Below are 61,193 nucleotides of genomic sequence, written 5' to 3'. Positions count from 1 at the left end.
ACAACAGGTCACAGACACAGGTCAGACAGGAAGGGAGGGAGGGAGGGGTGCATGTGAAATGAGGCGGACTGTTAGGGCGCAGCCTGGGAGACGTGGCAGTTTTAAAGGAAGTGAGCCAGAGTTTTGGGATGTAAGACAAAGGCTGTGTGGGCAGTGTTTTGGTTAATATGAACTATGAAACTGGGAAAGTGGGCATTGCTTGCTGGGGCAGGTGGGTAATGTTTTGGCGGGATTGTCTGTTAGTGTGTCTGTGTGTGTGGTAGTGGTGGATGGGTATGAGGGGAGGAGGAGCTCTGTCACCATGCCAGGACCACATTCTCACCCTGCTGCTGTTGAAAGGGGCGGTAAAGACATAAACAGGCCCAGTGGGATTATGGCCCACTCGGAGGAGTGATCAGGGGGGATTTGCTGCCCGACGAGCACACAATGGCGCTGTCGTGTAACACACAAACACACACTACACATGCTCAATGGCAACGTTTCACAACAGACCCAAGCCTACATAAATCTGATTAGAACTCCCTTTTGTTTGGGAAGCGGCACCGGGGTTTACAGAGGCTAGCCTTGCCGCAGGCCATGTTTGATAGGACAGGACGTGTGTGGATGTTGGCGGGACAGCAAAGAGAAAAGCAGGGGGCACGTTGTGTTGTGGCGGGGTGTTTCCACGTGTTTGAAGCCCCAGACAGGGAGGGTCCCGGCTGTGTGTGGAAGCACAATAACAGGATGAATAATGTTTTTTTCTCGCGTTCAGTATGTGAGTCAGCTGATGATGGTGGATGAGACAGGACCTAACATGAGACAACAACAACATTGGCAGACACAAAGACAGCAAGCCGGTTTGAATGTGTTCAAAGCACAAACGAGCCTCTGCTTTTAGTAGAGGATCAAATCGAGGGCTACAGAAATGTCTGGAACTTTCTCATTTCTATCATTCCTCCCCAGTGCCGGCTCTGGCCCAGGCTGCAGCAATGCCACTTCTGGAAGAGACCACTCTACCACAAGAGCACCCAACCACTGTCCCTGTGGTTATCATAGGTGAACATTTTGCTCTTAACCGCTTGACCTTTAAGGGTTTCATGTTGTTACTTAAACTTGGCACACATAAAACATTCAAAGCATCTTTCTTTATCTAACTTTTGTCAGTTAATGCTGTGGGCTCCTTTGTGACGCTAATCCACCATTTCCCAAACCTGGATCTGTTTTCAGGCAACGGCCCATCAGGCATTTGTTTGTCCTACCTGCTGAGTGGACACAAGCCCTACCTGGACACTGCAACTGTCCACCCAAACCCAATACTATACAGGAAACTGCAGGAGAGCAAGCACCTATCCATCACTGAACAGGTAAAAACAACAATGAATTCCTTGCAAATGTACGTGTATGATCACAGTCACTCAGGTGTGTCATGATAATTACTTGTTTTTTGTAGGAACTGGAATATTTGAGTGAAGGTCTTGAGGGGAGGTCAAGGAACCCTGCGGCTGTACTTTTTGACACACTTCTGCACCCCAATGCTGACTTTGGCTACGAGTTCCCCCCTGTCCTTCAGTGGAGGAGGGACAAGCAGCAACACATCCCACATCTGGTGCTGGGGAGGGCAACGCCGGGAGGTGCTTGGCATGTAAGATACAAGGTTTAGTCTGTTGCACCCATATTTTCAATCAATTGTTCCATTCTATGATATTGCATTCTCCCCGACCCTTCTTTCCTTTCCTCAGGCAATGGAGGGCTCAATGCTGACTATTAGTCTTGGCATCTGGATGGAGCTTCCCGGGGTTAACTACAGGGACTTAACCAACGGGAAACGCAGGTACTGAGAGAGGTTGACAGCAAAGACATGGCTAAAGTCTCAGTTTAATTCTCTGCTACTACTTTTCCCATCATCTATTACTTCTCTCTAGGGATGTAACCAGTGACAGAGCCACCCCAGAAGAGATCTCATCCTATTACCGTAACTATGTGAAGCTAAAGGGCCTTCAAAAGAATTTTGTTGACAACACCTACGTGACCTCTGTCCAGAAACTCTGCCGGGGGCAAGAGGGGGAAGGTCTGAAAAATAGGCACAGTGACCAAGGAGATGGAGGGGTGGGAGATGGTGGCAATGAAGGCTTTGATGGAAATGGTGTTGAGTGTCTGAATAATGGAGGCGGGGGGGCTCTCTGGGAAGTAAGGGGATACCAGCAGGTGCAGAACGACTCTCATGTGCCCTTCTCTCTGTTTGCTGAGAATGTAGTACTGGCCACTGGTGCGTCCGATTCGCCAGTTCGATTAGGCGCAGAGGGGGAGGACCTGCCATTTGTATTCCACAGCATCTCAGACCTGGGTTTGGCCGTAAGCCAGAGAAAACTGGATATGAACTCTGATCCGGTTTTAATTGTAGGTGCCGGTTTAAGTGCTGCCGATGCAGTTCTGTGCGCTTGTAACAGCAACATCCGAGTGCTGCATGTCTTTCGTAAGAGCGTAGACGACTCAGACCTCATCTTCAAACAGCTGCCCAAGACCCTGTACCCAGAGTACCACACAGTCTACAACATGATGTGCTCTCAGACCTACACAAACGTGGCTCCCTCCTCTGCTTCAAACAGACCCCAGGCAGTAAGTATTGCCTCCTCAGTGTGTGCCAAGATGTGCCCAAAGCCCCAACTTGCCGCAGGTAACATGGCTGGTAATGCCAGTGTCAGCCTGTTTCCTGACTACACCAGTTTCCCTCAGCATTGCTTGGTGTCCTTCCAGTCTGACATGCAGTGTTTGCTGCAGGGGAACAACTCCCTCAAGGCATTCAAGATCTCCATGGCCTTGGTGCTGATCGGGACAAACCCAAACCTGTTTTTCTTGAAGGGCCAGGGCCAGTACTTGGGTCAGGATCCAACAAAACCCATTTCCTGCACACAGAACCCCATTGACATCCACCCCTACACTTTTGAGTGTACCAATGAGCCAGGTCTGTTTGCTATGGGCCCGTTGGTGGGAGACAACTTTGTTCGCTTTTTAAAGGGAGGCGCTTTAGGCATCGCCTCGTGTCTGCTGAAGAGACTCAAGAAGAAAGAGACACTGATCAGCAATGGAGGGAATAACTTCATTTGAAGACATGTTAGAGAAAAGAGCAATACACGTAGGTTGTAGGGCACAGATTTCAAGCACTCTTACCAACTGATGTAAACGTTGAAGGGGGAAAACAAGCGCTTTACTGTTTTAATCATTTAGGCAGTATTTTCTCTGAAGGCATTGTTACAACTCTCCGAGACCAAAAAGACAATGGATGTACACTAATATGTTTCTAACGAAACGAAACACAGCTTTCAAGAGTCTTGTCTAACTTCATAAGAAGTCCCCAGAAGTCCAGGCAACCATGTGCCAATGCTTTCGAGTCAATCTGTAACCTCACAACTAAATGGGACCTTATTTTCATCAGGGTTATTTATTCGTTCACTATGTGTCTTTCAATCCATTTACTAACAGCAATTCAAAGTAGATGCCATTGTGCTCATTCTCCATGCAACTTATAGCTTTACTTGTGTATGTGACTGACACTCACAGAGCAATCTGTGGTCCCGCTTACAAAGTTACAATCATCCGATCTCCGAGACAACCTGGAGTGGTGAGTAATTGCAATAGAGGACGCACACAAGATTAGCGTGTGACCCAACAAGTTCATGGCTAAGCAATCGAAATGTTCCTGATTATTCTTTTATTTTTATTACTTCAGAGGATTCTTTGTTTAGCTTCTATTGTTGGTAGTTGAAGCCATATACCTAAAAAAGTTATCAAAAGTCTAATAAATCTGAACTGTTGCTTTGGTTATAGTGCTACTGGAAAGCTTTCTATGCAAATAATTTCACTTGCAGACCTGAATGTATTCTTGGACAAAAAGATATGATCATTAAAAGATCACTCTGGTGTTTTAAATGTTTCTTCTTTTATCTTTTATCCGTACAATATGAACATCTTCAGATGGTACTCCGTTAAACAATGACAATCCTGGCATTTAAAACAAATGTTGTTTAAATTTACATACAGAACAAACGCAAACTTTTTGGCACAATAGTGCATGGTGTTCACTGAGAGGGTTCTTTAGCGGTAAAAGAAATATTAGAAAATGGTACAAAACAGGAAACACCAGTGTGGTCCTTTAAATTAACAACTTAAAATGACATTATGACTAGAACATATTCACAAAGTTATACAATTCTTGCCATCACAATAATGGCAACACTAAATGCAACAATTACAACACCAACGCTGATTTTGGCCAGCTGGTAGCAGCTCATCGCACATGGAGAGAACAGGCTTTTTAAAAGACAAAACAGAAAGGCTCACTTGCAGAATGCCCATTTTTACAATCATATCATCTAACTTATTTACTTCTAGTTTTAGCAAACAAAATCTTAGCATCCTCTTTGTATTTTCATCATTACATTGTGCCATTTTTTTGCATGTTGTGGCTTTTCCTGTGAAGGCTAACAGCTAAACTCCAGTATACAACTATTCAATCTACCTGTGTTCGTGACTGGGCAATATGTCAATTAGTTATGGTCCATCCCTCTAGTACTATCATATTTCTCTTAATATTGCGAAACATGGCACACAACTTTATTAACTTAACATTATATAGAAATTGCCAAGTCAGACTTCTCCTATAACCATTTCTGAGATACACCAATGCAGTTGATTTCCCAAATCACATGATCAAAATGAGATAATTTGTTTTTTCATAATCCCCAACTCTACATGTGTGTGTGTGTATATACAATTCTTCTTCCATTTTTAAGTACATCTTAACAACAAACAGCCAATACTGTTTTGTGAAGTGTCAAAGAACGGTTTAGACAGGTTGTGAGCAGAGACAGTAGCAATCTATTCTTCCTTTCCACTATATTCTCCTTCCTTCCTATGCAGTATGCTTAATCAGTTTGTACTGATCATTGCACAACTCATTATTTGTTTATTGTGATACTTTTTTTCTTTAATGCAATATGGTACTCAGAATTAGTGCAAGTGTGTGTGTGTGTGTAGGGAAATGTATTACTGAAATAACACGTTACTGTAGTCACCTTACTTTTTACACTAACAAAGTTCGTAGTTTAACACATTACTGAATACATTTTGATAATCATAATAGTTAACTAGTGAAAATGTTGTTTCTCGTGTTAAATATTACATTTCAGCTGAATTATTCCTTGATGCTTTTATCACTGACTTCTGAATATTGTTTTGATATGAATATTAAATATATGCATGCAGCCTTGAAATATTGCCTCGCCGCAGCTGCTGTAAGCAAAAGACAGAAATTGCGAGGACATATGTGGGAAAAAGTACATCTGAGGAATGCAGAGACTGGGTGACTCAGAAGTTGAGATAACAGTTTAAGATAACTAATTGTTACCGTTTTGAATTTTGTTTTGAAGATCGGAGACTTCTGTCCACCACTTTTAACTCCAAGAGCAATCTGCTTTCTTAATGAAGCACCAACAGGTTTATCGTGTGTCCATCCACATGTTACATTTGAGTACAAATGTGTATGAATTTTAGAAAGCAACTTGCAAATACTGATAAGAACATTTAGAGAGGAGATTTTTGTTTAAAGACCAGTCTCCTTGCTTTTGACACTCTGCTGCCCATTTTGTTCCAGCACAATTCATGCCGACTGCTGAGTCCACTCGTAACTCATACGTGGCACTTACCTTGAATATGAACATACAGGCGGGCTTCAACGATCCACACAGAAAGGTCCATAAATGTTCTGGCATGACGACGACTTATCTGAACAATTTCAGATCTGAAAAAGTGCCTGTAGGCTTATCGGAGATTGTTCAAGAAGCAACAACTGGAATCCCTCTTAAGTTTCTAGTTCAGCTACAACCAGGGAACACATTTGGTCTTAACTTCTAAAACAAAGGAATAGCTGCTTTCAGCATGAAGAAATTGAATGCTCTCTTGTACAACAAAGAGTTTTTAATGTTTTGTATGACGCATTTTTTATTATTGACAAATAAAACTTTGAGAAGAATTCTCTGAACACGAGTATATTTTGTTACATTGTTGGCCGTCAGTGGCTTCATTACTTACATTTAGAAAAAACTTATTGATAGAAAGAACAGGAAGAACAGCAAACACTAAAACATATTTCTGATCATTTTAGCAGTTATAAAGCAATTATAGTTGAACTACAGATATCAGAAGTTATTTATGAAATCTTTTCTGAAGTCCTTTTTATACTTATAGTTTGACACACTTGCCGTGCCTTTGAAATGAATTCCTTCCGTAGGACGTTAAGATGAAGGCATTTTATCTTCTCCTGGTTAGTTTGCCGGGGTTGTACCTAAAGACACACACAGACAATATTTTATTTTTGAGCTCCATCCATGTCAGGATGGGCTTTTAACATTCCTCGTGGATCATTCCTCAATGTCCTGAGAGGCATTTTTAACAAACCATAAAAACAGCCTAAATTAACCGCTGTAAAACGAGGACGGTGTTTGAACAGCATAAAGCAAACAGGCTATCAATAAACCACGTCTGGAAACTTTGTTCAGACCTACCAAAAAAATAGCGGATTGTTTTCTTAGCAGCAGAGTCTGTTCCCCGGATACGCATGACTGGCTGAGCATGAATCAGTGATCAAACAGTTCAGCCTTGACACACACAACATCAATCTCAAACGGTCTTCTTTCTGCTTAGTCAAAGAAAACACGGCAGGGACAGCTTACATCACCTCTGTTACCCTGGCAACCACTATGACGAAATAGATTCTAAGTTCTGATTGGTTAAACTGAAGCTACTTTATACATTATTCTCAGTGAATTATATAACGTCTCTACCTGATTATAATGACTGAAGCGTTAGCATATTTACTGGAACCAAGCACGTCTACTAAAGAGACATCGTGTAAATGTTACGCTTTTTTTTATTAACATTATACAAAAGTAACATGAAAACATTAACAGTATATACTTTAATCCTGAATACTCTTTTGGGTTAAATTGGTTAGAGGATTACATTCTGACTTTGGCTACAGAACATTGTATTATTAATATAGGAGGCATTACTTTCCATTTACAAACTTTCTTTTGACGTCATCATGATATTGCTGCTTTTTAAATTGATAGCAAATTAATGCTGCTGTTGTGTTGGGGTTTTCTCTGTTAATCTGTTGGACCTCCCCTATACTACATAAGTAAGTCATGCCGAGGGTTGTTTCAAGACACAATTAACAAAATAAAAGTAACTAAAAAAAGAATGAGCCACTGTTTTACTTGTAAATGTCGGGCTTACGACAAAACAGAGGTAAGATGAAACTGTCTGGCTTTTCTTGACATACTAGATTTAGGAGGGTTAAGTTAAGGGGTAACAAAGTCACTACATATCTTACAGAACATGAAATGACATGTCTCACCTGAAGAGGTCATCCCCAATACTCTGGTCCTGTCTGCTCTGACGCTCATCCTGAAACAAACACGGGCTCAAATCATAAAAGGCAAGTCTCAAACGGATCACAGACAGTTAAGAGATTCAGAGAGACGAAAGTACCTCAACTGCATCTTTCAGCCATTCATCCAGATCAGTGTTTTTGCCCCTGCTGTGAACCAGTAGATCAGATCCTCCGATGATGTGGGGTGAGATCTCTACACCCGGCACGCCGATCTGTCACATAAGAACATTTTTATGAAAAAATTACATTCTGTACGTAAGGCATACTTCATTGGAATTTCAGGTTAAATTGATTTCGACCAAACTGTACATATCCCATCATTGGAGACAATGTTTTCATCGTGGCATACAGAATAATATCTCAAAGGATATATATGCTAAATTAAAAACCACTAGATGTCGCACTGGAGCATCAGCATCTCAGACCCCATTTAGAAATAAGCTTCAGGTCGCTAAAGTTTGATGGTTTCAACTGAATGTTTGGGAGACCGCAAGCAAACGGCTAAGATCGACGACAGTATATTTCTTTTGAAGAACGTGTATTCTTCGGTGAGGAAATATCTGGAAGGATGCCTTCAGCTGAACACTTTGAACTGCACTCTGCCATCTTGCGTTTACAATTGTCTGACAACCAAAACAAAGAGCAGAGAAGCTCGTATTACAACACTCAGAGAGGGACTTCCTTCTCCGTTCAGGGTGTTACAACTCCACTATTTCTTTACATAGCAAATAGTTGATTGTTGCTATATTAATGTCCAACATCTCATATCTATATATAAACTCACCAAAAATTGGACATGTGTCCCGCAAATAGTGGAAGTTTTATGAAGAAAAGAAATTACTCACTCTTGTGCTTAGAGCAGAAAGGGGTAATTTTTAAAAAGGAAAATAGAGCCCTCTTCCACAGGTATTTATTTTGGGGTATTCACTTAGTTGCAATCTCAAACCTCACTGCTAGATGCCACAACATCCTACACACTGCTCTTTGTCTAAATTGCATTGTATTTAATCTGACCTTCCGGAAGCATTTGAAGTTCTTTGCGTTGCCGGTGTTCTGCATCCTCTGGGGTTTGGTTTTGGGAGGAGTAGTCACAGTGAGCGATCTAAACTCCACCAACACCAGCTTTTTAGGAAGATCTTCATCAATCTTTGTCTCCTGCAAAAAAGCACATTAATGAGTCACGTCTGTCTGATGGACAGTTCATATTCTTTGTTTCAATTAATGGTGTAGATAATGTAAGAAACAACTCAAGACAACTAAGATTTGACAAAAAAATGCAACATCATTCATGCAGCATCTCCTGTGAATCCTGAGTGTTTCTCAATGTTGTATCGCTGACAAACACTGGGTCCTTTAGGCCAATACCAATAAGAATATCTGAGAGATAAAGAAAAGGATAATATAATGCTATACATTTATGTTTTTTAAAAGGCTCTTTTGAATTGGTTATTATTTGTTTATAGATTACATAGACTATGTGAGATTTTAAGCGGCACAATAATACATCGTTTAGCCACTCTTACAATCTTTGGATGCCAGTTTACACTGAATTTTGAGTTGATGCTGAGATTGAAGCTGGAGCCACATCAAGTTGTTGGAGGTAACATCGAACACGGTTGGCTTGCAATCACAGGAATTAGTGCATTTACTGACTTTGATGTGTCGAATGGTTCCCATCTGTCCCAAGCTTTAGAATAATTGAAAACTGGAAGGCCAACTTTCAAATAAATATATGTAGGGAATAAAGCATCTACAGCAAGAAAATGTAGCATATTCAAAAAGAGGAAAGGGAGCAAACTGGAATAATAAAAGCTTTTTAGCAGAACTTACTTGGACCTCCTGTTTTAATGAAAGTGGTTTCAAAGGGGTCTTAGTGTCTTCTTTAGGCTGGCAAATATCTACTTGGAGTAGTTCTACATCCTGTAGGAATACAAAGGGTGGAAATGTATGATCATAGTGAAAACTGAGAAGTGAAGCCAACATTTGCGCCGAGTCAGTTTAAGTTTTAATTTTCTTTTCTCTGAATTACTGGACGAATAAAAGAACACTGACAGTAAATCCTCACCTCAATGAAAGACGCGTCATCATCATCTTCAAAAGGCTGTATGTCTTTACTTGTACTGGCAGATGACAGCTCTGGACGTGTGCTGGACTCTTTATTAGTTGTCTTGTACTCTACAGGATGCACCTGCTCTGTCTTGATGTTGACGATATGCTGGTCAGACTTTTGCTTCTTCTTTTTTTCCAGGCCCACCTGTGGCCTCTGGTTCTTTACATTTTCTTCTCGGTGGACCCGTTGCCTCTTGCTTGAAGACGAAGCCTCCGCCGTATTTAAACGTTGTTTCTGTTCGGTTGAACTCAGCGTTATTAGCTGTGCTTGCTGGCCTTGATTCCCTGACGGTTGCTCATCAAAGTCCATATCCTGAGACATAATAGACTCCAGTTCATCCATTTGCATCTCTGCTACCATCTCCTTTCTCTTTCTACTTTGTGGCTCCTCCTGGACAGCGTGGGAGACCCTGTCTGACTGAGCCTCTAACCGTCCTACAAAAAGATCAGCCGTTGACCCCAGTGGAGTCTGGGATATTGCCACAGCGGCTTTGTCTGAACGGGAGGATGTTTCTGTAGACCTGGCTGAAGTGTTTGGTGTCTGTATGCTGGTGGATGATTCCAGTGCAGGGCGTTTTGGCTCGGACATGAAAGAGAAGGACTCTTCCTCCAAAGGCCTTGATGACAGGAAGACAAAGAGAAGAATAAAATAAGACTTTTATCTTAAATTGTTGCCAGTCAAAGGTACGTTTATTGACATTGGGTAAATTAGTTGTACAGTTAGTGCACTACATTATTACCAGGACTATAGTCTTCCACCTAATTTAAAGAGCAGATGTTTACCTTTTCTTGTTGGCAGTTTGGAAGAATGCGGTCAGTGTTGATTGTTTCTGTGGGGAAGCTTGTGCAGAGATTTTTTGTTTTTCAGGAGATTGCTTGTTGTGAAATGTCCTGGGAAAGGCTGGCTTGGACTTAATGCCACTACTGCCTGCACCTGAAACTGCAAGAACATTGATTGATTCATTACAGCATTACAGGCATTAAACCGATGTTCCTATCATGAGTGCATTCAAGAGATGCTTGTTTACTTGCTGAGAGAAGCTTGCAAACCACTCTCATATCTGTCACCAACGCCTGCATTGTACTACCTTTGCTTAGCATAACGAGTGGAAACGGGGAAACAGCTCAGCTGGCTCTGTCCAAAAGTAACACAATCCACCTACCAGCACTTCTTAGGCTCACTAAATAACTTGTTATATGCCAGAAGCTACTGAATAGATATATTTCACCCAATATTTGACATATAGAGCCAAATACATTGTAAGGATGCACCAATGCAATACATCAGATTGGTAACAACACAAATACTGTGTTCTAGGCTGAATAAAAGGATTGGTATGAGATGAATGTGATTGATCTAAACTACACACTTGTCAATGCCGTTATATTATTTATAATAGCACAACAATTTATTTAAAATCTATTAGAGTCAAAGTATATAATTGAAAAAGAGGGAGGAACTCTTAACTGTGTCAAGTGACCTAATTTAAACGATTACAATATTGAATTGGTATCTGTACTTCTCAAGGTATCAAGAGATAAACAGGCCTCCACCTGTTGGTTTGGACGGAGGCTTCTTCATCTGCGAGTCCGTGTTCTCTACAGTGTTGAAAGATGAGCTCATGGTTTCAGCCACGATGCACTGAGTGGTCGTCTTCTTAGCAACAGGTCTGGATCCAAGGAGCTGACCGCTGTTCTGGTTTTGCTTCCTCTCAGGAGTCTCCCCAACCGCCATCACCCCTGTACCTTCACATAGCTCTGTCCTGATAAACAAGTACAATTACACACATCAGAAAGGCTTTCTTTTCAAAAATGAGAAGTTCGGACAACTGATCTGTGCTCGTCAGTACCCTTGTGATAGCTCAGTGTTGACTGCATACGCTGTGATGTTCTGAGATGCTGCAGGTAGCACGGTCTCATCTACCGCCATGCTCTGCGACAGCGAAGCACTCGGGATTCTGGGTCCCACTTTTGGTGCAGACTCTAAAAACAGAAACAAATCAAAGAAAAACTATGAATAAAAAAAAACAACCTGAAAAATAAAACAGTATTCAGTGCTTTTGTGTCAGTTCACCCACCTGAGTCTGGTGTCAGACAGGATGGATTGCAGTGCTTATCACAGGAAGCATAGATGGCAGCCAAACCAATTTCTGACTCTGTGATGACTCTGAGGCCTTTTCTGTGTCAGCGGAAAAAGGACAAATGCCAGACAGATAGTTTTAAAGTGTTCACAAATCCTCGCTTTGACAAATAAATCGGCAAAACACACTCTTTTTTGACAGAAGTTTGTGCAAACCTTTGAACAATGTCCGTCACAGAATTTGCCCATTCTGTGATAGAGGAACTAAGCAGAATTTGGGAGCTGGCTGTCATAACATTGACCACACAGCTCTGAGGAGACTCCAGCAGGTCCCGGGGCAAAGAGCCCTCCTCAAGCAGCTGGCTCTTGCCACCTCCAAAATCCACTGCTGTACTCAGGCGCTTGAGCTGCAAACAGCATAAAAGAGCACGGATTACACAACCATGATTGTTTATCAGAACAGCAGCTCAAAGACTCAGGAGGGTTTGTTTACGGACAATACGGTTATTTTATTTGATATTTCCCCTTACATCAGTCTGCTTGAAGGCTAAAGCCTTTAAGCGGTCTATACATATTTTAGTTTTTTTAAAAGCATTTGTTCCAGAGGGTATTCTGTAATGCTGTTGTACTCATGTACACTTGCAACTTCAAGCTTGGAAAATGTAGAAACATTCACTCTTAAAGGGATAATTGTCAACTACAATTTACATTTCAGCTGTACTAGCAAAATTGCTCTCCTGGAGATAATAATTATAATAACAACTGTTACCGTTAATAATAACAACTATTTTAATTATAATACAAGAACACCCTCTCTGTGATGGATAAGAAACACACTAGCCTTATTATCTCAAATGGAGTTAAGATAAAAGAGGTAGACTTACTTGTTTGGCAATGAGGAATATGAAAGTCTTTCCGCTGAAAAGCTGTTTGCGAACTGGAATCGCTCCAAGGTTAACATCCTCATTCCTCAAACTGGGCTCATCGATCTCAGGGACAAACCTAAAAAACAAAGTACAGCTTTAAGCAAGATAATGTTTGGTTCAGTGTGGCCTCAGAAGTTCAGTTCATCCTCAGGCCCCATCCACACTACTACATTTTCAATTTAAAACGTATATCTTTTGCTACGTTTACACTGAGCATCATACGGCAGAGTTTTACAGCACCGAAAACAGATACGTTTGAAAACTCCGGGGTTACGTCATAGTGTGGACGGGGGTAAACAGAGAAGTTTGGAAAAGATGGGGTGGACCACCAGGATTTCTACTTGATTGGGTCCAACAGTCACGACATGTCCTTCACTTATTCGTCACGCTCCTGTCACATGACACTTTCCCGGAAGAAAACAAACAGCCAGGTTTGACCTCGTCCTCAGTTCAAGCAAAGAAATCTCTGGTCCATCTTTTTGCCATTGTCGTTCTTCCTCCGGAGTATTTTCTGCAACTAAACCGACTGCAGTGTGTAGAAAACCTGCGTCCTGTTTACACCGTTACGCGCATACCCAGTGCACGTGAATGGTCATGTGATACTTGTTTTCAAAGGTTGCCGTGTGGACGAAGATCCTTTTCGAAAACGCTCCTGAAATGCCCGTGTGGACGGACATCCTACTCATGTGGATGTAGCCTCAGTATGAATGTGTATAAAAAAGGATGGATTGTTTTGTACCTCTCAGCTTTAGGAGGGGGTAATCTTTGCTGAGCGGCTTTGCTGAACTCCATGAAGAACTCTGGCTTCACGATGGGACGACAGCACAGCAGAGCGGAAATAGTCTAAACAAATAAGAAGGACATCAAACACATATTCAGAGATAAACAGATACCATTTAACCACCCAATGAGAATACAAAAGTATGTTTGAGACCTTGATGGTGACTTTGGCAGATGGCGTGGCCAGGTGGGTGCAGTCATGAGTCCAGGTGTTGACCAGCTTCCCGCCCAAAGCCGCCAGGGCCTGAGAGAGCGACGCCTTGCCATCACTGTCCAAACATGATGAACACACCACTGGCTTCTGATGGTCCACACTGAGATGAAGAAGGAACGATTAAGGAGATTCATAATGCAACTTGAAATTCCGATGCAAGTTAGTTACATTGAGCATGTTCTGAGTGCGGGAGGAATAAAACTAGGTGTGACATGTGAGTGCAATTAAAAGTAAAAGATGATGCCAGATTTAGTGACTGTGGTTCTGAGATGTAAAACATAACTCACCAGGTCTTGTTTCAGTAACTTACCTGAATTTGCTGTGAAAAACCCCAAATGTAATATTGTCTCCTGACTTAAGGTTCACTGGCGTGTTCCCTGTCAAGCGCTGGCTGTTGACAAATGAACCATACTTGGAGGTGTCTTTTAAAGTCAGCGTCTAGGAATAGAATTCATAAGAGCATTTCGTGAAATTGTCCATCAGTCAAACGAACCATCCTACATCTTTCTGTTCAATTATTAATGTCTCAGCGAGAAACCCATCCTTTCAAATAAGCCTTAAATGGAAATGTGTGCCAGGCATGGAAAATCAATTAAACCTTCAGCGTAAGAAAAGGTGGAGAGGACTACAGCCGCATCTACATGTTAAACAGGTGACATCCAGAAGTTCAAATAGGAGAAATCTTGATTAACAGATAGATAATTACTTTTAGAAACTATTATGCCACAGTCCGATTATGAACCCAGAGAAGTCTGATAAGTATTGATGACAATAAAAATGTATGTAAAAGGGGTTTTAAAAAGCAATGCATTAACAAGGTTAATATTCCCCATTAGACCCAGAAAAGGGTGGAATCTGTAAGATTACACATTTTCCTAAAACAACATAGATTGAAAAATGAAAAAGACATGACTGGCCACGCAAACTTTACTTTTGCAATTTAGAGTTGTATTTGTAGCTGTAGAAGTGCAGAAATAATTATTAGTTAGAGCCGGGTGATCCTCCACTTGAACGTAACAACTATTTCATGTCTTGTCTCAGTTTTAGTCCCGCTGGAATGAAGCCATAGCCCCACCTTCTGACCAGAAGTGCCTCCACACCAAATAAAATCACAATACTCCTCTAATTGATACAATACTGGATTTATTGATAAAGTCATATTAATATCGTGATAATCCTGCAAAAATATTGACACTAATATGAGACTACTAAACAAACTGTATGAAATGTAACAGTCATTACTGAAAACTAATCGTTATTGCACAAACCTGCATATTAACATAGTATTATATACTGAGCATATGGATCAACAACAGTAAATTAAGTTGCTGCTTTGCTTTGAGCAATGTCTAAGGAGGTTTTACCCTTTTCTTCGAGAATACATTGTCCTCTGGCTAGACACATTAATAACTGCAAGATCATAAGATTCAACTTTAGAGCCAAGGGGAGCTGAATGTTTGATTCTCAAAAAATCATTTAAACTTTTTACCTGTCTGGATGGTTGTCGAACTACAGAGGAAAGTAAAGACATTAACAGATGGCTTTACTTGAAAAGGCATATCAACCTTTGTGTAAACAGTGTCACAACTCCTGTCAATCTGATTTAGTTGTCTTTTTAATATTGTTGTCCTGTTTTCCATAAGGCGTAAGCTTGGGGGCCGAACACATTAGGATTCTCTCGTTGATTCTGATATACATTCCAGCTACATAAACATGCAGTCATCACTATGTTCATATACAGTTAAAATTCATTTAACTACCAATTGTTTAAGCTCAGCAGATTGTGTTGAACCCATTCAGTTCAATAAATAATTAAATATAAACTGTACAACAATTCTTCCTCTTACCTGGTCAGTAGCAATGAGATGACTGTGAGCCCTGCTGATGGACTGGTCGCTGGGGAGGACGATGTCACAGTTTTTGCGTCCCACCACATACTCTTTACAGGAGAGGAGATAGTGGGTCTCACCTGTGACAAAAACACAAACAAGTTGTTGTTGTTGTTGTTGTTGTGGTGGTTGTTGAGACTGAATTTCTTTAGTATTTCATTGCCCCATGTTGGCTCTTTATTGAGGGATTTTTATCTTCTCAAGAATTATAGAAAATGCATGGCAACTAATACAGAGAACGGTGTGTGAAATAGTTTGTTTTGAAATGTTCTTCATGTGTGTATGATGACTGCTCATGTGACCATCCTGTTACTGTCCAGTATCGAGTAAGCCGATGTGGGCTGAGTAGCACCGTTTGGTGCAGGCCACTCAGATAAACAAGTCAAATCAATTTAAGTTACATTTTGAACAATCTATCTTCCAATAGTATGTTTAGGCAATTTTGTATTGCCCAAAATCAAGCGTCAAAGGGCTTTACAATCTGTACACATACGACATCCTCTGTCCCTGTTCCTCACATCGGTTCAGGAAGAACTCCCTAAAAAAGCTCATATGTGAAGCTAGCGGCACACAGATCAACCCCGACAGAAACAGTTACCTCCAGGCTCCAGGGGTGTCAGTATCCACATTGTATTGCTTCTTGTTGGCTTTTACATTCGTATGCAAACCACTAGTAAGTCAAACCTAGTGCAACATTTTAAGTCTTATCAACAAGGTGGACTCGCTTATCGCGCTTCCGCGTGACGTACAAACTGTGCGCCTCTGCTCGCTTTTCAAAATAAATTAATAACGCTCATTCATCAGGGGTTAGTGAATCTATTACGGATTAGAATTAGTTTTTTTCATAAAAGTAATAGTGTACATGTATGTACAAATGTATGGTAATATGATTGGTGGTAGAAGTGGTGGAAAGTGCATTTACTTAAGTAGTGCCTATGTACAATTTCAGGTACTTCAGGTATTTCACTTGAGTATTGCCAGATTCTTCTTCTTTATAACTTTTCTCAACTACAATTCAGAAGTAAATATTGTACTTTTTACTCCACTACATTTAACTGATAACTTGTGTTACTTTGCAGATTCAGAGAATAATACAAAATAGAATCAACAAATACATTATTTTAACTATTTTCGGTTAAGATAAAGTAAAGTTTGTTGTATACCTTTATTGATCCATGGGTGGCATTCATAAGCTACTATATATGCATCAATACTTTTATTCCAATGTACATTATTCTGAAATTGTACTGCTCTGTTTTGTTTTGAAGAAAACTCTTTGAGTTGAACAGCAGGCAGACAAGTCTTTCCTGGTGATGCTATCTGTATATAAATCATGGCCTGTGGATAATGGAACAACAACTCAAAATGTGTAATTGTTTTTTATATAATTGCTACAAATCACTGAGGCTGCTGTTTCAGTGTATTTTCTGTGTTAATGGACCAAAAATGTCACCTAATTATCGTTTGATGCTCTGAATTCCATGTTGAGTGACAATAAGTCTTCCATACATTTGCAGATATTTATTGAACTGCAAAATATGTTTGAAACAGTACAATATACAATATATTTGTGGGGGGTGAATTATCTTTTCTCTATGAAATTGCTCAATTGTTGAGCAAGCAAGTAATACAACAAATGATAGTTGTAGTAAATTGGTAAATAACACATATCACATTTAACAAAAACCAAAACTAGACATGACTTAATTTAGATATACACTATATTTGTATTTCATTTTAAAACATGGACCAGAAACAATTCAGACATTCAGACATCAAGAGTCATCAACAACAAACATACACAACACAATTTTAAAATGAGAAGCTATCATCATCAACTGAGGAAACAGATAATTCCTAGATTTAGTAATACAATTAGACATAGAGATAAAACAATAAAACCCATGATGCTATATTTATTGAATCAAAAACAAACAAAACTAAATTAACATCACACATTGCTATATTGCTATTTTTCATTAATTGTTGAACTCAAAATAAAGGGTCATTGTCAGATTTCCAAGGTTGGCCTGCAGCAGGTCTGAAACGGCCTCTTCCCCAGAGACACGGTAGTTTGTGATTGCCTCTCATCACTACAACGCTTGTGCAAGACTCAGGTTTACGGATGACCTCACACCAGTCCGGATAGTCCACAGGGTCAGATCCACTGTAGGGAATATCACAATTATATGTATGCCACATCCAAATTAGATAATATATGTTTTAACTTTTAAACAAACTTACTGGTCACAGCATCCTACTCCAAAAGGCTCCATGCAGACACACTGGTAACAGTCACTGGTTATCCAGCTCTCTCCTATCCCGTACACCTGCCCCATGTGGTCACAGCTCCCTGAAAAATATCAGTCATTATGACAGCAGTGAATTTATTTGCATAAAAGTGGAAATACTATGTAAAATATATTGAATTACCAGTAAAAATTTAACTAAAAGTACTTACATTTTAGTATTATCAGCTAAATGTACTTGATGCAGTGGTAAATGATATGGAATACTGTTACTAACCTGTTAAATAATATTTATATTATAGTTATTATAAATGATGCATGAAGCATAATTTATATGTTGCAGCAGATCTGGGTAGAGCTAATGTTGAGGACTTAGTTTTGGGTTTTTAATTATTTAAATATGCATTGTATTTCATTGACTTATCATATGTTTTGGAAAAACTGAATGTGCAAAAGTAATAGTAATTGTAAAAATTATAATAATAAGTACAATGATTGTCTCTGAATTATAGTAAAGAAGTATAAAGTAGCATAAAAGTAAAGTATGGCTACCTTCAAAATATGAATTCCTGACTTTCTACCTGGCCACATATAAGCCTATAGGAATCATTATGTCCACACACACACACACACACACACACACACACACACACACACACACACACACACACACACACACACACACACACACACACACACACACACACATTTACACACACATACTGCACCTTTAGTGTTGAAGAAGCACTCGCCGCTGTTATACACAGAGAAGCATGGCACACTGGCACTCAGGAACAACAGCAAAGCCAAAAGTACTCTTCCTGCTGTGTCTGCCATTTCTGAAAAGAAGCAGCGCACATGGTAAAAAATACACCAAAAAACATAATAACCCAATGAGAAAAATGCAATATTGTTAGTCTTACCAATCTCAACGTTTTAACTATGTAATATAAAAACCTTCCCTTTCTTCTCTTTCTCTGCCTCTAGCTTTCATTCACTCTCGTGTTGGGTTTATATTTCCTCTTTTCCCCTTTCGGCTCCCTCCTTCTCCTCTTCAGTGCCACTCTTGAACTGATGCTCTTTCCCCCTGTGGGCTCAGATATTTATACCGAACCAGCATGTCTTTATCTCTACTTTCTTCATTGCTATTTGTCCCCCCCCCCCTCACACACACACACATATTAATTACCTTCTATCTGCACGCACACATACAGTGTACAGACACACAAACACCCACTCATACTAGCATTATTATAGCAATGTTCGTCATTCCCTCTTGTGCTGCTTCACAGAAATTGCCCTAGAGTATACAGTGTGCACTCTTTCAGATAACATTTGTCTCATTGGGTGCCATTTGACCTTATCAGGAGATCTCACTTGTGACACCATCCCTCGGATAACCAGTCAGTTGCCTTTTGTCCTACACAGTGTGACCCTTTGACCCCGTGCTCAACATCCAGGCACATGTATACGTATTGTATTGTGACATCCAAAGTAAATTACAAAAGCTCATTTGAAAAAGGCCCAGGTATTGTTTTTATTGTTCAACTTTTTTATTATTTCTATTGTATTCCTTAATAATTGTCTTTCTTTTATAGCCCACCAATGATCATTGATGCACATCATTACATAATTCAATTTCATATCCTGTTGTTATGGATCATCAAGCAAACGTTGCTTCACTGGATTTATTGAATTAAATAAAATGTTCCTATTACAGGTCTCTTTAGTATGTTTTTGAGTTTTCAGGAGGGGGGGCATGAGATTTAAGGATTTATACACACACACACACACACACACACACACACACACACACACACACACACACACACACACACGCACAGATTTGTTTGTTACTTTCAGGAGATTTCATCACCTAGGGGCTTTTTTTAACCTCAATTTTTCTGCAGTGACACCAAACTAAGGACACAATTTTGACAATCATCCAAAACCGGAGCCACAGGTTTCAAACCGGACACCTTCTAAGGCTGCAACAAACATATCCTCCTAACATATTCCCTCTCTGTGCTTTTCTATTGTGTTGTCAGATATCTTCTGTGTACCCCGACCTGTCTATCCAGTTTCCTAGAGACTAGTTTTGTATAGTCAGAATAGTTTTGGCTTCAAGAATAATTGCCCGAGACAATTCTTCAATTTATTTAAATTAGGCAATATTCTCAATAAAATGTGTCTCTGTGAATATGTGATAGCCGCTTGTTGGCTGCATTTTCATAAAGTGTACTCTTATACAGTAATAACTCACTTGATTAAAAAGCACATTATCTCTCACATCAGTGCCACTGCTTTTTCCAGCCAATGCTCCCACAGGCTTGTGCACATTAGAATTTAGCTTATTACGCTTCTTTAGGAAATTGGATCATTACATAATAAAATACTCTTTGAAGAATTCATTGACTGGGAGGGAGGATATTTTATTAGTCAAAATTGCAAAAGCACATTTCTTCAGTTAAATTAAATATAAAAATAGTATCTGAAGCATATAGCTCACTATGTCTAATGCAATAGGGCATGAATCCGAGAAGTGGAGACAGTAATGAATCACTGCAGACAAAATTAACATGCAATCAGGCTTTATTTATATCCACATCAGAGATGGTCAAAAGAAAAATCCTTTTACATTATTGAAACAGAAGGAAAAAAGTCTCATGTCAGTTGGCTTTGTTATTGTCTGATGTCTCAAACCTGTAATGTGCCAGTAGGCACACCTGTTTGCTCACGTAGCAGGATGTAGCAACATAAATAGATCCCCTTTCTCACTCATAAATGTACACATACATGGGTGTGTTTTAAAGAGACAATGAAAGAATGTGCAAACATTGAACTTAAAATTCAAGGACTTAAAGAACATAACATAACATAAAGATAATGTTTATACACAATAAATCATTGTTATTAGTTTACTTTTTTACTTTATCTAAAGCACCACAATACTAATAATGTATTTTCAAACTTTCTTCACAGATATTAATTTAAGAAACTGCTATTAAACAGAAGGAATACAAGTGAACATAACAATGATATTCTACAATGTGTAGCAATAGAAAATAATACACAGATTGTTTAAAGTTTACCATCTAAAACCATTTACCTGAACATCTTCACTTCATGGGTGTTTTTTTTTCAGAGCTACAACACAGGTCAGAAGTCAATGCCAGACTCTGTAGGAATATGTCTGATATTTAGTTGACACGATGAAGCACAAGAACAACCGAATATCAAACATATCACACAGCTTCTAGCCAGTCGGAGCCTCAGCAGGCTGGAAAAGCCTGTAGATAAGAGAAACAATGCAGTGTGAATACTTGTTTCAGACTGAATGTACGTCACAAACAATCCCATAGAAAGTGTGCAAGGAGTACAACATAATGGACAAAGACCTGAAGAACCAATCCAACACAAGAGGGATATGACAGAAAAAAGCGCCTTGAGGGAGGAAGTTACAAAACAGAGTAGAGGTAAACTTCAACTTCACACACAAATACAAATATAATTTACTTACCAATGTCCTATGGGCACACACAGCATCCCTGTGTTCTGGCAGTAAAAAATCTTGGCAAAACAAATCAAAAATGTAATTACTTTAAGTGTGTGCCTGTAAAATATGTATACAAAAAGTGATTCACAACTAACTCTGTGTGTGAGCTATGCTCTGTGTGTATGAGTTATTCCTCAGTGGGACAGCATTTATATACAAGCCTGTGAGACACACACACTCAGTGCCCCATGTAATTAGAGGTATATTGATCAGCTACTATGGCCTGCAGCTTTTCCTCCCCACATTAGCCTGATCAATAGATGTGATGTTCATCCTAGTGTGAACTCCCACGGACACACACACACACACACACACACACACACCCACACACACATGACCGCAGATGCAAAGTCAAATAACTTTCAGTTATTGCCTGTAGGGAGGACATGACGGTCACTTCCCCGTCAATAGTTGTATCTTGTTACTATCATATGGCTGAAATAGAAAAAGACTACCTTTATAAAGGGATGCAGGCATGTATCAAATGTAGCTACAGTGTATTCATTTTCATAATCATTCTTTACAATGATGTTTATTGATCATTTTTTATTGAATGACAAATTAAATAAAGAAGAGTGGTGCGTGGCAGTGAAAAGCAGAACAAAAACATAGAAATTAAATTTGTAAATATGAATGCCATTCTGTTTCAGGTATCTTTATTTGTGTGGACTTAAAGTGTATGTTGCTGCTAATATTTCTGTACTTTTACTTAAATACATTGTAATAAATTAATTAAAAAAGAAAATGAGTGTTAAAATCAGGCAGTTGACCTCTTGCTGTCAGGATGACCTCTGGTTGTCAAGTTGACTGGTGATGGTATTATCTCTTCATCTGTATGTTTCTGGTGGAGGGAGTGTGGGTTTAACACATGCTGACTTCACATCATCTGTCATATATGAATATACAACACTTTCACTTGTAGGTGAGTCTGGATTTTAGTTTTAATTAAAAAAGAATCATGTGTAGAACAGCTGATAAGAAGTACATTGTAAGATCAGGAATTTATTGTGTATCCAGAATGCAGTGCATCATTCACAGAGACATTCAGCATTTGACTGTTATACAACCATCATGTCTTTCCTTCGTTTTACAAACATCAAACAACGTCAGCATCAGACTATTTTTAACACAATGGTATATTGTATGCTATGTTTTAAGATTAGACAGTATATTTCATGAACAGCAGCCCTCGTTTATGACATCAGACCTCCTCTGCCGTCTCTGTATCCTCTCCCGATATGAGCTGACCTTGTGAGCCTATTGGGGCGGAATGATAGCCTCTGATTGCCTAATTGTGAGCCTGGGGGGAGTATTTTAATCTCCAACAGATGGAAGCCAAATGTGAGGCAAAGTGTGAGATGACAGGGCAAAATGATTAAACAAGAAATTAAATGTGCACTGAAAAAATAATTAACCATTTATATTGAGTCTAATAATTCACTTGTAAAGTACACAGGGCAAAATCATTTCCCTCTGATCCAGTCCAAGCTTCAAAGTAATCATTCTTTTCCGCTCATATGTTAAAGGTCAAAAGATCAAAATCTTCAAGCAAGTCAAGTTAGTTTCAGTTTGAACATGTTGTTGGAGCCTGACTCCATTTATCTGAAGTGAATCTTTATTCAGCTGATGTATTAATCCGTTTAACTAACGTATTTCGACATCCAATTGCTTGTAAAGATACAGCATTAAAACATCAACTTAAATCAAACCACCAATATCTAATTTGACAATTTTGATATATACCAAGTACAGCGGAGTCATTCATTTTCATATGGGGTGAATCTGGGGAACATGCGGTGCTTAATATATGTTACAGAAAAGAAAAGGTTGAAGTTCAGAATTTAAATATTTAAGTATGACAAAGGTCTTGCTCTTGATAGAAACATACTGATGACAACAGGGAATTACACCATTAGATCACATTACATAATGACCACAAATACAAAAAGACACTTCAACAGAAGAATATAAAATATTGAACATAAATGACAATATAAATGAGACCATTCAGGCCAATAATTAGGATACAGTCATGGCTGATAGGTATTACTACAATATTATGCAACCGCTTAAATAAATCAAATGTAATTAATCTGGAACCATTCAGGTGTTCAAAATATAATAAACACCTGTTCAACCTATAATGAATATAACCACCCTACAACGCAAATTAACTCAAAATTACTGTGAGGAACTTTGTCTGAAATGATTACTGATGCCTCGATATGACCAATATGTAAACTACAGTAAGTAAACGAGACCATCAGGTTATTTCTATATAGTTATTATTAATGCTTGTCATTGATGCCATCGGGTCGGATTCCACGCAAAATCAGATGACATCATGTTGCTCCTTTGGCTCAGACTTCAGTGTAGCCTGCGGCAGCAACCAGCCTGCCATGGACATTCAAATCCGGCTCCGCTGGCGCCTGTGACCTGCAGCCGACACGCCACCACACTGCTATAGGCCCAGGAAAGAAAGTCTCGGGAGATCCAAGACCGAAACACTACCACATTTATCTACTGGAACTGCCATAATCACCACAAAATGAAAGATCCTTGCAGTACCTTTAATGTTATGAACCTTGTATGGTTGAATTTTTGTTGAACATTTTCCAGAATGATAAACATATGCTAAATTATCCACCAGGAATACTTTAAAAAGCTGCTGTTCAAGTATTAGCATTAGAACAAAAAATGCACAACTAAACAAAAGTGAAAAGTTGTTTTTCTATGATCAAGATTGTTATGTATTGTTAGGTTTAGAATATATTTCACAAAGAAACTACTCAGGCACAACGTTTTATTGAAAGCTCCAACATTATTTAATGATTAAGCTTTAGGATCAGCCAGAATACAAACTGCACAGCCAGAGCTTCAGCGGGAAAGCAGAGTGAAGTTTATAGGGAGAGACAGACAAAGGCTTTGTGTTCTCTGATTGGTCAGTGCTTTGGTCTCTCTCTCTCTCTCTCTCTCTCTCTCTCTCTCTCTCTCACACACACACACACACACACCCTGAGGCATGGTCACTAAGAAAGAGAGCGACAGACAAGGTTAACAACGATTATTCAATACTTATTTCTCTGTTTTTAGCGTTGGAGGAGTTATCTAACAGAGGGGGAAAGCGTAATAGTAAAGGCCAGAAAACGCGATGAACAGCAGCAAATGATCAGAGGTAAAGCTGGAGTGCAAGTTAAACAGACGCAGGGGAATTGTGTCTCTTCCTGGTTCAGACTTATTTGTATTTCCCAGCATCCCCTATTTACATTCAACTTTTAACTCAGCAAACAGATCCTTTTTTTTTTTTTTTTTTTTGGGAGCACGTTCCTGTTTGGATACATTTTAATGCAATCTTCAAAGAACAATTAATTCTAGGATATTTCTCAAAAAGGTTATTTTTGTGATGGATTAAGAGACAACGAACCCTGCAAATGATTAATTTTGCTCAACCCTTGATGTGCATTTTACTTTTTATTAATACCACAACCGTGTACTATAGTGAATGTTCTTTCATACCACAAACGCACAACATGAATATTTCATAAAGGTTTACAATTGTGGATATATTATTGTGTATGGATACAGTATAAATAGATGTATGTCATCATGCAGTGATGACATCTAAAGTACACTGTAAGGTTTTTATACTTGAGTACTTTGTGATACGGAATATTCAGAGGGCAATATTGTACTTTTTACTCAAATACTTTTGACAGTTACTTTTGACATTTTATATACAAATGATATAATCATCATAAAGAATGTAATACATATATATATATTTATTTATAGATACATACATATCATTATATATAATTACACAAACAAATATGAAATAGTAAAACATATGTCCACCTCGATCAACTACAACACTTTAATGCTGTTTGTACATTAATGTAATATAAGACATATTGCTTTGAAAAGGTTGTCCTGCATAATGAGTACATTCACTTTTCATACTGTTTGTTTATTTAGCAGATTTTGTACTTTTGCAATTGAGTGCCATTTTTAAATCTTGGTATTTCTACATTTAGTAAATGTTAATATTTTTTCCACCACTGCCACTATAATTAACATAGTTAATCAATAGATGCAGCGTACGTTAAATAGTCATTAATGACACTTTATTTTACTGGAAAATAATAGTTTTTATTTAAGTTAAACACAAAGTGTGTACATTAATGACAAGTTACTGTATACATATCATCCCACATGTTTTAACATTGGCTCACAGCTGTGTATTTAAAAAGCAAAGAAAGCTTTGTATAAAGTTAGTTATAATTAGTAAATGATATCTTACATTTCCTTTTGTTTACAACAAATATGACAGAACTCATGAACCTGGCCAGTACAACATATGTAGTACACAATCTGTTTATTACAAAAGCATTTTGCACCAACACACAAACACAAACATATGTCCACATCAAAATGTGACTTCAATCCTCATTTTGTTGCATGAAGACAAAAAGAATATGGAATATTCATTACCATCCCAAATTATGAACCAAAGTAGCCCTTTGAGGCTCCTCCTTCAAAAGTGGTGTTTGTTCTGAAAAACACAGGTTGTAATACCTCATCTCTTCCTAGGGGCCTCTGGTTTGGGGGCCTCTGCCTTTGGTTCCTCTGGTTTGGGGGCCTCTGCCTTTGGTTCCTCTGGTTTGGGGGCCTCTGCCTTTGGTTCCTCTGGTTTGGGGGCCTCTGCCTTTGGTTCCTCTGGTTTGGGGGCCTCTGCCTTTGGTTCCTCTGGTTTGGGGGGCTCTGCCTTTGGCTCCTCTGGTTTAGGGGGCTCTGCCTTTGGTTCCTCTGGTTTGGGGGCCTCTGCCTTTGGTTCCTCTGGTTTGGGGGCCTCTGCCTTTGGTTCCTCTGGTTTAGGGGCCGCTGCAATCACTTCATTGCTACAGCTTTGAGAGAAAGTTCAAAAATAGAAAAGGCGGTGAATGCATACAGTGGTTTTCATTATGGATGATCAATATATCTATTTTATTTTGTAATATTGTATGTTATAATAAGTCTAGTAAAGTATTAATAATACCTTGCTAGTTCTGTTCCTGGTTTCAAAAAGCCACAAACTGCGCTTTGTTTTTCTAGTTGCCGTTTCAGTTTCTCCAATTCTTCGCTCAAGTTGATAATCTCCTTTTCGTATTCAGCTGTATATCATATGGCAAGAGACATTTTAATTGTTACAAATTAAAAAGGAATTAGGACCATCACTTGAAGTTCCTTTTTTTCAACTGGATAAGAAATACATGTACATGAATTTGAATCAGCACCTGTTCTCAGTAAAAGAGTGAAAGGTTGCTTTGTCTTCTTTCACATATTAAATACATGACCACCTTTTGGCATTGAGGCACATACCTCTGATATTTTGTAATTCTGTCTCTGCTGCTGCCAGCTCATCTGTCACAGATTTCTGCAAGTGGAAACGAGAATGTCAGTGACACAAAGTTGAAATCGTCTCTACACTAAAAGTCTGCATCTATACTGCACATTTTCAACTTTGATGCAGCCACATCCTTCTGACTTCCAGAATAAATATGGCAATGTTTGCGTCACAAGATAAACCGGATCTGCAAACAAACCCAACTTTGGCATTAGTCCTCAGTGTTACATGATCAAGTAGCCTTTACGGACTTCATGGCTTTATGAAGTATTGTAATAGTTTACAAATTGTAATGCAGGAAAAAGTGCACTATTGCTGGAGTGTGTTCATGCCTTAGGTCTGTAAATCTCTGCTCTGATGGTGATGATGAACTCATTCCTAACCTGATTTAAACAGGTCATGCGGGTTCTTTGGATTGTTGGCCATGCAGTCAGATCAGTTGTTTAACGTTCCATTGCAAAGAACATTGCAGGTGCTTTGCTTCTCTGTAGAGCACTTTGCAAACTTTGTTTTTAAAGGTGTAAATAAAGTTATTATTAATAATAGTATTATTATAGAGAGCCAGGTGATACATTACAATGGTTATAAATAACTCTTTGTATTTATTTAATAGTTTATCCAACCCCTCAAGTTAATATTCCTCTTTCAACTGGAGCTTTTCATTATGTTTTATTAAGATGACAGTCTACTGAATGGCTCTCTGTGTAAACTAAAACCAATATAACTTTTCCTCGGAATCGCAAGGCTATCCATACAGCGTATGTGTCTTTCAGTTTCTCCTCACCTGGTGTCCCAGGCAGACGTCTGATTTACCCTGCGTGTCATCTCCTTTGCCCTGGACCATGCGCGCTTCGTCCTCCAGCGCTTTCTGCTCAAGTTCGGTCTTCTCCAGTATGCTTTTCAACCTGTCCGCCTCACTGTGATGGTCTTGCACTATATCGTAGGTCACCTGCAGCTTAGTATCCATAAACTTGTTATTTCTCTCCTCATGGCTGAGCTCCGTTTTCCGTATTTGTATCAGCCCCACCATAGCGACACACACGACTAATGTCGCAGGTAGCGCACATAGGACCTTCATGCCCGTGAACCCTCTTTGTGTGAGCTGTTTCTAGAATGATGGATAAATGTCGGTGATAAGTGGTGAATCTGAACACAGGGCTGCTATCCGTGTCGTCCTCGTTACACCTTTTTGTTTGCCAAATTAAAATCAATCAACCAAGGAGCCCGACTAACCTGCGCTGTTTGATTGAACATTAACGTGGGATCAGCGCACCACCCTGTGTCACTAAACACGCCCTCTCTCTGTACTGCGAGGTGAAAAGGTATAGGCTCGGCTTTCACCTGGTGTAATGTCCTGCTCGCAAATGAATAAGCAGGCCAGTGTTTGTTGTATCACTGTGCGTCTGTTGAGAGGACAAGCTGGAGTTTATATGGCAACTCATTTGTGTAAGGCGACCTCGTTTAAACAGTGGTCACATTAGCGGTCCCAAACTAAAATGAATTTTCTTCAGTATAAGTATTGGTAACAAAATATCCAAATTAAAAGTTCGTAAAGAATGGCCCCTTGAGTGTTATATTTTGTATTATGGAATATTAGTAAGCATCATGTTGGTTGGAGTTGGATTGGAGCTCATTTTAAGTGTTTGATGTACTGTTAGGTGGAGTAGTTTATAACAATGCATAATTGTAAAATATTGTTTGTATTTGTTGTAATCTTATGTGTAAATTAGTAACTAAATATGTCAAATTGCCTAAATGTATGGAGTAAAAGGCAGGCTACAATATTTAGGATATACTCAAGTTAAGCTCGTATCTCAAACTTGTACTCAAGTACAGAGTAAATGTACTTGCTAAGTTTCCAACACAGTGTAGAGTAACACAGTTCAACAGATCAGAAAGGTGTCATAATAAAACATAAAAAGAGCACATATCAATCGTAATTATTGAATGAGGAGATTGAGTAAACACAGTTAAGGCTATGCGAGGACACATGTTTTGATATCTGTGGAAATGATAGGCTATCACATATAGTTTCTTATTGCTTTAAAAAAAAAAATACTTAACCTGTTTTTACAACTAAACAGTAAGATATCAGGAAGTACGATGGGCATGTTGTAAATCTAGCCACGGTGTTCATGAAGGCGCTGCGTGGGGTCGCCACGCCCATCCTGTTAAGCAGGTAGAGCAGGTGGAGCACACACTGTAACGCCGAGGGAGGGAGCTGGATGAGGCACGGGTTGAAAGACACCTAGACTGAACAATAACTGACCAGCACTTCCCTCGTTGGTCCAGTCTTTTCCTCGTCTCAACCAGAATGAAGTTCGCACTTGTTTTTGTAGGCCTCGCTTTGGCTTTGATGGTGGTATTGATTTATCAAGCCGTGCTCCAGGAGTTGAACCTGCGCAAATTGAAAACCCGCAGGCTGGAGAACACGGTAGAGCTCAAGAGGAAAGAGAAGTTCGTTGGCGAATTGAAAATCAAATTCCAGGAGATAAATAAAGCGTTGTTGTCTGTCAACACCAATATAGAAGAGCTGAAAAAGAAGAAGCAAGACCGTGAAACGATAGCACAGGGCGTCAGTCAATCTCTGGAGACCTGTATCAAGGAGACGGTAAGGGACACAACCTCTGTAGTTTTACTCACAATTAGAGTTATTTCACTACAATCATAGCATCATTGACTATTGACAGGAAAGTATCACTCTTCAGGATGCACACTGTGTGGGGTTGGCATGTCTGTAACTGTTGATCAATACTTTCACCTGTGCCTTTATTAGGCAGATGTTGAGCAGAAGAAGTCAGTCACAGGCGAGGCCATTGTAAAACTCAAAGGTAAGGCAGCTCATGTTTCACCTCTAGTCTGGTATCAGCTCTGGGCAGATAGTTAAAATGAGCTTCTGTACAATAATGGTCAATCTTAAAATTGAGCCAGATAAGATACTGTGACAATTCTTCCATAATGTGTCTCATGTTAGTCAGGCTTTCTTTTGGCCTTTTAAATGACAGAGGTTTGGAGCTGCTGCGATCTGTCACTTTTGTCTATTTAAACTGACAGTTAGAAACCAGTGAAACTAAATGTGTCAGCACTAACCCGCTTAGCTCCAGGCACACAGTCCTTGGTTTCAGTCACTGAGCTTAGCAAAAGTAGCAGCTCCCATTTCACAAATGTAATGTGTATTGAATACAGACATTTTTAGCATTGTTTCTCTCTCTTATACAATATAAATTTCCTCAGCGGATCATGACACGACTAAACAGAAGGCTGGAAAGGACATTCAGAACTTGAAAGCAAAGATTTTGGAAAGAGACACAGCTATTTGTGCCTTTGCAGATACAACCAAGGAGGAAGCAAGGTAAGATCAGAAATAAGAGTGTGGTCCAGAACATCAGAGTTTAAACAGTATAACACAATATTGTTACAGAGCAGAACCATAGTAAGGCCATGGTTGTAAAACTAAAGATGTATCTCATTAGGACTCTGGAGAACAAAGTAACACAATGTTTTTCCTTTTCTCTTGTTTGCAGGAAGCTGTGTGCGACCCATTAAGCTCAAAAATGAAAACTCAGACACTCAACATTTAATGTTTGTGTCTCTGAATTTGCCATGCAAATGAGGTTAGATTTGGTTCCATCACAGACGTGAGTAGAGCTCTGTTTGTTCCTTATGAGAAAGTCATAACTATGTTGATTTAGAGAACAAAAAACTGTTTATATATTCATTGGACAAATGGCACAGGCATAGGTAATGGGGAAATATGTCGCATAGTTTTATATAATGTTGTAATGTGATTGTGCTGGTGCATTGGTGATCTCTAGTAAATGCATTTCTTTCTCTGTAAAACACATTGACAGATACTTGTGATTACAGTCCTTCACAAATATATTCACTTGGTCATGTAGATGTCAGCTTCCCCTGGTTGAGTCGGTAAAGCTACATTGTGTAGCACTTGAGCAGCCAGTCTGAGGCAGATGGTATTGTTTTGTTGTCCGGCCCCCTGATGAAACATTAGTGATTACCAGCAACCGTAAATGGTAAACATAAATTGGTATCTGTTTAATTTCCAAGGCCTTGTCTCTGTGGAAGAATTTGTTCCAAATGTATCACCTTGAGTTGAACAATAAGCTTTTTCTTTATGGATAAATCAACTCACATGTTGGAGGGTGAAAACTGACAGTTGATTAAAACGCTGATGTTGGACAACTTGAAAAAAAAATGCAATGTGCGCAAATTACTGACACATTGTGTTCTGATGTTCATCCGAAACCAAAATAGATAACAGCGTTTGAATGGCATGTTACTCTACCTCCCCCTAGTGCAGAACCAAGGAGTATACTGACAGTCTTTCTGCATTGTATAGTCATGATTGGCAAATGGTTGAGACAAAAAAACAATGAGGTACCATTGTCAGAACTTGCAAAAACATAATATGTTGAGCTTTGAAAGCTTTATAAACTATTCCAGTTTAAAGATTATTTTGAAATGCCTACATGGTCATGCTCCTTCCCTGCTTAATGAATTTGTTACAAGACACCAGCGCACCAGTAGAGTGAACACACGGGCCTCCGTAAACAGTCGTATTGCTTATATTTGGACTATTAGTCTTCTCTGTTCAAGAAGCAAACTATGGAACTGTCTACCAACAGACAAATGCAACACAATTGTAATGTTTTTATATGAGGTATTCAATCATGGCTAAAAGAGAAACAACATTGCACTCACACCTAACACCCCTGTAAACACACTTGCACTTTGTGTATGTATCTGTGTATGTATTTGTGTATGTATTTTCTTATTTATTTCTTTAAAAAAAGAAGCCTCCTGTGGACGGAAGGTGTTGTAAATTAACATTTCATTACAAACACTTAACACAGTGCATCTAGTTCTTGTGCGTAAATGTATGTTACAATTCTAATGCCACTGTGATGTCCATATCAAATAAAGTCAAGTCATGAGGCTGTAAAGGTTTGAAAAGGTGTAAACACAAATGGGACAGCACTTTGCTGCAACATATCACGTTAAAATATTGTGTACAATTGTGGGTATTTATTTTATACTTTTTACTCCCTGATTTGGACGTCTTTCAGGCTCTTTCCTCACGAGATGAGAGCTCATTTCAAATAATCTATTTACTTGTTTTTGTCAAAACGGCTTCAATGACAAAACGTAATGTTTTATGAATAAATCTGTGTGACATAATCTCTGCTGCTTGCATTCCTCTGATTTCATGTTTTTATGTCCCATCTTTAATCCTTAATGTTGTGTCAATGTAATTTGCCAGGCTGAACACACGTGCCGTCCTCTTTGTTTACCTTTTTTTCTTTTTACATTTTATGCTTCCACTGGTAACTGCATATGTAATATATAGTTGCTATTAATAAAAAAAAAAATTAAAATCAATATAATCTTCATAGTGTATCTCCCACTTCCTGTCCTATTGCTTTAACTCAATCTATACATACTAAATTCAGTCTTGGTGCAGCCACCCTGAGTCTGGGTCCTTCAACGTGCTACCAAATGGTAGATACCTCTCTGTAAAATAGCATAATGTAACCAAGTGGGTTGAGTAGTAGGTGACACCTTTGATGAATAATAAACCGAGAGATTGATTTAATCTATTGTGATCAATTTAACACTTCCTCCAAAAAGCCAATGTACTGAAATTAACCAGGAACAAAACATGTAGCTGTGTACTCCACAGTTATATTCAATTTAACTAGTGTTGAGTGAAATTGTTCTACATGAAATGTGGTCATGTATTGCATTGTGTGTCAAAGCATTGAGATGTTATCCACAATAGTGTGGGGTTTGCTTTATTGATTACCAATAAGGAACATAAAAAAGTACAGTAAACATAGTACATTACAACAGAAAGTTGAACATTGCCAGGGTTAGAGACATATGGGAAATATAAACACAACACTGCCAGGGGTATACATATATATATATATAGTCGAATACAATGAATTCAACACTGGCAGGGGTGGATTTGGGAAAATACACAGTAAAATTATAAAACAAAATAATGCATCTCAACTTAAATAACTAGTTCATAAATCCTCAGAGCTTTTGTGTTTTGTGATAAACAATCTTTAAATAATAATCCATATAGTTACAAAGAGATTTAATGCAGGATTTCACCTTTTCAAATGTTCGTTTGTGAAGAAGGTATCGGCCATGATGAATAGTTATGTTTCACCAATCACAGTGGAAGGTCTAAACCACGTGACCTAAACCACGCAACGAGACTGGAGCGAGATTCTCGTGCCGGTAGTTGGCCCTCTGTTGCTCACATGAAAGTCACCGGTTTAACATCCCGGTGCGCCGTTCGTTGCGAGGCATTTTTCCATTTGTTCGAGGGAGCTAAACAGTAAGTGTTAAGTGTTAAAATGCGTATGGAAGACCATACACCTCGTCCCGTGTATCTGTGTTCATTCACGCGATAGGACTTCGTGTCGCTGGTTATTATTCAACGCTACCTCAGATTACAGCTCTCTCAAAGTCAGTTTCTGTGCACGTGTTCCACCATCCGCGTCCTTTTAAAGTGTACAAATGGCAAGGAGCCTTGGTCGAATATGCCGGGGCTTTCAACGCCTCGGCCTACTCTCCTCCGTACAGCCTGGACCCAGCCACCCGTCCTCCAGCGCGTCGGTCAGGACCACCTTTTCCATGTTGGTAGGTAGCAGGATGGCTTGGGGGGTTGATCAGTCATTCTCCTCTCACTGCTTCCGGAAGTGTCACATTCCTGTGATGGTTCAGTCAGCCTGTAATTCAACTTTCAGCACTTTGTGTTTTCAGTGCATTCTTGTACAAACACTGAACTACAAACATGTCATACAATTCTGTATCACAATATGATAGCAATGTCATCTAAAAGGCTACTTCAGATTACACAGTTGAGCCATGAATTGTACACCGATTCAAATATCCTACTTGGAATAAATGAAGATATCTTTTTGCATCTTATTAATATGTAGATCAAGCAAGACAAGAGTCTTTGTATAAACTGCTTTTTTTTGTTCATTAAAATAAATGTTTTCCGTTCAAAACAAGAAAGTAAACTTAATTCTTCAAGCAAAACTACAATAATTTTACAGCAAGGTCAAAGCTCCTTGTGACTATTGGCACCGACCGCTTGTGGCATCTACCGACACATAACTCCATATTAGGAGAGGACAAGTGGGGATATTATTGGACTTGTATTTAAAAACGTTTTTGATAAATAGTTTTAAATTTAAAAAGGATGATTTATTTTCCTTATTTTAGCCGATTGTTGTAAATTACTATACAAGTTATTATTTAGAAAGAGTATATGTTGTTCCTTTTTGTTTCAAAACCAGCAAAATCATACATAAATGAATGATAAACAAAAAAGCCTAGTTGACCTGTCGTAACAACAATGGGTGTTCCCCACTCAGCTTGGCAGCTTCTTTTTTTCCTTTTTTATTCAACAATTGCACATGTACAATTTCATAGTGTCAATAAAAGACGGCTAAATACATTTAAACTAACATGCCAGGGGTGCCGAACGAGTGACGTTCGCTTGCTGCTGTCCTGGCACCTGACTGACGCCTGCCACACACTTGCCACTGTCAGTAATTGCACTCGCTGGCTCTCGGATTTTAAGCCATATTTCAGAGAGTGGTGCTTGTCAAAATAGTTGTTTCAAACCACACCTCCAGTGTATGACAATGACATGCTTTGTATACCACACAGTCCCACCAGTAACTTTGCCCAAAGCTTGCTGGACCCAGATACAGTTGTATACTATTAATGTAAAGGATTTCCCTTTTTCAACAGGGTCTAAAATCGTCCTTTTTCGCCAAGCACCGGGACTTCAGCCTGCCTAACTCCTCATGGGGCACAGAAATGATGCGCTTGTACAAACATTATGACAGCCAGTGTGAGGTGGAGCTGGAAGGAGGAGAGAAACAGGAAGGGCCGTGGCAAAGACTGCCGAGCTACAATCGCTTCATCAAGTATGCTACAGGTAAAAGTGACGTTGGTCTCATTTTGTTGTATTTTAACAAAATATTCATTTATTGTTTAAATGATGTAATGGGACACAGTTTTTGAGTGAACATGACTTATCACCTAATATTATCCCATTCTCGATTTTAACCTTTTTTTTGTACTTTAACGACTTGTCAAAGGCTATTATAGATTATTTTATATTACCAATATAATGAATGGCAAATTGTTCATTTGGTCCACTCTCTTCACTCTCATGGCATCGTTTTTACTCGTCATCTTTACTCTCGAGACGTCATCTTCACTCTCGTGGCGTTGTTTTTTTCAGTGAAAAGAAGGTTGAGTGAATGTTGGACATTCAGAAACTTGACTCCAATTCAATTATAAGTTTCCTCTGCAAACAGCTGGATCTCTTAATAAGCGACTGTTTGCTAACATTTTAGCCATATCAACTTAAAAGTTGATGAAATGTCAATGTTGTTTTCACATGTTTCTGCTGCTACCGATTGGCAAAACGATTGTTATCGCACGTTTGAGTAAAACACCATGATGGTGGTAGTGCAATTGATCACCATGGACCTTAAAACAGTAAAGACATCCTCGTGTATCAGCCCTGCAAGTGTAACCAGCTATATGTGACCAGTGAAGCAATGTGACTTGACATGAACTGACAAAGATTAATTGATCAAACTTTGTTTGTCCAGGTATCAAATAATTATGGTATATACTATCTTATATTTTAAACCACAAAAAAAGATTGGAACTAGGTAAGTGCTGGTATAAATGCTTAAATAATAGATAAGATTATCCAAAATATAGAAATCTGTAAATGCACCTGTACTTGGGATTTCCCCCTGGGATTCGCTGTAAACTGCTGACAGTTCACTTGTGTGTTTTCCCATCAGGTGGACATTATCTTAGTAAGATAATCCAGTCAAAAGCTCGACTTTTTACCCGGAACAACAAAGACGCGGGGGCAACATTTGAGTATGTTTTATTTTTCAATAGTGAGGAGCAGAAGTGTGTGGCCATTTTCCAGGCTGGACACCTACTGGAGGGGCCGCCAGGGTGAGATGACTGTATGAATGAATATGTATGTTGTATTTTTACATACAATAACTTCTCCATACAACACAATACCTTGAATGTATTTCCACATGTTATTGTTTTAAAAGATTTAAAGTCTTTGTCTGAAATGTGATATTTTGCGGCGCCACAGTAGCCCATTCCAGCCATTTGTTGCATGTCCTACCTCTCACATTTCCTGTCTGCCTTTTTATATTATCAGCTTTCCAACAAAGGCAAAATGCCTTAAAATATATTAATTAAATTAATTACCTTTACAAGATAGGCTATTTTTTAATCTGAAGACCTTACAAAAATGCACCCTTTCTACTTTGTATTTGGTGTCTAACAGAAGTTATGTGTATTTCCAGACATGTCCACGGGGGGGCGATAGCCACTATGATTGACACTGTGGTCGGGGCTCATGCCACCATAGTGTCTGGACCTGTTGTGACTGCCAACCTCAACATCAACTACCGCAAGTACATAAAGAACATATTTTTTGTAACTTTGTTTAAAATATACTGAATATGCTACCTTTTTTTTTTTATTGGTTAGTATACTGACAGACAATAGTTTTTTGTACTTTTGAAGACACACGTGTCTGTAACACCTATTTGGTATAATAGCCCAATTGTCTTATGTCAGTATTACTGTATAGTTAGGATGAGCAGTCAGGGTCTGTGTGTCCATCCAGTCTTTTGTGGGCATATTGTGTATGTTGTACTGTATGACTTGTATCATTTATGGTCAGTTTGCCCTGACAAACACTTTTCTTGTTCCCAGGCCTATCCCACTGGGAAGCACATTGGTGATTGAATCCTCTCTGGTAAAGAAAGAAGGCAAAAAGATATTTATTACATGCAAAGTGACCAGCAGCGACGGCTCCAAACTGCACACAGACACTACAGGTACAGTTTTACAAGCATATCATGTCTGATGGGACATGTCGGTGCAAGTGATTGTGTTGGGTCACATCTTTTCTGTATTCTCACTGTCCTGTTTTCTTTCATGCCTCTTATGCAGCACTGTTCGTGTCAATCAGTGTCAGCAACCTACTACTGGGATCGTGACACAAACACACCAGACTACCACCTCCCCAAACACTGTCGCAACCTGAGGCCACTGTGTGTGTGTGTGTGTGTGTGTGTGTGTGTGTGTGTGTGTGTGTGTGTGTGTGTGTGTGTGTGTGTGTGTGTGTGTGTGTGTGTGTGTGTCATTGGTTTGGAGTATTTTTTGGGTACTTATTTGATAGGTGATATCAGAGATACATTTATATCCTAATACTTATACGTTCTCTGCAGGCCAATATGTTATTAGTAACAAACTGTACAGTTTAATGAAATACCTTTGCTTGACTACCTCTGCTATGTGTTACTAACACATCGACAGTACATATCTAAGAATTATTAATTGTAAATGTTAGGATTTATTTATTGTAACTTATACAATATTTGTGGTTTAAAGTAACACTGGTGCCTTTGGATGTGATATTATTATTATTATTATTATAATGTATTATTGCTCAAAGTGTACTGAAGTAAATATTTTATTTCTTCCAATAAAGCCTTACCTATTGGTTTTTTATGAATTAAGCAAAGCATGTGTTTATTTGTTCGTCACAAGTTTAATTGTTTGCCCGAGGGAATACAAATTGCATTATTTTTCTTTTATATATATATATATATATATATATATTTTATATATATATATTATTTTTATTATATTATTTTATATTATATATATTTTCTGAGGTCTTTGCTTCTGAACATTCAAAAGAAAAAAGACTTGAGTTGGATGTGTTGCACTTACACTTAAAAGGACATAGTGTGATATGTTTTTTTTTATTAATCCCCTGATCAAACTTGTTAGTTTGACCACTAATATAAACAACATCATACAATATTAATGATTGACACTGATGTTGATTTGATTAAAGTAAGGATTTTGTAAAATAAAAAACTCATGAATGCAGAAGGTCATGTGTTGTTTTTTGTGTGTCTTTAAATTATGCACACATGAGGATTAATAATTTAAGTATTTTAGACTTTGGTGCAATCAAGGAAAGCTAATTTTCTACATTTGGGTTAACCAGACTTTCAGGCTTCTTACTTAGTCTTAATTTAGATTTTCAGGTGTGGGTTGTTAACTGTTACTCCACCATGTGGTGGATGTGGTTATATTTGATTACGAGGTGTAAATTTACATGTCATGAGAGTATCGTGACTTCAAATGGAGACCGGAGGGGTTTCAGACTCAAATATCATAGCAGTTGTCATCTAGTTCACAGGCTCGTTTGTCTCACTCACTCCGACTCTTTCTACAACCAGAAAAGACTGAGGCGTCCCACGATATGCCATAAAAAGTCAATCTGTCCACATCACAGAGATCTGTTCTGCTCAGACAGCTACTGCAGACGACGGTGCTGAACAACTGCTTATGACAGACCTGAAAACATATAGAGCACTATTTTGGGTTATACATATACGTACTGCCTATATGTCGAAGACACTGCATTCTTTGATTTTCATATTTGACTATGAAACCTCTTAATGTGAATGTTATGTTAGTATCTCTTTACATTGTGATCAACATGGGGGTGGAAAAAACAACTTGAACAAAAAGAAAATTACGCTAGTTTCTATTTTGCCTGATGTGTGGGAGTGAATGGGCTCATCACAGTACAGGCCTAGTGGTCTTCTGAGGGCCCCTCACATCTTTAACCTCAGAACAAGTGCAGATGGAAATTCTACCTTAGTTTGTAAATTGTGTGTGTGTGTATATGTGTGTGTGTGTGTATGTGGTGGCGGCGGATGCAGGACAAATGAACACCAGCAGTTTCTTCTTCTCCCCTGAAGGCTCATGTGGTCAAGTCAGCTTTGAGGGTGGGGGTGGGGGCAGTTGTTTTCAACTTTCAGTTAAAACCACCTGCAGCAAGTTCTGTCCACTGTAGCACTTACAGAACTGATTTTACTTTAGATAGTGCTTGGAAAGCTTTATTACATTTCAGCTAAAAGTGGAGTCACTTGACAGAATAGTGAGGTGTCGGTGACTTGACAGTGAACAGTTTTGTTTAAGTGTTACCTTTGGCAGAGGAATATTGGCATCCAGAAATAAATATTACTATGGGTCCATTGATTTAACAATATGCTATATTGTGTCGAAGCAGCATTTAATTTGTCATTTGACCGAAAATGTGAACGTCAATCAAGTAGTTCTAAACATTTCCTCGTCACCGCTCTCTTGTGAGGATTTGGTGACCCTTGACCTTAGAGACATTATTTGAAACTGTGCTCTGGTCACATGTAAGGCCATCTTTTTATAAGTATAACACATGTAATGTATATATGCATGATTGATCATACTGGATCATATTTTAGGAAGCTTCGTCTCAAAACTAGTTACTCCAGCTGTATAAAGTAGAATATTTCCTTCAGAAATGTGGTGAGGGAGAAGTAAAAGCCCACAACATCTGAATACATGCACTTATAGTTATATTCTTCCAGTGACTATTTAGCACGTGTGTCTGGACCCAGTGAGCACCATGTCTTAGAGGAGCATTTGCCCACAATGATGTAAACTGAGAAGACATCGATTATTCATCGTTTTCTTTGTGTCTGCAGTTGTTTTCCTACCTCTGATAAAACGAGGTATTGCATACCATTATTAGAACAATATCCCTCCAATTGCACACACACAGAGGCCTGCATTTAGTTTTAACAAACCACCAGAATGTTACCAGCATATGAACAGAGATTATGTGGAAATATACATTTGTTGTAATTTGAAGCCAAACCTGCATTGCAATGTCATTTCTCGTGTGTGCATTGCGTTTTCTCTCCATTACTGTGGCGGACATTTGTGGCAGCAACATGGGATTACATTTGTCAACTGAGCACACTACAAAGCAAAACCCGATCCGCTGCTATTACGCAACGACCCGGTGACATAACTCTCTCCAGCCCGGGACGGTCAGGGCGCACAGAGAGCCCAGGGAGGGGGGGCTTGTGAACGGCCGGTCCAGCTGCATTCTCTCCTCTCTGCTGCTGCCTCGGGGGGAATTACATTATTTCAAAAACAACCCCACAAGAGGAGGTGTGTTGTTTAACAAAGGGAGGCAGACAGATAGGGCTACAAGATGACGACCGACCTCTGGGACCCGCTGTAAAGAGGAATTAGGCGAGATGGCAGTGCACGTCTTCAAATGCCTGCGCCGGCCCGGGCGCTAGAACAACAGGTAGTATGATCTCGAGTTTCGTCACATTAACGTCCGAGTCGGATGGCGGCAGGTTGGAGTTCAGGTCGCAAGTTGCAGGTCGACTGTCATTTGACTGTGTGTGTGTGTGTGTGTGTGTGTTTGTTTGTGTGTGTGTAGGGTCACCCAAGTGTTCTGACAGGAGAGTAATGGAATATGAGGAGCCCGACGTCCCCCCCGCTGACAGCCCCCTCAAAAGAGGTAAGAGGATCCATCACTGAGCTTTTATTCTGCAGCTTGTCTGGGCTATTTGAGCTGTTGTGCCTCTGCAAGCATGCAACTTGCTTTAGCTACTTATAGTTTATTTTTAGCCCCATGTTTACATTATATAGTGTTATTGTATTTGTCTGTATGTTCTTCTTTCTGTAACACAAAGCAAGCCTTATCTCCCAGCATGCCATGCTTTGCCCACTTCCATCCACGTCTATCTCCTCCCACTCTTTATCTCATCGTGCTCACCTTTCATTCACTGGCCGATTCTCTGCTTCTGTCTTGCCTGTCAACGTGTTCACTATTATCTTCTTTCCCTCCACTCTCATCCATCTTTACCCCATTAACCCCCTTCATCCCTTTAATGGAGTGTGGTTAAGGTGCTGTGAGTGGGTAAGAATGGCAGTAAGCCTGAGTAATCCTTGAGGATTAGTTCTTATTTTTGCTTCTGTTTTTGGTCAATGCTTTACTATTCAAAGCATCTTCCAGGCTAAAATCACTTGAGATAAAACACCTTGTTCTTCTGCCACATGAACCCACTGCACACCTTACATACTCATTCGACACCTTAACATACACTGCTTCACTAATGGATGTAAAGCAGAGTGAAGACATTTATTTATTTTTCTGCGGTGCAACAGCATCTATATAAATGCTGTATAATACAATACATACAGTAGGCTCACAGTTGAATAATACTTAATTAAACCTTAAAGTCCTGCATTACAGTTTACCAACGTCAGCAACAGCCATGCAGAAGTTTTGATATTGCACTTATTTTGCCATTAATAGAGTGATTTATAGTACAATGATTAACAGAAACGACACAATCAAAAACATCAAGTATATAAAAAAGTCACTTAGGACCATATTTGTGTTACACAAATGTGGTCCTAAGTGTCTTTTTTATTGTTCGATTTAAGTTCAATTTAAACTGAAATGTAATCATATATTAAATTGCTAATTATATCATTGCTGTTACGCAATTAAAACGTCGGCTGGAGGCTCTCCTCTTGTCCGTCTCCAATTTTTCACTTTAGCGCAATGCATGATGGTATATAAAGCTTGGTTAGTGAACATTTTTGCTCACTATTTTTCAAGATGCTTTGTGAGATACTTTGAACTATAGGGGGTATAATAATTGTCACTATACATTCGAAAATACAAAATGGAAAACCCTCTATAGTCCTCTACTATATAGTGAGTGGGTGATTTGTTCTATGGAGCAATGCCAGATTTTATACTTGATGAAATCAATCGGGCTCATTTTTGGATCTGTGAGAGAGTTGTTCATGTTATCTGATATGTTTGAGCCCTCCTAGACCATAGTCAGGTCAAACCAAGTCAAACTCTGTGCAGCCAAACATTGTTTGAACCCACAGATTTTTATTTTAAATCTCATGAAGGTGCCAAAGTTTCCAAATATACCAAATATAACTGAAATCTATTTTTTGTGAATTGTGTCTAAGATTATGCTCAAGACAGCTGGAGCTGGAACAACACATAGTATTGTCAGTGAAAACAAGAACATTTTAACAAACTACATAATGGCGCAAAGGTTTCGTGGTTAAAGTTTGTTTTTAAAGAGCAACATCAGCTAACTTATCAGATCCTGGAACTGCTGTAATGGCGTTTCAATCTGGTTTCAGTGTGGTCGGACTGTTTTTTTTTCATACTGCTGATATGGCCCTTCTTAGGGTGACGAAAGTCTTGGTTTTAGTGGCGGTTGTGGGTGTCTTCTCATTATTCTTGAGCACCGTTTTGAGTATCTGGTACTGCTCCACATTGTATTTCCTCCTGCCCTCCAGGGTAAAACAGCAGTTTTTCATTATTGGATCAATTGCTCTCTGTGGTGTCCCTCAGGTGGGTCCGGTCCTCTTCTCTCTATACTCTATTTGTGTCATTTGTGAATGTAATATTGTTGTTTGTTGTCACAATAGTGTCCGCTAGTATCCTTCTGTAAACCAAAGTCATATCAAGCATGCTAATTTCTTGCAATAAATCTTAATTTATGGACCAAAACTACTTTCAGTTATAAAAATCACAACCATTTTTGGCCTTTCTATTGACTCCTCAAAACCATTTTTAAACATTCAGACATCACTTAATGTCTGAATGTTTAATAAATGAATAGTTTTCTTTCCTCAAACCTCAAACATTCACCTTAAAACTATGAATCCTGCTTTTTTTTGGGACACTTTTATTTGATCACACCATATATCTATAGCACATGCTAGTGTGCTATAGATATATGGTGTGTTAAGGATTTATTCAAATATATTGCGACTGCATTTCCTGAATATATATTATAATATACATATATATATATATATATATATATATATATATATATATATATATAGTATGTAAACAAAAGGCAACTAGAAGCAGACAGAAGGATCTACAATATACGTTTCAAGGATATTTCTAGGATGTCAAACTGATTCAGCAGCAAAAACAGATGAAAAAGAAAAAGATAGACGCTAAAGCCCACAGATCACAGTGTGAAAGTGAACAACCACGTCACCTGGTCATCGAGACAGAAGACAATGAAATTATGGAAAAACACTGTTCCTGTAAAGCCGGGTAGGTCTTTATTTTCTGTTACAATCATTAAAAAGCAAAAGAAACACAACGTTTTAGAAACATACTTTTGTGTCATGGGAGTCAGTGCGATGCTAACTTCTGGATTAGTTTTTTGTAAGAACACGCATACCATGCAGCACTCAGGCCTGCTTTTAACTGAGTGTACGCACGTGTGTTTCTGTTTCTATTATTCAGTATGGTATCATACATTGACTAATTTTGTTATATTGTAAATAAGTATTTTTTTTCCGGATTTACTTATTTTTTATTTACTGTACCTATTTATTTAACTAATTAAACAGATTGTCATAGAAAACACTATCTGTCTTTTTCACTTCTTCTACATCATTTTACATTGGCCTGAAAGTTGGAGAGTATTGAGAAGGTAATACAGCTAATCTGCCTTAAATATATTTACATTTTGTATTTTATCTGTGCTCTATGTCTCATGGGTTTGCATTCAGGCGAAGTTGTCGACCTACTCTTTGGGTTCAGTGGTCTTCAGTGCTGTTATGTAACGCAGCAACTGTCACTTGAGCAGTCAGCTTAGATGTCAGAGTAGAGACCTTAGTGAGATTCTGACTGATGAGTGGTGTTTAAGTTTGTGCCTCTGTAATCATGTAGTCTTGTATAGTGTGTGTGTGTGTGTGTGTGTGTGTGTGTGTGTGTGTGTGTGTGTGTGTGTGTGTGTGGACATAGTGGTGGGTTTATGGCTTGGCAGACAGGTGTGTCTCTCTAAATGTGTACATGCTGTGTCACATTTAGATAGTACAGAGACTGATTGTGGTTGGGGATCGCATTAGATTATTTTTCCACCACAAGCCACACACACTGTAAACTGTTAATTCCATTCAGCGTAGAGATCATCTTTATTAAGTTCAATTTGTTACTACCAAATTTAAAAAAGGACCAGAGTACGTGAATTGTATATATTTTTAAACCATTAAGTAACAGCGTTTTTCTCACACAATCTTCCTTGGCTTTCATTTTCACAGAACAAACATCCAAACAAACAACATCCCTCCAATCCCCCAAAAACAGTCTTAACAAACATAACAATACATAAAGAAAACACAAGATAAATACATATTTAAGAAGCTAAAGAAACGATATACGCAAGTAGAAAGCTTTAAATGAGAATAATAATATAATATGTATTTATCTAGATGCACATAAACAGACAGAAATAAATATATCCAATAAACCAACAGCTTTGTTTTAAGTGTTGGTTCAGTAATTTGGTAAACAGATTTAGATCTGTGCATTTCTATAACTGTGTAATGAAAGGACACTCCTTTGAAACCATATTAATACAATGCTTACATGTATTTCACATAATTAAGTTTGGAAACATTGAAAAGCCATCAAAGAATATATATTTTTTTATTGCTTTTGATTTGGAAAGTGTGCTTATATTTACCTCAAAAAGTTCCTTTTAAAGTATGCTTTCATATAACATACATTGTATACATTTTATTTAGCAGTCCTCTTCAACCTTTTGCACAGTTAGTGTTAAAATGTCTTTACATTTTCCGTCTGCGTGTGCACTGCTCTGCTTTCATTCCATGCTTTCTGCTTATGAAGCAAAACTGATTTGATGAGAGGAGAAAACAGTGGAAACCACAGAGAGCCTGATCTGGTGTCAGACAAAGACCAGCTCGCTACGTCTTCCATTGATTCTTATCTCCCCTACCTTCGACTTCTCTGTCACACTTGTGTGTGTGTGTGTGTGTGTGTGTGTGTGTGTGTGTGTGTGTGGGTGTGTGTGTGTGTGTGTGTGTGTGTGTGGGTATGGGTGACGAAGGGTCACAGAGACATTTAGACACACAGCATTATAAATTAGAATCCTCTCATTTAACCTCTCAGTAAGGCTTCTTATCTGACCACAGGCCTTTATTCATCGGAAAACTTTGTATCAAACTGCCACTAAGGATTTGACAACGAGGAGTTTATCACAGCTGAATTTGTGACCGGGTTAGTTTCTGTCACATTTCATGCTAATTGTATTTAATCCCCTGATTAAAAGCCAACTCTGTGTTTATACTATTCAGGATTTTACACAATTATCTGCTCATTTGTACATTTACATTTTGTTGTATGACACTTCTTAAAGCATCACAATGGTGGTGGAAGAAGTATTCAGATCATTTAGAAACACAAAATGTATGAGAAGCAAAAGTCCTGTATTTAAACTTTTCACTTTATTAGCAGAAGTATTGACAACGAAATGTACTTAAAAAAATAAAAGTACTTGTTTTTTCAGAACCCCCACTGTGTTATTATATATTATTATATATACATTTAAGCAATACTTTCATGTTGTAGTTGGTGGTGTTGTGGTTGTTTGGTACATTTATCTATTAAATGTGATGAAGTAGCAGGATGTAAAAAACTGTATTGAATACTGTACTTTCGTAAATGTACTTTTCCTTTACTTTTTTTTAAAGTGCCAGTGTGCTATTTAGTCCTGGGTTAAATGTGTGTTTACGTGTAGTCTGTAAAGCTCATGAATACACTGCATGTTGTGTTTCTGTTTCTATAATATTCACCTAGATGCTCATATTTAGTACAGCTTGTAGTGAAACTTAGATTCACAGTAAGTGATGTGTAGTTTTGAATCACTAACAACATTTCTTCTCCCTCAGGAGGAGTTGTGTCCAAGAAGACTCATTTGAGTAAGTGCTTTATGAAATATGGTGTGTTAAAATGTACGTGTGTCTGAATGTGGTGATGACATTGCTTGTGTTTGTGCTAGATATTTGTGCATGCATTGTGGTTAACTTCATAGTTAGTGAACATACAACATTGCACCTGTACAGCAAGACACCAAACACACACACAGTGTGTAGTGTCGTTGCATTAGCAACAGTATGTGCGCTGTTTGTTGCACCTGTGCTGCCCTCTATACACACACACACACACACACACACACACACACACACACACACACACACACACACACACACACACACACTGCATATACACTGCGCACAGTGATGAAAATATCAACTACTAGGGCTTTGGCATCTGAATGCAGATGGCAGAGATAACATGGCATCTTTTTTTAACTTCTTTGGTTTAACACTTTCTGCCACAACTTTAGCACACCTGGGTGTGTTATCAAGCGTCGAAATGCTTTGAACCTTTGCGTCGAACCTTTGTGTTCAGTGGCGTGATGATAAACATATTGATCATAAACAATGAGGATTCTATTAAGTGTTGCTCGTGAGTGAGACCACATGTATGTATTGAAGATAGCCACGGTAGTCTTGTGTGTCACGTGCTATGTACATACTCAAGTACTGCACTTAAATAGATTTTTTTTTGTATTGTCCCTACATTTTTCCATTTGCTTAACAGTGAAATATTGTTCAACATACAGTTTACATACAAACATGTGATCACCTTACCAATTATGATGCATTTTTATAGAATAAACCACTAACAACGGTATTCAAAGTAGTTCCACCTTGACCAACTGCCACATTAAAATGCTGCTCACATTATAATGGAGCAATAATAATAATAATCCAGTAATGTGATATAGCGCTCTGATGGGGGATATTCCTTTACTTTGGACACTTTAAGTACATTTTACTGGCAAAATATTTGTACATTTACATAATTCACATTTTTTAAATTCACTTTTAAGAGTGTAATGTAAAAGAATGGTATTTCTGCTTATCTCAATACTTTTATCTTATTCCTACCAGTGTAAATAAACAACCATGTGCATCATACGCATCAACAAGACAGCTTTAAAAAATAAAAAATTCAACTTGTGTGTGAGTTAGAGTATATCAAATCTTATTTTACTGAAACATTTTTGGAACTTACTCTGCTTACTCTTGAAAATACATGAAAATAGTTTAATTTAAATTCTCAGGAGAGTCCAAAAGGTGCCAGACACTATAAAGCAGATTTTTTTTTACGTGCGGTGCAGAGTGAGAGGGTGAAGGATAACAACAAAGGTATAAGGAAAAAGTACCTTGAGAAAGAAGCCCGGGCAGGGGACAGTCCCCCTCCCCTTTCTCTCTCTGTCTCTCTTTCTCTCTCTCTCTCTCTCTCTCTCTCTCTCTCTCTCTCACACACACACACACACACACACCCCCGCTAACAAGGAAGGTGAGGCGGTGACTGTCACTCAAAAGTCTGAATAAGTGTGCTAAAGCTGCAGTGAGGACCTGACACGACTCGCTGAAGTAAGAACGAAAAGACAAAAGAAAGACTGAAAGAATAGACAGTGCGAAAAAAAGTGCCAAAAGAAAGAATATTGTTAGACACAGCGAGAGGACAAGTGAGTTTGTGAAAGTGGGACAAACGTCTGAGACAAGTGGAGGAGTGAGGATGATGCGAGGTAGGGATGAAGCTTTTTTTGTATCTGTGCGTGTGTGCACGTGTACGTGTGTGTGTGTGTGTGTGTGTGTGTGTGTGTGTGTGTGTGTGTGTATATATATGTGTGTGGGCAATTTAATCAAAGATATAAGTGATTATATGACTGTGACGTGATGCTTCTGTTGCATCATGTTGTAATCCAGACAGTTAATGATGACAGTTATTTTTGTTCAAGTTTCACTAGGTTGAACGGTGAAAGAAAAAGTTCAAAGTGGTTCCAAATTTCACAATTTTGTACTTCCATCAAACTAATTTGAATGTTTTATTTGATGTTTCTGCTTGTTTAAAGTACCTTAATGAAGGCAGACGTTCTTTTTTGTTTTGAAACTAAATGGGGTCTCTCCAAAGTTCTTGATTGGCGGACTGTTGTGTACGTTCACATCAATGTATGTGTTTCAGTTTTAGGGTTTGGTAACATGACTCAATTTTGAGCTCCCTTTGATGGATGTAAGATTTGAATCATGTCTCAGATATTTCTTCACTCTCTCCCTCCCACATACACCTCAGACATGAAGCTGAGCTGACTGAAGATGCAAAAAGTTCAAATGTAAAAACAATTTACATACATTTTTAGTTTATTACAAAACACTTTTTGTTTAGACTCATCATAGTTTCCTGATAAGTAGCATATTTAACAAAAGAAACGTATTAAGGCCAAAGGGATCAGGCTCTAAAATTACATTTGAAATATTACAAACCCGTTTGCAAGAGACAGGAAAACAGGATGCTTCACAACCACAGTGCATCAGTTTGAATGGACTAGCTTCACATACTGTAGACAGGTTGCAGAGGAAATGCTGATATCATTGTGAAAATGTGATAATGAAGAGGATAAAAAAAGATGAGATTTATTTTACGAAGTAATTAAAAACTAGTAGAATAAAAACACACAATACGCATAGGGGAAGAAACAATGAGAAATGAATCATCTTCTTTTTGCAAGTTGCTTCCACTTGTTCTCTCTTGCAGCATGCAAACACACACACACACACACACACACACACACACACACACATACACACACACACACACACACACACACACACACGTTTAGATGCACAAGCACACACAGATCCGCAGCTGCTTTTTAGATGGTGCCTAGATATAGCATATCTCAGCCCTGCAGCTGTGTGTGGATAATGTGTGCATGAAAGAGAGAGAAGGAGGCTCCCATTGCCGAAAACAGAACTTTTGGTGTCTTCACTTCATCCACAAACATGTATTTGTCTAATTCCTTGGTGTTACACACTTATAGTGGGCACACACACACTTTTCATTTGGCATTGTGTTGGAGTATTCCTGTGTACATTCTTATACAGTTTCTTTATCAGAAAGGATTTCCTTGTGCCTCTGTGCAGCACTTCCAAAGTGGCAAAAGCGGTTGGCTTCAGATCAAAGCTAACATCAAAATCGCAGGTGACATATTCCCCCCAAAATATAGTAAAGGAAATGCAACACAACGCTACGAAAATATTCAATACGAGTTATAAGAAATAGATCTTATTAAAATACCCCAATGTTTTTCTTTCTCTTTTTTAAGGTTTTGTTGAATCATTAAATACAGATTATAGTTAGACATTCATAAATAATGGTTTGTAAAAGAAAGGAATGTGTTCATTTTGTGAAAAAAACAATGTTTCGTAAAAGAAAAGCCATGCTTTCATTTTGTGTCAGTAAATCAGAGAGATACTTTTCTGCGGAATTTCAATTATTCTTAAATTGGATTTGTTACAATATAAAATATAGGATTTTTACCCAAGTGATGTTGAATATTTTAAATGTCCTGCCTTAGCAAGATTTTATATTAAAATCTTTAAAGGGTCATTTATATGAATTACTTTCAAAACTAACAAAAAAAGTGTGTCTTTATTATTAATAATAATGAATACATTAATTATCTAAACCATTTTAAATCATGGAACGCACATTATTAAAACATTTAACTTGCAGTGATAATTTAAATGATAATCCTTCTAATCTGGGTTTAATAACGTGATGATTGAAAACTGCAACAGTCTGCTAATCTGTCACAAACACACAATCTCTGTGTGTGTGTGTGTGTGTGTGTGTGTGTGTGTGTGTGTGTGTGTGTGTGTGTGTGTGTGTGTGTGCATACAAACTTTGTTTGCACACTTTTACTCGCGCATGTACCAACGCTTCCGTCAGAGGAAAGTTCTTTGATTTTTTTTGTTCGTTTACAGTCTAAGAACATACTGCTGACGGGGTGATTTTAGGCTGAAGACTTGAGCGTGTCAATCTGCCCACCCATCACCCCACCACCCACACACACGCACACACACACACACACACACACACACACACACACACACACACACACACACACACACACACACACACACACACACACACACAGTACTGAAAATAAACTCTTTCTAGGTTGAAATCCAGAGAACAAAACTTTCCTTACATTTTTATTTGTTTCTCCTTGTGCTTTTTTCAGTACATTTAAGGTGATACATATAGTGATGACTCTTTTTTGCCTTTTCAGGCTTGCTCAGTCTTATTGATCCTATCAAGAGATAGCTCACTTTACTTTGTCTCGTCAAGCTTAAGAATCACAAAAATTGAAACCCAAAGCTATTGTCCAGCGTCTAGCAGGAAGTCATTGCACACACACAAGAAACCTGTGAATCTTTCGTAATGTCTATCGGCTGTTATACACGGAAGCTTTCGTTGAATGTACGACAACGCTGATGAATATAGTTTTTAAGCCATTGATAACTCTAAATCTTGATCAAAAGGCATACATCAGTCCACAGCGTCTCGTATACGGAAGCGTGGGAGGTGGCACTCTTTTATTTTGACAGACAAACCAGAACATTTCCACTACTGCTCATCTACTGTACTCAAACATCTTCACTTCTTAACATCAATCATCTAACACAAAATCAATTTTAGGATTTAAATTGATTGGAGTTGTAGTTTTGTTTAAATAATGTCAGTCTGAATAAGTAAATATAGCTTTGTGTGGTGCATTCTTGGTTGGTTTCATACTGTACGTCGTTACTGGAACGCAGTGGAAATACAAAATGTTGAATGTTCGTCAAGATATATTGTAAGTCATGATGCAACAAAAGTAAAGAGCATTGCTTCGATAGAGCATTCTGGAAAGCAAAAATTAATCTTCATTAATGATTGAGCACATAAGCACATAAGATCTATAGCAGAGATATATGTTTAACTTCTTAATTGGGTCATGAGCTGAGCGGTTGAGCAGCGATGCCTTAGGCATTTGGCAGTAAAAACAAAAGAAAGCAATTTAGATTAATCCAACATGTATTTATAAAATATGTTTTTCGTCTATATTGACTGCTAGACACAATAACCCTTCTCTGTCACTGACAAAGCTACTGATGGAAGAAATACAGGTGTTTTTTTGGTTTAATCTCTCACACACATATGCACACACACCAGGAGATACTGGTGTCTTGATGCAGAGTCCTTGTTTTGAAGATATTTTTTCATTTTTTTTTGTGTGTAAAAAGACCAATAAATACATCATGATTTAATGTGATACTGCTTTAGATACCGTGCTGTGTAGTTAGGTTGATAAGAATTATCAGAGGACGAGCAGTGTGTGTGTGTGTGTGTGTGTGTGTGTGTGTGTGTGTGTGTGTGTGAGAGAGAGTATGTGTGTGATCAGTGAAAGGTTGTGGGTCACGGTGGATTTCCTGTTGTTTGAGGTTGACAATCAGAAGTGAAATAGTGAGAAAAGAAAAACAGAGACCACTCATGTTCTCTCTATCCTGCACTCCAGTCATAGTCACAGCTCAGTAACTTTACATGCCATTTGATTATATACATTATATGATGTTTAGCTTGCAGGAAATGCTTCTGCTGTGTTTGTTTGAACTAAATCATCCAGTCATCTTGGAGTGTCTGTAGTGTGTTGCATTTGTGAAACAAACCTAATGTTATCATGGTGAATCTTGAGGTTAATAAATCAGCTCTATTGGTAAAAGCAGCAAACTAATCTCACAAGTGTTTGTTCTCCATTACACATTGTGTTCTATGTGTGCATTTAAAAAGTGTATTTTACCTCAGACCGGCTGCCTCAGGAGCCTTCAGGTAATCCCTGTGGCACCAGATAAAGAGGGCACACACTGACACACTAACACACACTCGTGAGAAAATCTGACACAGTTATGCACGGATATGCAAATACTTCTGTATCAGACGTAAGAGCTTGTCTCGCAGAAAATAATCACACATCTTAAGTGCATTTGTGGAAGGAAGAGAGAACATGACAGGAAGAGATAAAAGAAGATATTCTAGTAAAGAATGACAATGCTTTATGCTGTGGTTCATGTTGTGTGTCATTCTATATTACTATAAATGTATTATATAAAGTAATTAGACACAGTACTCTATTATTAGAGTACTGTGAGAGATATAGAGTAGAGTAGTAGAGATATGCTTGTCAGGACATACTATACAAATTCCCACCTTTCACAACACAGGCTTTTAGACTTATCTGGTATTAAGGCATTAAATAGCATCGGATTCTAACAAAAATCGCCACAAAGCAAAAGATTGAGGGGCGTGAGAGCTCCCAGAGTTCAGGGGCACAGGGGAGGGGGGGGTGGGCCGTTACTGGCAGTGATGAAGGTAGAGAGAGTGCATTACTGGCAGCTGTGTCCTTTATGAGCGAGACAGAGATGGATTCACAAAGAAAGAATTGACATGAAAGAGGGACAGTCAGAGTGAAACAGAAGCCAGTCAACCACTTAAAAGGACTCTGAGGTTGACACCTTCGTATTCTTCACCTTTCCCCATTTGCAAATATTCCACGTCCTCAGAAGACTCCTCTCCTCGCCGTATTTTATGTTATTTTGTTCATTATTATTAAGACAGGAAGTGTTTGAAAGGAAAATACCTTTGGTTTACTCTGGTCACACAGCAATTCACGTTGAAGGGGAAAGTACAGCATACGTTCTCACAGGAATTGCTCAGATGACGTCTTCTTTGTGTGGCATTATGATGCTTGTGGCTGATACTTCCACAGTGAGAAGCTGTTGCGCCATAGAAGTTTAGATTGATGTTTTAATTGATATTTAAATAATGTTATGAACAACATGTGGACGTATTTAATGTTTTTCAAAGGACATACACTATTGCACTGTTTAATTTCATTGATACATTTGAGCTTTTCATATGCTGTCCAGCTGCTGCATGAAGAGCAGTTATGATACTTCATTAGCTTTGTCCCTCCTGGTGTGCTATCTGAGTGAGTGTGAAGTGGTACCCGCGTGGAGGAAAGTAGATGTGGAATGCACTTGGAAATGTTAACACTGCTTTTACTCCTGTGTTTGTTCAGCCCAGATTGAGGTGATCCCATGTAAGATCTGCGGTGATAAGTCCTCCGGAGTGCATTATGGAGTCATCACTTGTGAGGGCTGCAAGGTGAGATGACAGCATCCAACACATACTGTTCAAACACACACACACAGACACAGACATACATTTTTGAAAGGGTTGAGACCAAGTCAAGACCAGGACCAGACTAGTGCGAGTCCCACAAGCCATAGTCAGTGCTCAAGTTGATCTGAAATATTCACATTCACATAAAAACATCCACAGGAAACAAATGAAAATTCATCTTCATTCACCTCTTATATTGTTTATTGCAGGTCAATTTGAGGAGTGCCTATAGTTTGCATTTTCCACATTTGATTGTAAGTGTGTCATGCAGTGTGGGACTCACACTGGTACGGTCTTGGTCTTCACTCAGTGTATAAGTGTACTATGAGAAACATCTTGATAAATTAATCAGAAGGCATTGCAGAGGTGAATTTTACATATGGGAATGTTCCTTTGTTTTCTTTTGAGCAATCACAGTCATGATGTTACCAAATAAATTAGACAATACACAGACAATTTTGAGTTGTGGTCTCGACTGGTCTTGATTTAAAGTCTTGAGTCTTTTGTCTGAGGCGGAGACCAAGAGTAAAAATGCGATCGAGACGAGACAGAGTTCAAAAAGTCTCGAGACCATGATCGTCCTTTTGTACGACAACACTGTCCATTATCACATGTTTGTAAGTCTTACATATCAGTATTGGTATTTGTCTTAAAAATCCAGTTTCTGTTGGGCTTTGCTAACCATGACATACCGACTAACCAACCCTTAGGGATTTTTCCGGCGTAGCCAGCTGCCCACTGTATCCTACTCCTGCTCCAGGCAGAACAACTGTCAGATCGACCGGGCCAGCCGCAACCGCTGCCAGCACTGCCGTCTCCAGAAGTGCTTAATAAAGGGCATGAGCAGAGACGGTGAGACACAAACACACCGACATGCAAACTGACAGACAACAAATATATACTCCGCTCACAGCATTTGTTTATTTTCTTGTGTTCATGTTTTTGTCCTCCTCAGCTGTGAAGTTTGGGCGGATGTCCAAACGTCAGCGTGACTCTCTGATTGCTGAAGTGGAGAAACATCGTCAGCAGCAGCAGCAGCAGCAGCAGCAGCAGCAGCAGCTTCAAGGAGAGGCCCAGTCTCTCTTGTCCTTCCCCACCAAGGCCCGTCAAGACCGCTCCCCACAGCTCCTTCAGCCCATGGCCTCAGCTTACGCTTTCACCAGGGAGGCCGAGCTGCTGTCCTACACCGCTGATGCTCACCCTTACCGGGTGTGCTCCCCGAACGAGTCGCAGGTGTCGGGCATGATCTACCGAGACTTCGGTGTGTCTCCCACATCGAGACCCCAGGGGAGGGGGGACAACGGCGGACACCTTGACATAAGAGGCAAGGCTCTCGTGTGTACACACATCACACTTGTGTACGTTGTTCTTTTCTGCTTATTTCTCATTTGTATTCTTTATTCCTTATGTCAGGGTTCGACTCCAGACAGCCGTCTCATGATCTTGTAGGGATTCATCCCTACAACCCTCTGGAGGATCCTTACAGCCTCTATCCTCACTCTCTGAGGAACATAGGTGAGCAAACAGCACAGTGGGCTCACGGGAATAAAGGTGTGTTGTATTTTAATATTTACAAGTGTTCCGTTTTCATTTTCAGATGAGCTGTGTGCCAGCATCGTGCATTCCCATAGAGAGACCAGCCAGCACAGAGTGGAGGAGCTGCAGGCTCTCAGATGGAAACTGCTCAGCAGAGAGGAGATCCAAGCCTACCAAAGCAAAGTACACTGTTTTTTGGTTCTCAGACTCCCTCATTTGTGTGACCTTACTCAGTCTCAAAACAAAACACGCCATTTCAAATGACTACATTTGATTCATCAAACAGAATTTTTTGGATTTTCCCCCCTCTCCTCCTCTTCTTCCTCTTTGATCTCATATGAAGCGAATGCTCTTCAGCAACACATATGTTATAATATTCAAATACATTTGATAAATAGATACAATATAGAAACATTATGCGCTAACTCCAAGCAAGGATCAGTAGACTGGACAGTGAGGATGAGATTATGTGTGATGAGTTAGACATAGAGTCTCTAATTTGGTTGATTTGAATCATATGCTCAAAAAAACTCACCCTACAATATATTGTCTCTGTCTCACTCTCTCTCACAGTCGGTGGATGAGATGTGGCAGCACTGCGCCATCCGACTGACTGATGCCGTGCAGTTTGTGGTGGAGTTTGCAAAACACATCCCAGGTTTCCGTTTGCTCAGCCAGAACGACCAGATTGCTCTCCTGAAGACTGGTAAGTTTACCTGTCACCGTCAATCATAATCTAAAATGCTTTTATTCCCTGTTTTACCATCTCTTGACGCATCCTTGTTTTCCCCACCCCTCACTCAGGCTCCATGGAGGTGGTTCTGGTCAGGATGAGTCGCTTCTTCAACACAGAAAACAACACCGTCTTCTTCGATGGGATATTTGCTGGAGCTGAAGTCTTCAAGTCTTTGGGTGAGGATGCCTCTACACACAAAGGCAGTTCTGAAACCATTCATGCAGTGAGCACAATATATTAATCTGGTGGTTTATCAATGCTCTGTGGTTTGTTTTCTTACAGCATGTGATGATTTAATCGCAGCGGTGTTTGACTTTGCTCACGGAATGTGTGATCTAAAGCTTACAGAGCAGCAGATTGCTCTCTTCAGTGCTCTCGTGCTGATCAACACAGGTAAGATCAACTCACCTATACCTCAATTATGTCGCATTTTGTTTCTTAACACACACAAAAAGTGGGAAGACGCTATCGCATGAGTTGATTACCAGCAGGATAAACAACATGTAACAGGCTTTGCAATCTGAATCAGGCAATATTCATTTTATTTTCTTTCCTTGATCTGCGGGATTTACCCTGGTCTGTGTGTTCAGATTCACTTTGATGGTTACTGATATCTAATCTGTGTCAGTGTCATGATCATCTTTAAGACCAAAAAGTTAACATTCGGAAAATATAGCTATAAGAAGATTCACAGCTTTCCATTTGAATCAGAACTATAAAATGTTCCATCACATTGTATTCATTCATTCATACACACAATTAGCTTGTCTGCCCCCCCACCCCTCCCCCGTGGCAGACAATGTAATATTACAGGCCACACAGTGATTCAGGACTTCACATGAATGTAGAATGATTTGAGTCTATTATATGGTTTTAAAACAACTTTTCTTTTTCTTGTTGTCTTTCTGTGCAGATCGTCCTTGTCTGGAAGACAGAGGCAGAGTTCAGCGAGTGCAAAGGAGCGTGGAGGTTGGACTCACACGCATTCTACACCGAGACAACCAAGAAAGTCTCATGCACAAGGTAAATGTCTCAGCACTGAGCAGAAACGTTCTCTTTATTTACTCGATACAAACACATTACGCTTTGACCTGCATGCTCCTCGCAGTAGTAAGGAGCGTATTTCTAACTGGGTTTGTGTTCTCCCTGCAGCTGTACCAGAGGATGTCAGTGTTGCGTTCACTGTGCAGTCTGCACATGAAGAAGCTACACTGGTTCAGTCAGCGCTACCCGCTCACTGCTCACTCTCTGTTCCCTCCACTCTACAAGGAGCTGTTCGCCTCTGAAGCAGAGTTGCTGCCGGGGACCACTCAATGATGATCAACCAGTATACGCAAAGTCGTACACACATATTGTTTTAAGTTTCTTCACTATTTCCTGACAGAATCTATTTTTCTAAAAATAAAATAAATGAGTAAAGAGCTTTTTGGTAGATTGTGTCAAACATAAATTTCAATATTTTGATAGCTTAAACCTATTTTGATTATTCCAGGGAAACATTTTGTTGTTCCATGTCAGTGAGGTACAGCATTCATTTTCTCAGGACACGTGCTATTGTGAGTCACAGTAAATGTGTGTCACAGTGCGTTTGGACATAGAAATTTAAAGACGCAGGATACCGATCGTCCCAAAATCTGTCTATGGAGTTTAAAACACAGACCTCCTGTAGAGTTAAAAGGTGACTTTGCAGTTGGTCCAGGACAAGCTAGATCGAAAAATAAGGTATACAAAGCAATTTAGATAGAAAGAAAGAATCATCTAGTAGTAACAAATGTGCAGGCAGAGCCAAAAAAAGCAAGAAGCTTATTACCACACGGCTCCCCTTGAGAAGTAAACCTCACATTCCAGCAGCAAAATAACAACATTAAGCATCAAAATAATAATCATATGTGCACACCCAATTCAACAGCCCTGTTAATATAATGAACATTACACAACTGTCTATTTGTGTGCTCAATATGTCACAAAATATACAGAGGTCTTTCAAGGGCCTGCAAAATAGGCTGCACCAACATATTGTATCCATATTTGAAAGGTAAAGTGTAACGTCACCCCTAGGTCTGTCTGAGCCTAACACCTGCATCATTTAGAAAAATGCTGAAAAGTGGACAAGGTTGATGTGAGTTTCTCAGTGGCATTACCCTGTTAACAGCGTTGTCTTTTGCCTGATCTAAAACAGTAGATGGTGTTTTGAGCCATGTTCAGACCATGAAATGCAGATTTTAACAAAATTGGTAAGAAATGTCAGATAAAACCGTGCATTGATTTGTTTCATCACCGTACAGTTACATTATTTAGTTTACAGATCAAAAACGCCTTTAGGTGTGCAGTATCTCTTTAATATGTTGCATAACAAGTATTCCATACAAAACATGAAATCTCAATTCAACACATCCAGACAACAATAAACAACCTGCCTCTTTGTATCTGTATGTCTGTAGAGAAATGTCTCTCCTCAGGGTGATCTTGTCAGATTGACTAATAAGTCCTACAAAGCAGAAGTACCTCTTAAACGTTATCCCTTTGTGTTTGAATATGACTTCACTGGCTTTTTATATATTTTGAGCTTTGAAAATATGTTGCATTAAATGTAGAAATGTAATAAAAAATGTGAGAGATACAGTAGAAGTCTTTTCCTCTCTTTGCAAACTTTTCCTTTTTTCCAGATTAACTTGCTATGTTTTTCTTTCTTAACATATCTTCGAATAAAGCCATGAGTCAATTTGAAATGATAAGATTTTTCAGCATTAAATACTGTATGTCCAGATGTAGTCCTCTCTGTTGCTGGAATGGCTGAGATTATGATGAAGATAATTCCATGTGGATCTGCTAATAAACTGCTGAGGCTGTAATACCAAGCAGATGTGGAAACTTTATTTTATTGTGTAACATAACCTGTTGTGTAAGACTGAGACATGCAAGAAAGAAAGAACGATCCTGTTATGGTATAAGAAAAACCCTTAACTCAACAAAACACAGTTTATTTGAAGCGTACATGCATACGTAATACGTATGACTGACTTATCATTCCCAGTAGCGTATAAACAGATCCAAGCATAGTCACTGTAGAGTTCTTGCTGTTGCATTCAACACAAAGGAAGTATTAGTCATTGCGGGTGACCCTTCAGCAGACTCTGGCAGTGGAAAGTTATCAGGTTGTCAAAGACAAAGACTGTTGCTAACCAAGTTAAGAGGAAGCAAATTACAAGTCTGAGTCAATTGGATGTGGTAAATATGCCATTTTTCGGAAAAGCCACGAAGACCTTATGTCAAATATACTCACGTTAGAAAGATGTGTTTTTGATATCGCCTTCTGTGTGAGAGTGTTTGCTGAAAGTAACTTTCCACATTAAGGGATTTATTTTTTCATATTTCACTTTGCTTTGAAAATCTGTTTAGCACTATGCTTGTTGTGATGTTCTCTCTCTCTCTCTTATGTTGGAAAGCCACAGCACAAGTTGTTTATTTAGTTTCCAGATTCCCACTCGTGGCAGCTATTTTCCACAGTAATCCCACTTCAATTTCATCTGCTGTGTTTATCTTCTTCTGTGCTAACGATACTTTTGCTGCTCAGGACCTGTTTAGTTCGTAAGGACATTACATAGAATTGAGCAATACAAATAAACAAGACCTAAAAAAAGATTTTTACTCCTGAGAGTGAAGGAAAACCACCAGACAACTGTAAACGCATGCACGTATATTGACACATGAAGCTAGTTTTCAGTAGCCTTTTAGGAAGCTAAATGTGTGAGTATGAGAGTCTGGGTTTTGTTTTTGCTCTCTGACCTCTCTGGGGAATGTGTATAAACACTTCTCTACAGTTTCCGGACTCACAACCATCCACTGAAAACTTTGATCCCCATGTCGACTGTTTATGATGGAAAAGGAAAGAGCCAAAGGCAGGATAAGTATTACAGATTAAACTGTGGCATGAAGAGAAAAAACTGTAGACACATGTCATGACAGTCCACAGCTGCACAGGGAGTTCTACTCTGTTCTGATTTGGCTTTTTAATTATGATTACGAGAACATGGTGGGACGGATAGTGAAGAGTTCACTGTCTTTTATATGGGAATCCATGTGGTCACAGTAACCCTGGACTTAAACTCAGTGTGAGATAACAAGTCATTTAAGGACTGTAATATCTCTCTCTCTTTCTCTCTCTCTCTCTCTCTCTCTCTCTCTCTCTCTCTCTCTCTTGACAAACAAACAATAACTCACAAACACAGTTGGTGAAATAGACAAAATTCAGATTGAGGTAACACAACATCATTATCTTTATATTTATACATGTTTTTGTGTTTTACTAAATACAAACAAAATCTGGTATTTAAAGGAGCATTCCAACTGATTTAACACATTCAGTTTATTTAAAGTCTTAAAACAAACCCTAACCTTTAGTACAATTATAGCATTGAACAAACATTTGTGGAGTTTGACATGACATGATCATTTAGGGAAGGTCAAATGAAATACACTACTGTGTTGCAATATGGAACATGCTGGTCCCTGTTGATTTATACTTGACAGGGCATATCAAAACTCTACTGCTTCAGTTAAAATCATTTAAAATCATTTAAAATAAATACTTTTTTAATATTCACATGCATGTCGATATCCATATGTAATGATTTGAGGGTCAAGTAAACATATTTTTGTTATTCCAACATTTGAAATAAAAATCGATCTATTTATGTTCCAGCTTGGATGTTGCTCACTTACTTAATATAAACTGCATGTAAACTATCTTATACGAAATAGTTATTATACTACTCCTACGACTACTAATACAAATAATAATAATAATAATAACAATATTAATGATATTGACATAGCTCACTCTTAATCCCACGACATAATCGTGCAATTAGTCAAATAATTATGTTTCCAGTAAATGATAATTGGGCTTTATGGCAGAGCAATGAGTGACAAAAACAGCCAGTCTAAATACAAAAGATTGAAAGGAGATTCGTGTTCACACATATGCGCTCCGACTCAGCGACCTTTCAATACAGACGAACTCATAATTAGGGTTGGGTACCGAGTTCCAACACGTCCGGTACCTACCGGACCGAAAAGCAAAGCAGATTTCGGTGCTTCCTTCCGGTGCCTGAGAAATTTAAATACTTTTTTTTTACACTGCTCTGTAAAGTTGCACGGTATATAGATACTAAAAAGGTAGCGCGGTACCCGTACGCTAAAAACGATTATTAAAATAGCGCGGATCAGAGCACACTCGCTGCTCTGCTCTCTGTCTGCCTGCATGCAGAGCGGGGCTTAAGGGGGCGGGGCTTCCAGCGCTCACACACACACAGCGCGCGCACACAGAGATCGCTGGAGACACGAGCACGAGCTTTTGAACGTCCATCCTCGGCTTGCTGGAACAAATCTCTCAAGTTGATATTAATGGTGACGTGTAGTCCAGTAAAGCAGCAGTTTTGGGATCCAACAGTGTCTGAGTTCTGTTGCACCAGTCCAAATCAGGCCACCTGATGCTTGTGTCTGTTCTTTTGAAATATATATTGTTTATAGTTTGAAGTTAAAAGGTTTGAAGCTGTAGTTTGAAGTCAAGTACATTTTGTATGAATTTATTCATATTTCTAGTATACTTTAAACAGTTAATATATTGTTCAATTTGAAGAAAACAAATTGCCTTGGCAATAAAAAAAGTATCGGTTCAGGCACCGTTTAGGCACCGGTATAGTTTTAAAAGTATCGGTTTAGCACCGGTATCGGAAAAAACACAAACGATGCCCATCCCTACTCATAATTCCCACATAACAGCACCCAGAATTTGAACGGATCACATATGAGTCATGTTGAAAAAACTTCCTCCACTCCCTCTTTCCCTCCCTCCGCCTCATCCCCCCTGAAACACCACAACAAGCATAACATCTGTTTACGCAGGAGCTCCGCTCTCACAGACGGACAGCACGGAAGCCTCTGTTGGACCAATTACCAGCCCGTCTGTGCGCCGCCCCGCCGAGCGTGTCGGCCTCCGTTCCCTGTGCCAGCAGTCAGGACAGTCCGCAGCAGTAGCGGAACGAACAGCTCAGGACACACACCACCGAGTTTACAATGGGGTCGTCTGGGGCTCTGGTCTGCTCCGCCGCATGCGTCTTGATTTTACTGAGTTCAGCATCCACGGGTTCGTAGCTGTTATTTCCACAATACTTTTTGTTGTTGTTGTTGTTGTTGTTGTTGTTGTTGTTGTTGTCATGTCAGAAATTGTTGTGTTTGCTTCATGGCTGACTCCATTTTTGTTCGCGTGAGAATGCGTTTATTTCGCCTCTGGACCCACTGACATTAATCACATAGCAAACTGACTTTAGAGGACTTGCATGACTGTTCTGATGTGAGGAAATCTAACAACTTTAGGTAGCCT

At 38.9% G+C, this 61,193-nt stretch overlaps 8 protein-coding genes across 9 annotated transcripts in view; 5 read left to right on the top strand and 3 right to left on the bottom strand.

The window, feature by feature from the left end:
* Positions 1 to 897: 897 nt before the first annotated feature.
* On the top strand, positions 898 to 3,084 carry osgin2 (oxidative stress induced growth inhibitor family member 2; the record flags this gene model as incomplete). Its single annotated transcript, XM_079228187.1, has 5 exons — positions 898 to 1,035; positions 1,207 to 1,343; positions 1,430 to 1,621; positions 1,719 to 1,810; positions 1,902 to 3,084. The coding sequence occupies exons 1-5, from the start codon at positions 969 to 971 to the stop codon at positions 3,082 to 3,084; spliced, it is 1,671 nt and encodes a 556-aa protein (XP_079084313.1). The 5' UTR covers positions 898 to 968.
* Positions 3,085 to 5,969: 2,885 nt separating this feature from the next.
* nbn (nibrin) lies at positions 5,970 to 16,058 on the bottom strand. The gene is made up of 17 exons (XM_079228091.1): positions 16,026 to 16,058; positions 15,386 to 15,507; positions 13,849 to 13,976; positions 13,479 to 13,638; positions 13,284 to 13,387; positions 12,503 to 12,620; positions 11,835 to 12,025; positions 11,617 to 11,717; positions 11,389 to 11,521; positions 11,093 to 11,301; positions 10,322 to 10,478; positions 9,495 to 10,155; positions 9,260 to 9,349; positions 8,444 to 8,584; positions 7,528 to 7,641; positions 7,394 to 7,443; positions 5,970 to 6,319 (listed from the first exon to the last, which is right to left on the bottom strand). The coding sequence occupies exons 1-17, from the start codon at positions 16,054 to 16,056 to the stop codon at positions 6,286 to 6,288; spliced, it is 2,544 nt and encodes an 847-aa protein (XP_079084217.1). The 5' UTR covers positions 16,057 to 16,058; the 3' UTR covers positions 5,970 to 6,285.
* Positions 16,059 to 17,419: 1,361 nt separating this feature from the next.
* On the bottom strand, positions 17,420 to 18,513 carry LOC306744849 (prostate-associated microseminoprotein-like; the record flags this gene model as incomplete). Its single annotated transcript, XM_079227544.1, has 3 exons — positions 17,420 to 17,594; positions 17,672 to 17,780; positions 18,405 to 18,513. 3 exons carry the CDS (start codon positions 18,511 to 18,513, stop codon positions 17,420 to 17,422), a joined length of 393 nt encoding a protein of 130 aa, XP_079083670.1.
* A 6,478-nt stretch (positions 18,514 to 24,991) lies between these two features.
* Positions 24,992 to 27,785, bottom strand: LOC306744333 (uncharacterized protein). The gene is made up of 4 exons (XM_079226951.1): positions 27,400 to 27,785; positions 26,591 to 26,645; positions 26,268 to 26,382; positions 24,992 to 26,136 (listed from the first exon to the last, which is right to left on the bottom strand). The coding sequence occupies exons 1-4, from the start codon at positions 27,691 to 27,693 to the stop codon at positions 25,809 to 25,811; spliced, it is 792 nt and encodes a 263-aa protein (XP_079083077.1). The 5' UTR covers positions 27,694 to 27,785; the 3' UTR covers positions 24,992 to 25,808.
* Positions 27,786 to 28,950: 1,165 nt separating this feature from the next.
* On the top strand, positions 28,951 to 31,959 carry LOC306745155 (uncharacterized protein). The gene is made up of 4 exons (XM_079227901.1): positions 28,951 to 29,226; positions 29,392 to 29,446; positions 29,850 to 29,967; positions 30,140 to 31,959. The coding sequence occupies exons 1-4, from the start codon at positions 28,972 to 28,974 to the stop codon at positions 30,159 to 30,161; spliced, it is 450 nt and encodes a 149-aa protein (XP_079084027.1). The 5' UTR covers positions 28,951 to 28,971; the 3' UTR covers positions 30,162 to 31,959.
* Positions 31,960 to 33,164: 1,205 nt separating this feature from the next.
* them4 (thioesterase superfamily member 4) lies at positions 33,165 to 37,450 on the top strand (the record flags this gene model as incomplete). Its single annotated transcript, XM_079227303.1, has 6 exons — positions 33,165 to 33,287; positions 34,413 to 34,602; positions 35,489 to 35,651; positions 36,020 to 36,130; positions 36,435 to 36,559; positions 36,675 to 37,450. The coding sequence occupies 6 exons, from the start codon at positions 33,165 to 33,167 to the stop codon at positions 36,719 to 36,721; spliced, it is 759 nt and encodes a 252-aa protein (XP_079083429.1). The 3' UTR covers positions 36,722 to 37,450.
* A 2,322-nt stretch (positions 37,451 to 39,772) lies between these two features.
* On the top strand, positions 39,773 to 56,182 carry rorc (RAR-related orphan receptor C). Its single transcript, XM_079227666.1, has 13 exons — positions 39,773 to 39,885; positions 40,024 to 40,104; positions 45,345 to 45,374; positions 52,433 to 52,518; positions 53,247 to 53,388; positions 53,492 to 53,860; positions 53,950 to 54,051; positions 54,134 to 54,255; positions 54,646 to 54,778; positions 54,877 to 54,984; positions 55,091 to 55,201; positions 55,722 to 55,831; positions 55,961 to 56,182. The coding sequence occupies exons 2-13, from the start codon at positions 40,053 to 40,055 to the stop codon at positions 56,123 to 56,125; spliced, it is 1,530 nt and encodes a 509-aa protein (XP_079083792.1). The 5' UTR covers positions 39,773 to 39,885; positions 40,024 to 40,052; the 3' UTR covers positions 56,126 to 56,182.
* A 4,550-nt stretch (positions 56,183 to 60,732) lies between these two features.
* ecm1b (extracellular matrix protein 1b) overlaps positions 60,733 to 61,193 on the top strand; it is a 5,923-nt gene continuing 5,462 nt past the window's right edge. For both annotated transcript variants that reach the window (XM_079227976.1, XM_079227975.1), the window contains exon 1: positions 60,733 to 60,956. In XM_079227976.1, the coding sequence (XP_079084102.1) occupies positions 60,887 to 60,956 (70 nt within the window). In that variant the 5' untranslated portion in view covers positions 60,733 to 60,886. The remainder of the gene's footprint in view (positions 60,957 to 61,193) is intronic.

This window comes from Taurulus bubalis (genome assembly GCF_910589615.1).
Source record: "Taurulus bubalis genome assembly, chromosome: 12".
In the NCBI taxonomy this organism is placed as follows: Eukaryota; Metazoa; Chordata; class Actinopteri; order Perciformes; family Cottidae; genus Taurulus; species Taurulus bubalis.
This window is presented reverse-complemented; position numbering and strand designations above follow the sequence as displayed.

Bases quoted from the DNA above. Each gene is read 5' to 3' on its own strand.
- rorc (XM_079227666.1), top strand. From the start codon at position 40,053: ATGGAATATGAGGAGCCCGACGTCCCCCCCGCTGACAGCCCCCTCAAA. The intron at 54,985-55,090 runs GTGAGGATGCCT...GTTTTCTTACAG, and splicing joins TGAAGTCTTCAAGTCTTTGG to CATGTGATGATTTAATCGCA. The intron at 55,202-55,721 runs GTAAGATCAACT...CTTTCTGTGCAG, and splicing joins TCTCGTGCTGATCAACACAG to ATCGTCCTTGTCTGGAAGAC.
- LOC306745155 (XM_079227901.1), top strand. From the start codon at position 28,972: ATGGTGGTATTGATTTATCAAGCCGTGCTCCAGGAGTTGAACCTGCGC. The intron at 29,227-29,391 runs GTAAGGGACACA...TGCCTTTATTAG, and splicing joins AGACCTGTATCAAGGAGACG to GCAGATGTTGAGCAGAAGAA. The intron at 29,968-30,139 runs GTAAGATCAGAA...TCTTGTTTGCAG, and splicing joins ACAACCAAGGAGGAAGCAAG to GAAGCTGTGTGCGACCCATT.
- nbn (XM_079228091.1), bottom strand. From the start codon at position 16,056: ATGTGGATACTGACACCCCTGGAGCCTGGAG. The intron at 15,508-16,025 runs GTAACTGTTTCT...TTTTTGTCACAG, and splicing joins GACACCCCTGGAGCCTGGAG to GTGAGACCCACTATCTCCTC. The intron at 10,479-11,092 runs GTGGAGGCCTGT...ATGTTCTTGCAG, and splicing joins GCCTCCGTCCAAACCAACAG to TTTCAGGTGCAGGCAGTAGT.
- LOC306744333 (XM_079226951.1), bottom strand. From the start codon at position 27,693: ATGAAGGTCCTATGTGCGCTACCTGCGACATTAGTCGTGTGTGTCGCT. The intron at 26,646-27,399 runs GTGAGGAGAAAC...TTCCACTTGCAG, and splicing joins ACGTCTGCCTGGGACACCAG to AAATCTGTGACAGATGAGCT. The intron at 26,137-26,267 runs GTATTATTAATA...TTTCTCTCAAAG, and splicing joins CCAGGAACAGAACTAGCAAG to CTGTAGCAATGAAGTGATTG.